Source organism: Populus trichocarpa, chromosome 14 (assembly GCF_000002775.5).
Source record: "Populus trichocarpa isolate Nisqually-1 chromosome 14, P.trichocarpa_v4.1, whole genome shotgun sequence".
Taxonomy (NCBI): domain Eukaryota; kingdom Viridiplantae; phylum Streptophyta; class Magnoliopsida; order Malpighiales; family Salicaceae; genus Populus; species Populus trichocarpa.
This window is the reverse complement of record NC_037298.2, coordinates 8,322,273-8,393,083: the sequence shown is the minus strand read 5'-3', so window position 1 is coordinate 8,393,083 and position 70,811 is coordinate 8,322,273. Positions and strand designations below refer to the sequence as shown.

The 70,811-nt window shown below is 32.2% G+C and overlaps 8 protein-coding genes and 1 pseudogene across 10 annotated transcripts; 2 read left to right on the top strand and 7 right to left on the bottom strand.

Moving 5' to 3' along the window:
- Positions 1–7,450: 7,450 nt before the first annotated feature.
- LOC7491278 (uncharacterized) lies at positions 7,451–8,299 on the bottom strand. The gene has a single exon (XM_002320287.4). The coding sequence runs from the start codon at positions 8,078–8,080 to the stop codon at positions 7,634–7,636; it is 447 nt and encodes a 148-aa protein (XP_002320323.1). The 5' UTR covers positions 8,081–8,299; the 3' UTR covers positions 7,451–7,633.
- Positions 8,300–25,251: 16,952 nt separating this feature from the next.
- LOC127904298 (leucine-rich repeat extensin-like protein 3) lies at positions 25,252–26,224 on the bottom strand. Its single transcript, XM_052447150.1, has 2 exons — positions 25,908–26,224; positions 25,252–25,856 (listed from the first exon to the last, which is right to left on the bottom strand). The coding sequence occupies exons 1-2, from the start codon at positions 26,113–26,115 to the stop codon at positions 25,552–25,554; spliced, it is 513 nt and encodes a 170-aa protein (XP_052303110.1). The 5' UTR covers positions 26,116–26,224; the 3' UTR covers positions 25,252–25,551.
- Positions 26,225–27,417: 1,193 nt separating this feature from the next.
- Positions 27,418–28,682, bottom strand: LOC7491276 (uncharacterized). The gene is made up of 2 exons (XM_002320285.4): positions 28,236–28,682; positions 27,418–28,136 (listed from the first exon to the last, which is right to left on the bottom strand). Exons 1-2 carry the CDS (start codon positions 28,413–28,415, stop codon positions 27,588–27,590), a joined length of 729 nt encoding a protein of 242 aa, XP_002320321.2. The 5' UTR covers positions 28,416–28,682; the 3' UTR covers positions 27,418–27,587.
- Positions 28,683–29,860: 1,178 nt separating this feature from the next.
- Positions 29,861–30,991, bottom strand: LOC7491275 (GATA transcription factor 16). Its single transcript, XM_002320284.4, has 3 exons — positions 30,612–30,991; positions 30,387–30,509; positions 29,861–30,286 (listed from the first exon to the last, which is right to left on the bottom strand). Exons 1-3 carry the CDS (start codon positions 30,627–30,629, stop codon positions 30,026–30,028), a joined length of 402 nt encoding a protein of 133 aa, XP_002320320.2. The 5' UTR covers positions 30,630–30,991; the 3' UTR covers positions 29,861–30,025.
- Positions 30,992–33,871: 2,880 nt separating this feature from the next.
- Positions 33,872–36,336, bottom strand: LOC7491274 (uncharacterized). Its single transcript, XM_002320283.4, has 3 exons — positions 35,630–36,336; positions 35,128–35,505; positions 33,872–34,411 (listed from the first exon to the last, which is right to left on the bottom strand). Exons 1-3 carry the CDS (start codon positions 36,123–36,125, stop codon positions 34,050–34,052), a joined length of 1,236 nt encoding a protein of 411 aa, XP_002320319.2. The 5' UTR covers positions 36,126–36,336; the 3' UTR covers positions 33,872–34,049.
- Positions 36,337–36,841: 505 nt separating this feature from the next.
- On the bottom strand, positions 36,842–42,310 carry LOC7495231 (importin subunit alpha). The gene is made up of 10 exons (XM_002320282.4): positions 41,863–42,310; positions 41,489–41,677; positions 41,211–41,342; positions 40,907–41,092; positions 40,642–40,805; positions 40,461–40,539; positions 38,934–39,062; positions 38,410–38,537; positions 37,935–38,314; positions 36,842–37,339 (listed from the first exon to the last, which is right to left on the bottom strand). The coding sequence occupies exons 1-9, from the start codon at positions 42,091–42,093 to the stop codon at positions 37,936–37,938; spliced, it is 1,617 nt and encodes a 538-aa protein (XP_002320318.1). The 5' UTR covers positions 42,094–42,310; the 3' UTR covers positions 36,842–37,339; position 37,935.
- Positions 42,311–46,059: 3,749 nt separating this feature from the next.
- LOC7495230 (uncharacterized) lies at positions 46,060–49,580 on the top strand. Its single transcript, XM_002320952.4, has 9 exons — positions 46,060–46,337; positions 46,423–46,553; positions 46,638–46,723; positions 46,809–46,903; positions 47,477–47,573; positions 48,191–48,305; positions 48,488–48,642; positions 48,864–48,989; positions 49,139–49,580. The coding sequence occupies exons 1-9, from the start codon at positions 46,156–46,158 to the stop codon at positions 49,370–49,372; spliced, it is 1,221 nt and encodes a 406-aa protein (XP_002320988.3). The 5' UTR covers positions 46,060–46,155; the 3' UTR covers positions 49,373–49,580.
- A 78-nt stretch (positions 49,581–49,658) lies between these two features.
- On the bottom strand, positions 49,659–50,387 carry LOC18105277 (endoglucanase 25-like; annotated as a pseudogene).
- A 3,721-nt stretch (positions 50,388–54,108) lies between these two features.
- Positions 54,109–60,927, top strand: LOC7495229 (uncharacterized). Of its 3 annotated transcripts, none has more exons than XM_002320951.4 (13): positions 54,109–54,476; positions 54,558–54,695; positions 54,847–54,928; positions 55,084–55,160; positions 56,006–56,112; positions 57,264–57,384; positions 58,222–58,338; positions 58,447–58,538; positions 58,810–58,876; positions 58,974–59,052; positions 59,144–59,235; positions 60,093–60,236; positions 60,684–60,927. In XM_002320951.4, the coding sequence occupies exons 1-13, from the start codon at positions 54,279–54,281 to the stop codon at positions 60,822–60,824; spliced, it is 1,455 nt and encodes a 484-aa protein (XP_002320987.3). In that variant the 5' UTR covers positions 54,109–54,278; the 3' UTR covers positions 60,825–60,927. The 3 variants fall into 3 exon arrangements, with proteins under 3 accessions (XP_002320987.3, XP_052303108.1, XP_024440147.2); XM_024584379.2 differs by having other exon boundaries at positions 54,328–54,476; positions 54,571–54,695; XM_052447148.1 differs by lacking the exon at positions 58,222–58,338 and having other exon boundaries at positions 58,387–58,538.
- Positions 60,928–70,811: the final 9,884 nt, after the last annotated feature.

The window sequence follows — 70,811 nt, the reverse complement described above, 5'->3', positions numbered from 1 at the left end:
AAAAAAATAAAGAAAGAAGCAAAAAAAAATTCCCAAAAATCATTAAAAAAAACAGCTAAAAAAATTAAACAACTTAAAATAAAATAATAATAAAAAAAAGCCTAAGGAATCAGTGTTTTACTGTGGACTGCACTGTGCAGTCCACAGTAAAACACTGATTCCTTTTAGTTATAGTTTAATATTACCGTATAAAGAAACCACCGACACAACAAATTATTAGCAATAAAAAACAATTAATAATACAATTTATCTTTAATAATGTATTCTAGGATAATAATTTTTTTTCTTTTAGAATAACCAGATTTTTATTTAGAAACTCTAAAAAACTAGTTAGAGGTTTTTGTAATTATAAAATTGAATGGTGATTTTTTCCCTTGTAATTTTATATTTTTCACTCGATTTAACTTGTCATAATAAGGGTATCATCATAATTTAATTATGCAAATAATATCAAAAAGACAAAAAAATCCCCTACATCAAAGACTTATACTTTTTTTTTTGTTTTTTAAAGTAATAAAGTCATTTCACTATGTGCATTAATTTATCCTCAATTAATTTTTTAATGCTTTATGTATCTTTTTAGAAAGACTATTTTATCCTCAATTACAAGCTTTTCGATTTTTTTGTTTGATAGAGCAAAAGTTTCATTCCATTGTTTCAATGAACATTTAAATATACCTTAATTGGTTCACGATGATTTACAGTGTAATTGTAATTATAATATAATTGTAATAATATAATTAAAATGAAGTCGGATTGTTAAAGTTAACATGATCAATGACGTACTAGCAATGACGTCAGATCAACAAAAGGCAAAAGGATGTCACAGCCAGGAACAACACAGTGAGCGCAAAAAAACTCAATCATTGAGTTCATAATAATCAATGGAATCTCATTATCACGAAGAGAGAATTGCTTTTTATATTTTTTTTTGTGTTTATTTACTATTAAAAAAATATTTTTCAATCGAGAAAACATTTGACTTGATTATCAGAAAAATATTTTCTTTTTATTTTGGGTGGAAAACACTTTCTAGAAGTTGTGAAAAAATTTAGAAATGTCATATTATTTACTGATTATATCAAATTTGATCCTCAAATTTTTAGTTGTTATATATTTTGTTTCAATTTTTTTTTTCAATTTTATCCATTAGAATTGATTTTTATATAAACTTTGGTCTTTATTTTTACGATTGTTATTTGCTTTTCTCTTATCATTTTTTTAATTGAAATTTTTTATTTATCAAATTTAGTCCTCGTTATTTTGATTGGTACTTATTTTATTTGAAATAATTTATGAAATTATAATTATAATTATTTTAATTTCATTATCTTTTAATTTTTTGTATCTATTAGATTTGATCTCTATTATTTTGATTGTTATTTATTTTATTTGAGATAATTTATGAAATTAGAATTTATTTCAATTTCATTTTTATTCAACTTTTTAATTTGTAAGATTTATTCCTTATTATTTTAAAAAAACTTTTAAAAAATAAAACATTAATAAGTTATTTTTCATGTCATTTCCATGACATAACCAAACATTGGAAAATATTTTTCAATTTATTTTTTATAACACTATCAAATATCAAAAAATAATTTATTTTCAAGAATTTAATTTCTTAAAAAACTACTTAAAAAAATTATTTTTCATCAAACAAACAAGTTACTAGTATATGAAGGTTTTCGATGTTTTTTTTTCTGTGACAGAAGTATCAAAACAAAGAGATTTCCCCGAAATAATTTTAATTTAAGTAATTGACTGACGAAGTTATGATCATACGCAGTGGAAATATCTGTATGCTTGCAAGCATTCGCAAAAGATTAAAAAACCGGAATCAAATTAAGTTTTAAAAAAATGAAAGAAAAAAATCCGGATAATCCAGTAAAAAACACACAAAAATTCGAGTGTCTTATACTTTCTAAGGTATGGGGTAATTTGATTAAAATAAATAAATTTATATTTTATTTGCAATTCGCATGCATGGTATTCTTTTAGGAATTAAAATAGAAACTTATTTTCTATAAAGAAAAAGCATGTGTTTATTATCGTTAAAAAGGTTCCACGCTACGAGGAACGGCAAAGATCAAGGTATAATACAATTAATTAGTTTTTAATATTGCAGCTGAGCTCTTTCCTGATAAAATCTTAATTGGACAAACCATCTATATAATCTATAGTTTTGAAACCCGGCCCGGCCTGACGGCTCGATCCAGGACCCGGCCGACCCGGGACTGGAACCGGGCCGGGTTGAAGAAAAAACAGGGAAAGGAAAAACCCGGTGTTACCCGGCTAACCCGGCGGGGGTTGACCCGGCAAGACCCGATTACAAATCCGTTGACTTTTTTTTTTACTAAAACGACGTCGTTTTGATTTAAAAAAAAAAATTGACCCGATGACCCGGTCAAAACCAGGAACCCGGGTCTTAAAACTATGATATAATCCTAATAAATTCACAAAAAAATAAATAAATTATAGTTTTTTTTAAAAAATATGAATGCAAAATAAAAACGAAACCATAAACCCATAGTTAGTGAAAGCAAGTTTAGTGGTAGGGTGTAGTTTAACTGATCAAGTTTTGGATTTGCTTTGTAAAGATTATCATTTTAAATACTACAAATCTTAAGATTATTGAAAATTTATATGTAAACTTTAGAATCTTAAAAAATTAATTAAAATATATATAAAACATGTATAAACCCTACAACAATTACCAAATAAAAAAAAAGTTTAGTGGAGGGGGGGAGAATGGCGATGGGACATCGCACAAATGGAAGCACACAAGATTTTAACTCTTGCGTTTCATAAAAGCCGAGGTAAGGAAAGGAGAACAATCACCTACTTTAGGTTCACTGTATAACCCATTATCATATCACGATCCACTCCACCACCTAATTTGATTGGACGGTGCCATGTAACATTTTGTCCTCAAAAGAACTGTTTCATATAATTATTCAATCTTTACCAATAATAAACCACGAACAAGAGTTTATATATTATTACATGTAAGAATTTTGAATGAATGTAAAAGAGAAGAGATTTACAAAGCACATTCATTGTCAAAATCAAAATCATTCCAGAATTGTTTTTTTTTTTTTGGTAATTCCAAAAGTTAATTTTAATACAACTTTTAAAACAAAATGATATTACTTTTTAGTTTAAAAAAATACAATTCTATTTCAAATTGAGTTTTAACATGCATAACTTTTCATTCATGTCCTAACATTCTCTTACATGAATAAAAATTATTTGATTAGAATAAAATATAAAATACAAACGAAAATAGAAAATAATAACGAAAAGTTGTTATATTGGGCAAGATAGCTTTTGGTCCTAAATTTTTTTCAGCGAAAACTATTGAATTCACTCGGCTAACCAGTGAATATGATGTTTTGAATTGTTAAGCTTTTCATGTAAACCCAGGCAATAGAAATCACACAATTCATCTTCCTACAATTTTGATTCTCACATTTGTGTTCATTTTAACCCCAAACACGTCCTGATTTCAGAGAGTGCTTTAGACAATTTAACATTTTCAATTCTTATAAAAGTGGTCTTGTTTCACATCCACATATATGATTCTTATTGAGAACATCCAACAATACTCCTTTATAAAGTTATAAGAATCATTAAAAACTTAACTTATTCTGGTTTTCACTACATGTAGCACTTTTTATCGTAGAAATGAGTAAGAGTGCAACTACTGAATTGACACATGATTTAATTATTCATTTAAATTTAGATCTTAAGATCTCCAGTCAACTAAGTTGGGTTGCCATCATGTAAATTATTTAAATATAGGATAATATAGGCTTTAATTATCTTTAACTCTACATAATCAATAAAAATAATCCTCTTTGAAAGCAACTATCCTACGGTATTGTATCTATGACAATTGTACCAAGATTTATTGTTATATATAATATTTTATACCCTATATACAAATTGTCGGCATAAAATCTTGGCTAACTTGGAATATCCTCAAAAAAGTTTTAGAAGCTACTTTGCTTTTTTTTTATCTTTGTCTAAAGCTATAAACTCAGATTCCTTCATGGATTTGGATATGCATGTTTATTTAGAGAATTTTCAATAGGCCATAACTCCTCCAATAGTAAAGATAAACCCATTTTGTGGATTTTGAATCTTTAGTATCAATTATCCGATTAACATCGCTATACCTTTTAAGTATAGCTTGGATATTTCATATAATATAATCTATATTTTGATTTTTTTGTGTGGAGAAACCGTAAGTTTTTTTAGATACTCTCATACTTTCATGTATTTATTTATAGGATGGTGATTGACCATTCCAAAACACACAACGTGTCTTGTTCAATTTCTTATAAGGTATTTTATTCATAATATAAAATAAAATGTTGTGCTATTGTTTCCTTTTATGCATTCTTCCCTTTCCAATGACAATAATTCTTATGGTGATTTCTTTGATCTTTACAAATAAAGCAAGTTTCTTTGAACTTCCTTTTGCCACCGTTATTACCATTCTTATTTAAATTATTTTAGGTTTTCTCCTACGTGGAGAATGTTTAGGAATCGGGTTTGCCAAATAGTCAACTGAGACCACAAAGATTACCGGGTTAATTGGTACATTGAAATTATTAACACTAGTTTTATCCAAATGTTATCTCAATAACAAGATTAACTTTGCAATTATATATCACAATTATATATCTCAAATAATATTAATTAAAATGAACCATAAGAAATTAACACACTAATTTTTCAAAAGACAATTTAATAAATGTGTTTAATAATTAAATAAACACCTTTTTTTTTTTTGTATCTATCCATAAGTATACTGCCTGCAAATTTCAAAAAACATATAGCAGTCCAAAGGTTACGGGCTAGGCAATTTAATAAACACCCTGGTTATGCAAAACAAAAGCACTAATTGTACAATGCAAACTGTTATTTGATTAATGCACAAAATTAAATTTTCAAAGGCATCAAACACCTTGCAGCACCCAGCAATGGCTGCTGGGTTTTCTCCAATTGTCTGGGTTCAAATCCCAGCATATATATATATATATATATATATATATATATATATATATATATATATATATGCAAAGAATTCCTCTTGGAGTACAACAAGATTAACAATCCAAGACCAGATTTTCCCCCCCCAACAGAAAACATTTTTTCTTATAACAGAAACAATATAATTTCAAATAAACTTCTTAAACAAAAGAATTCAGTTAAATAGAAATGCATTAAAAAGATATTCTTTCACCAGTAATTATTATCCACTTTTTTTTTCTATCAATACAACAGCAAAAGGAAAATATCACGCAACACAAAATTTCTTTCCCCGCAGAATCAATACAACAAGTATGCAGGGAATACACAACAGGGAATTTAACAGAAGATATATACTTTACTTTTCCTACTAGAATCATTATTTTCTTTTATCTATGTCAACACATAATCATTTTTTTGGGACAAATTATATATGCCATGTATAATCATGCACATACACACAAAGATATTAGGAAATAAGTTGTTCTAAGATTGTTGAAACACTTTAAATAGTTTATAAGATTGTAGTTCATCTCTTATGATCTGATTTCTTCCAAACATAAAATGTGTCTATAAATCAACAACCGAAAGATAAATTAATTTACAATACTTGTTGATAGAAAATAAACTTGGAGAAGTAAATTGAAGCAGCACCAACCCACTAGTCTTAAAACAATTTATTGATTGCTCTTTACTAGCTAGCAGTGTGATTGCAATATTATTATTCAAGCTTACTTAATATATTATTATTCAAGCTTATTTAATATTTTATTTTTGGTAGCACAACCAAGAATAAATATCGAACCAAAACTTATACGTTATTTTTTGTGAGAATTTCGATCGAATAAATATTTTAAAAAAAGTTTTAGAAAGATTAAAAATTTTTTTCATTGTAAAAACCATGTCAGAATTGTCTCTTTTTATATGCTATTCAAAGAGTTAATTTTAACCTAACTTTTAAAACAAAAGATACAACTTTCTAAATTTTAAAGCACACAATTCTATTTCAAGCAAAGTTTTAATAGATACAAGTATACAACTTTTCATCTATACCCTAACAAACCGCCGGGCCTAAACTTGAACCCGGCAAACCATTGGTAACTTTGTACATGTGATGGCTAAAGAGGATGGCTGGTGAATCCCAATTCTAATTCACATCGACCTAATTTTTTAATGGCTAAAGAGCATTTGCTGATTTGCATAATATATGATATTATACAGAAAAGGGTCCTCTGCAGTCGTGCAAGAAAATTTTCCGAGACCGATGGGTGAGCTGCAGCCATCACTTATGCATTACGATGACTACCCAATGAACTCGAGACAGCTGAGGAAAAAATGAAAAACATAGAGACAACAAAGCAATCCCATTGCAATTTGTCTTTCTTAACCTTTTCGGTGTGGTATTTGGTCAGATCAATAAAAAAGCATCTTGGTATTTAGTTCGTTAGTTAATTACCAGTTCCTATCAAATAGTTTGGTCCAAATTGGACGGGTTTGTATATAGAGTTAAAATGCGAGTGTATTAAAATACCATAATTTCGTGGGCAATGGAACCAGCGTGGAAATTAAGAATCTGTGTCGGCATGTATATACCCAAAATTGAAATAATATTTTAATGGACAATGTTTTTTTGGGAGAAGAGAGTGCAAGTGGGAACTAATTTAGATGCAAATGTTGAAATAATATTTGCTTCCGTCCTAACCAGTGTGATCACCCCAGCTAGCTAGCCTGCATGTTCTTGAAATGAAGCATCCTTTAAGATTACCGGATCATGGGGCTTCGAGTTCTTGGTATGTATTCTTAATAATTTCTTGAAACCCATTAATTAAACATTAATCTTCAATGCTATAGAATTATTCCTGGATATTCTCATTTAACAGCTATAAATTCTTAATATTTCTTATTCTGCTCAAATATTTTTAAGCCATCATGACTATGAATCTTGTATCCTTTGGCTTTAGAGATTGCCCTCCTCTCTGTAAGCTAAGCCACCGGCAGGAGTCGCCTTACCGGTGCACTGCACATGTCTGGTTCCCATCTTCAAGATTTCTGACAGCCATTTTGCGACACGTCAAATGGTCAATTTTATTTTGGTTTTTCCTTAAACAATTTTCATGTTTCATTATTATTTTGGTCGCGTATGTAAACAAGATGTAGACCAGCTATCAATATTAAATGGCTTTGCTGCTCGGTGGTCACTCTCCTGTCGAGGACCACTAAGCAGCAAAGCCATTTAATATTGATAGCTGGTCTATATCAAGAAAGTGGGTTTGATGCGCCTGACTTGCACAATATGTTTATTTCATCTTTTTATTCACTAATTATACAACCATCATGAAAAATGGCTGATCCCTCTAACCATTAGTAAAAAAGTAAGAAATATAAAATCTCCTCTTTCGTGAGTGAGGGGTGACTAAAAAACTAGGTTTATTGCCACCTGAAGAATTAATCTACTTGTTGCAATTACAAGGACATTATATTATAAACCCGAAAATAATCTTTTCCCTCTTTCCTCTGGGAGTTTATGGGTTGATTTATTTGACCATTAAAAAGAAAAAAAAAAAAAAACAAAACAAAAAACCTCCACTGCCAGCTATTCCGAAATAGCAGTAAGTTTAGACATGGAGCCAAACCTGGCTGCGTCGTGTGGCACCAACTGGCCCTGTGTCATCACCAACGACTTGTAGATCTGAACGATCATCTTCTCATCATACTCCTTGATTGGGCGGCGTGCACCAAACGCGTCACCGTACCCTGAAGTACCTATTGCCCTGGAATTAGCAAGCCCAAGCATCATCTTCACGTAGGCATCCCGCAGCCAAACAAAGAACTTCCTCGGAGAAGACATTTTGAGGATTTTAAGCTTCGGCTTGATCTTGATCCGCAAACTAAACCCCCTCCCCCTTGAAGTCGAGCTACCCGAGCCTAGCTCCACCGGCCGCTTCCTACGAATCCGACCCGACCCGTTTATCCTCTCGTACCCTCTCCTACTCCAGTACCCTTTCATCTTCGTGTACATGCTAGCAGAGATACCTTCCATGTGTGCGTGTGTTTCTGATTTATTCTGGTTCCGTTTTGTTTTTATGCAGTTGATCCTGGAGAATTAAGGGGCAAAGAGAGGGGTGGGGCAGGTGGTTGAAGGTTGATAAATCTGGACTCATAAGCTTTGAGCCACAACTCCCACCATGCTTATATTGGTGTGGAAGCCATTAAAATAAATAAATATGAAATACAGTAATATAAGATAAGGGTGGCGAGTCATAAATGAAAGATGCTAATACGTACCTGAATTTCATGAGGCTGTCGCTCTCTGTATTATCGATCCATTGAATGACTCTGTGCATCTCACGTGCCTGAAGCAGAAGATCCCGGCCCTTGGATTATAGCTCCATTCAGTCAATGTAAACAGTTCTTGTCCACGCTCCTTCGAGGTACCTGTCTTATCCCACACAGCAAGTGAAAACTATATCACTGCCTTTCTTTACCAAAGAAAAGCACTAGTTCACAATATAAATAGACAGTTTGTTTTGGTGTTTTAAAACTATATTTAAAAAAATTAATTTTTTTATTTTAAATTAATATATTTTTAGTATTTTTAGATTATTTTAATGCATTAATATAAAAAATAATTTTTAAAAAATAAAAAAATATCATTTTAATACATTTCCGAGTGAAAAACTTTTTGAAAAACAACCGCAATCATACTTTCAAACATCCTTTTAATAATATGTAATAATATGTCACACCTTCTTCTTCTTCTTCTTCTTCTTTTAAGTTTTTAATGTGTTAGAAATACAGAATTGTTTGTCAAATTATTTAACATATTTATAATACCTATTTTTACCCCAAATTACAAAAATGAAATCTAATTATTTACTGAATAGTACAGAACAAGGTTATCTTTTTTTAGCCTTATTCAACTCTTGAAATATTTTTATCTAGCACGAGATGCATATAAAAAATCCAATTCTAAGAAAAAGTCTGGATAAGTTAAATAAGTATAATTTTTTATCTGATTAATTATTGAATTAATTTGAAATTTTGTGAACATGTTCTACAAGTGTCTGCAGGTCCTCTTTGGATTAGCTTGCGCTAGCACCAACCTAAACTGTAAACATGTCTGGACTTAGTTCACGCTTACTCTTCTCATAGACATGTTCCTTGTTTTGATGAATTTATTTTTAATAAATAATTTATTAAATGACTGTTAGAGTTGAAAGCATATTCTCTATTGAAAAAAATTCGTCGTTATTATAAGATAGGGTCTGCAATTTGCAAACTTGCTTATCACGTTAGAAATTATTAATTAGTACCATGTTCAAAATTATAATTTTACTATTGGTATGCTTATAATTCATGAAGACAAACTATGAGAAAATTGTTAATTTTGAAGAGATTTTATACATTATATATGAATAATTAAATAAGATTTTATATGATCTTTTTTGAGTAGCGTTACTCAGAACATTATTGAAGCATGAATCTTGCTGCGTGAAGCATAAATCTTGCTGCGTGATATCGTATCTGTACATGGTGGAACTCCAGTTGCCAAAATCTTTATGATAAAAGATTGAAGCCAGGTGCATTATATATATAAAAATGGAGTTTAATTCACTAATGGCGAGCATGATTCCCACCTTACAAACAAGATGCCTAGAAATAAACTTATAATCCTTTGGGCCAGCGAAGCCGAACAAAAATCAATAGAACGAACATCCAAAAACAGTAGAAACTAGTTACATGTCCCGCGAGATGCCGCGGGTCAATTATTTTTTGCATTTTATAAAAAGTTAAGATATAAAAGTATTAGGTTTTTTTGCAAAGTTATACCCAAGAGTTTTAGATTTAGTTGCAACGCCTAATCCAAGAGTAGTATTTATAATATTAATAATAACATTAAACTTGCAAGGCCTAAATTTAAGTGGGTTTGACTGCAATATCAGACTCAATAGCATTGAACGTGGGTCTAGCTGCAAGGTCGTGTCATAAATGTGTGATAATTAAATAGATTAGTTAAAAAGAAAAAAACAAAGAAAAAAAACCAACAGGAAAATAAAAACTAATGAAGAAAAAGAAAAAGAATATGAATTAACTGGGTTAACCCTTCAAACCAGGTTAACCCGTCATACCTTGAATTCGCATCGTTAAAGTTTGATAATTAAAAAGGAAAAAAAACAAACTAATGGGTTAACCCATAATTAACTGGGCTAACTCGTCAAACCAGGTTAACCTGTCAAACCCGGAATCCTTGTCATGAAAGTTTGATAACTAAATAGAAAAAAAATTAACATTAACAATTAAATTAAAAAAAATTAATTAAAAAGAAAAAAACAAAAATAAACTTTTTCACTGTGGACTGCACTGTGCAGTCCACAGTCAAATGCATAAAAACAACAAAAAAACAAAAAGAAAAACTAAAGGCATCAGCCGAGAACTACTTAGAAAAAAATTTAATATTAATAAACTAAATTAATTAAATAAAATTAATTAAAAAGAAAAAATAAAAGAAAAAAAACCTCTAAGAAAAAAAAAACTAAATAGAAAGAAATTTAACATTAACAAACTAAACTAAACGAAAAAAAAATAATTAAAAATAAAAAAAAAAAGCAAAAAAAAAATTCCAGGTTAACTCGTCAAACCAGGTTAACCCGTTAAACCCGGGATCCGTGTCATGAATGTCTGGTAACTAAATAAAAAAAAGTGAAAATTAACAAACTAAACTAAACGAAAAAAATTAAAAAAAAAATAAAAAAAAATCTGGGTTAACTCGTCAAACCATATTAACCCGTTAAACCTAGGATCTGTGTCATGAAAGTCTGATAACTAAATAAAAAAAATTTAACATTAACAAACTAAATTAATCAAAAAAAATTATGAAAATAAAAAACAAAAAAAAATTTGACGGGTCAACCCAGAATTAACTGGGTTCACTCGTGAAACCAGGTTAACCAGTGAAACTCGAGATATGTGTCATGAAAGTCTGATAACTAAATAGAAAGAAATTTAACATTAACAAACTAAACTAAATGAAAAAAATTAATTAAAAAGAAAAAAAGCAAAAAAAATATATTTCTGGGTTAACTTGTCAAATCAGGTTAACCCGTTAAATCCGGAAAACGTGTCATGAAAGTCTGATAACTAAATAAAAAAATTTAACATTAATAAACCAAATTAAATAAAAAACTTTTGTTAGAAGAAAAAAATAAAGAAAGAAGCAAAAAAAAATCCCGAAATGCATAAAAAACAGCTAAAAAAATAAGACAACTTAAAAAAAAAAAACAAAAAACGGATCAATGTTTTATTGTGGACTGCACTGTGCAGTCCATAGTGCGGTGCACAATAAAACACTGATTCGTTTTAGTATATATTACAATTAATTAAAAAGAAAAGAAAAAAAAATTCGGGTTAACTCGTCAAATTAGGTTAACCCATCAAACCCGGGATCCGTGTTATTAAAATTTGGTAACTAAATAAAAAAATTAACATTAACAAACTAAATTAAATAAAAAAAATTCATTAAAAGAAAAATACACAAAGAAAAAAGCAAAAAAAAAACCCATAAAGGCAATAGAAAACCAAAAAAAAAAATAAAAACAAAAAAAAATAAAAAAAAAAAACAGAAAAAAATGGGAAAAAATAAAAACAAAATACAAACAAAAAAAACAAAAAAAAAGAAAAAGAAGAAGACAAATAAAAAGGGAAAAAATAAAAACAAAAAAATACAAAAAAAAACAAAAAAAAAAGAAAAAGAAGAAGACAAAAAAAAATGAGAAAAAAATAAAAATAGAAAAAAAAATGGAAAAAAATAATAAAAAAAAACGAAAAAAAAAGGAGAGGACTGCTCAGCGTTTCACTGTGGACTTGCACAGTGAAACACTGAGCAGTTTTAGTTTTTTCTTAATAGAAAACCAAAAAAAATAAAAACAAAAAAAACAAAAAAAAAACAGAAAAAAATAAAAACAAAAAAAAAAAAAAAAAAAAAAAGAAAAAGAAGAAGACAAAAAAAAATGAGAAAAAAAATAGAAATAGAAAAAAATAATAAAAAAAAAACAAAAAAAAAAAGAAGAAGGAGAGGACTGCTCAGCGTTTCACTGTGGACTTGCCCAGTGAAACACTGAGCAGTTTTAGTTTTTTCTTAATAGACTTCAATACAATCTGGGTAGTACTGGTTTTCTCCTTCATTCATCGGAATACTCTTAATTTTTTTTTTTTAGTTTAACGTGAGTGTCCGGGCCAGCTTGCGCGCATCTCGACTAATTCCACGGGCCCTGAAGTTAACGACCATGTAAGCCTCTAGTGACCATCATATGAGCAACCACAGGGCTCGAATCTGAGACCACAGAGGGAGCAAACCTCTTGGTTCTAAGCTCTTATCACTGGGTCACCACCTAGATGGTTGAAATATTCTTAATTTAATCAACCTGAAAGGGGAGAAACTATCCTCGTTAGACCATGCGAGGTGTCTTGAAGCTAGAAAGGCGAGGCTTCAAGAGGGTATGATCCATCAAAAATTCGAATTAATCCACTAAATTTCACACTCAAGTACAAACATTCTATTAATTCCACCCTCCCACTCAACCAGAAAATCAAGCATCCGTCCACATCTGCCATAAAAATGGCCGCAGACTCTAGCTACCAACCCACCATACGTACGTGATATTAACCAAGAAAAAACTAAAAGGAATGGTGCTTTTAATAGGCACCACCTCACAGAACACTCAGAAACGTATGGATTCAAGAAGTTCTTGTGATCTTGCCATGGATATACAACGTGTTGCGGAAACGAATAGTATTATATGCTAAATTTTCTTGACATGTAATTTGCAAATATATCATCCAACTATATATTTTTACTCTTTTTTCATGAATTTAATAGTTATTAATTTGAAATACTATATATATATATATATATATATATATATATATTATAAAAAATCTAAAATATATAATTATCTAGAAGGTGTTCCAGTGGTAAGAATTTTGGACCAAGAAGTTTGCTCCCCTGTTGTCTCAGGTTCGAGCTCTATGGTTGCTAATATGGTGGTTACTGGAGGCTTGTATGGTCATTAACTTTAGGGTCCGTGAGATTAGTCGAGGTGCGCGCAAAATAGTCCGGACACCCATGTTAATAAAAAAAATCTAAAATATATGCTTTAGAAATTTAGTATAATTTTATTTTATAAGCATAGTTAAAACAATATTCTTTATATTGTACCATACAAGAGAATTTCGTGTCCATTCAAGGAAAAAAAAAAGAAAAATGCATGTAAATAACTATTTTAATTAAGAAAATATCTTGTCATTTTTATTTAAAATAAAAATTGGTTTGATTGTATGATAAAAATATATCTCAAATTTGTGAATTATATTTTTATTCAATTAGTCCTTTGTTCAAGCAAAGTCCATAAATAACACAAATACATAAATGACTAAAAATCTTATGAGGTCTTCATTGACTTCTAACTTGATAATAATAGCATTCTGTTTTTTTTTTTTTGAATTCTTTTATTTCAATGAATTTATTTCAATTACACATGCACAAAATATTAAAAATATAGATATGGAAAAACATTTATGATAACTTTTTATTAATGAGTTTTTTTTTTAATATTATTAGTAGAGTTTGTCTGAAGATATAATTCCATTCATATAAACTAAAATAATTTACTGATAACATGAACTAAAATGCTAAAATTAATGGATAAATAATTGGCCCAATTAATGCATGCCATGTTGCAATTAATTTTTGTCGTAAATTAATGATTCTTCACTTTACATTCTATTCATCAAATAGCACATAATTAAGGGTTTATTAATTTGTCCTTAATTAATGTTTTGGGTAATTAGACGAGTGTGGTTAAAGGGTGCCGGAAGCTAGACGGAAAATGGGATATAGAACCAAAATGCTTCTAAAATTCTAGGCAAAATCCATTCACAGCCCATTAATTCTTGAGAGATATTAGTAGGCTTATTAATTTTGTTATTTGATTTGCACATTCTAACAATCTAATAGCAGGAGCTACCACATATATAGACTTGACAGTAACCTGCCGAAACACTAAAAATACAGTAAAACAATTGAGCGATGATGGAATGTGTTATAGTGGTAGACTGGCAGCGCTATTAAGATCGAGGATTTTTACTAGCAGCTCAGAATGTACCTTTTGAAAAGAAAAGAAAAGAAAAAAAGAAAAGTTGAAGAATTTATTTAAATTTAGCTATATTTACGACTAAGTATAAAAGAATTTTTCTATGTAACATCGAAATTATAATCACTTTTTTTTAATAAAAAAATCATTGAAAATCTCTCATTCAATAGAAATAAAAATATCACATACGTACTTGAGGTATTAGCCTAGCGATAATAGAGGCTTGTTCCCTTTCTCTGCATTCGGGTTCGAACCTTACTTTGCACGCCTGTCACCCCCGCGATGCCTTACATGCTCACTGAGTTTGCAGGATGTTCAGTGGGCCGTGAGATTAGTCGTGGTGCATGTAAGCTGGCCCGAACAACCATGTAAATAATAAAAAAAAAAATTCACATACATTCTCCCAAATATCTCATAATTTTATGAAATTTCTCTCCTTCACTCGTCTCTCTCTCTTGCATGTTGTGCATCAAAGGCATGTAATGCAGATTCCCATCTTGCCCTCATTAAAAGGCATCAAACAAATGGTGCATCGAAAGTTGCCCCTAATTGGGCAACTTTCAGTGCCAACCGGCATGCACGCTCAATATTCTTCCACTTGAGAATTTTGATGGAAATTTTGATTTTAATCTGTCTTCACACTTGATTATTTATTTTTTATATATTTTTTATCTTCATGCTACTTGTGTTTTTACTGAGCCATATAAGATTATACACTATATATACTTGTTAGTGTTGCTAGTTTAGTCTAAATATTTATTAGGTTTTTCTTGATGTAAATCTTTTGAAAACCCACACTTCCATCTTTCATCATTTCACGAACAAAATAATATTGGATATTTATGTGTTTTATTTTTAAATAAAACGTTGGATTTCTTACAATATACAAGACACTATGACTATCACAATACAATAAAATCTTTTCTTGTTTGTGCCCAAGCTCCTCCATGAGTTTTCTTCATCGTTTTGCTTCTTTACAACCTTGGGTAGTTGTCATGTACTTAGCTTATGTTATGAATAAAGCTACAAAAAATTTTAATTTAGAAACTCAACTCACAATTTCTCCTACAATCATGAACACATAGCTTTAAATGAATTTTCCTCTCTTAAGGTCACCAACAAAATATAAATCAACGTAATCTCTGATAGTGAATTTTAATCCTTTATAACATAATATAACATCTTAGATACCCTTGATGTATCTCAAAATCCTCTTAATATTTTAATCCTATATATATATACACACACACTACATTTATAATTTTATCATTTAATACACACACATCAAATGTGTGTATATATAGATTACTATGTTTTATTTTATATTGAATAATAAATAGCTTTTAAATAATAAATACTTATATGGATATCTTTATGAATTAGGTACGAGTATGTGAGAATTTTCGTTACTCATTTATGAATATAGTTGAAAATAGACTCTTAAATACCTATTGTCATCCTTAGAGTGAATAAATCAAACCAAGCTTCTTCCTAAAATTTCAGATGAAAAATTTAAAGTTCACAAGTTAATGTCTAGTGTAATGAGAAACAATAATACAACCCTGAAAGGTATAGCTTAACTGGTTAGACTCTAGGTTTACTCTTTAGAGATCACCAGTTAAAGTTCCATAAACCTGAGGGTCATTGGAGGCTTACATGGTTGTTAGCTTTAGGGCTAATGAGATTAGTTGAGGTGCGCGTAAGTTAGCCTGGACACCCACGTTAATAAAAAAAAATAACAATAATATTAAAACGTTTTTTAAGATGACTGAACTTGATATATATAGCATCAATTGGAAAAAAAACTAGGCAACCTTGGGAAGGGAAATGAATGTTCTTTATCATTTTCAATGGATTCTGAATTTAATCTTATTTCATCTTATATCTATTTATTTTAAAAATGAAACCAAAAAATAACCAATAAAGCGTCCGTCTGTTTTTAAAATGAATTAAAAAAAAAAAAACCAATAACTGACTTTTTTGTCAGCAGTAATTGCTTATTTGCAACGCCGATACGTGAGTCTGGGACTAATTAATTAATTAACATTGGAAAATTTGGTTGGTTCTGAAACGGTTAGAGGGATTGCAGCTGAAATGAGAGCAAATGCATTTGGAAAGAAAACCTTGGTAGATGGAAGGATTCATGCTCTCACTTATTATGAGGGACCACAGGGAATATTGGAAATCAGTGGCTGTTTTCTGAATGCTGTCAAGTGTCGATCGAGCGTTGTTCTTTCAGTCACATTCACGCATGAATTAGGGAGAGGGAGAGAAGAAACCTGGGTTTCCACACCATAACAGTGACAAAGATGGGTTTCCACACCATAACAGTGACAAAGATGCAATCAATGCTACCTAAAATGGAGTAAGTTAGTGTTGTTCTCACCGAATTATCTTTATTCTTTTCCAGAAAGACCTTGAGATCACTTCATCTTGTTGAACGTTCTCAAGAAATTGCATTATTCCGAGGGGGGAGAATACATTGAATAAGGATAATGGCATTTACCAAGCCCAAATAGAGCAATGTATGTGTGTGTTTTTTGAATAATATCGTAAGATGACGCATAATGCTAGAATTGAAGGAAATAGCGAATACAACAGGTTTATGAGCTGCATGATCAGACTACTGCCTATAGGACTTGATTTCTTGAAACTAAATAATCAGAGAGCCCTTGGCTTCAAAAATAATCCTTGCGAATTTCTCCTGTATCATTCTATGATTTGTTTTGTCATTTCTTTTTTTTTTTTTAAAAAAAAAAAACAAAGAAAGGAAAAGGTGTAAAACACTAAAAATCTTAAATCCACTAGCGCTGTTAGTTTTCTGATTATAAATGATGAACACACTCCAACTAAGCAAACACAAGTGTTATTTTCTTGTGGAGCTAGCACAAGTCATTATCAATCAACAAAATTATCAGTTTTTAATGAATAATAATGACAAACACAACCAGAAAAGAAGCAGATCTCAACACCATATATGATAATAATAATAATAAATAAAAAAAGTAGCTCGGTTGGTTCACTGAGCTAATTCCTACTCCTCGTATAGGATGATTAAGCATCAAAGTTACTAATATAGCAAATTTCTTACATGATATTCATGAGTAGATTAAGCATACCATCGATGACAACAATCTAAGTATAAAACCCTAGTAAAGGAAAGATCTTACATGTGATAGGTTTCTAGTAGGCGAGTATAACAAGTTGAAGGAAAGGAATATAAGTTCTTGTGAGGTGTTGCAGAAGATAAATGACAATACTTACATGATTCGTCTTCCTCTTTATATAAAGACTTCTGATGTCTTTAATATTCAACACTTGACTTCTTATTTGGAGAAGAAACATAACTCGAAGACGAGTTCTCTCCAACCCAGGAAGAATGATGCAGTCAGATATGCAATAACGGGTGGTTTTGAGTAGTCAGGTGTGAGTCTGTCACAATTAGATGAAAATTTACCTGAGATTAATTATGTGAATTGCCTAGCCGATGCATTTATAGACCAATAGAGTAGGTCAAGATCCAAGAGGAAGTATGGCTGCGTCAGACCACAATAACAACTCAAAATGACCATTACTTTTAATCCGACTGTTGATCACTCTCAAATATTTACAGGAGTTTTCGAAAGTTGTTTTCCCTATAATAGCCACTGCATCACTATATGGATCGTCAGATTTTAGTATATCGAAAATCTTGCCGAGGCTCCTTGATTTTAACAGTTTTTGTAATTTTCCTTCTTATTTTTGGATCTTATATTTCTTTCCTTTGTAATTTTAGATTTTTTTGTTTTCTATTTTTCTAGTTGAAGTAGGGTTTCTGGCTTATTTAAAGCTTTATAATCCTCCTAAACATGCAAATTTTATTATTATTATTATTTTTAAAAAAAAACTTGCGAATTTAAAACTTATATATACAGCTCCTTTCACCCATTAAAATATTATGTGTTTTTATTTATTTAATTGTTGTATTTAGTTTTCGGCTCAACCAGAATTCCTATGATTTGATCACTTATATGTGTACTTCTCTACGTTCTGACGATTCTAACAAAAAACCTCTCTGAGCAAAATGATTTCACCGATGGCTGTAGGAGAGATGCCGCTACATCCTTGGACATTGATTATTATTTGTGTGTGTGTGTGTGTGTGTCTATGGCTTTCCACGATCTGCAGGAGACTAGGTTTTTGCTAGGAATACAAAAACATGTGCCTTCAACAATTTTACGTATAAATGGAATGAATGATTTTCATAGATAAGGCCGTTTGTTTGCTAGAAAGTATGTTTTTTTTGGAAAGTAAATTTCAGAAAAGTGAATTTCAGAAAAGTATTTTCTAATATTTAGTAGTGTAATGAAAAATAAATTGGAAACACTTTCCAGTGTTTGGTTATGTCATGGAAAATGAGCTGGAAAATAACTTATTAATGTTTTATTTTTCTCAAGTTTATTAAAATAATGAGGAACAAATCTTACAAATTAAAATGTTGAATGAGAATGAAATTGAAAAAATATATAATTTTATAAACTATCTCAAATAAAATAAATAATAATCAAAATAATAGAGATCAAATCTAAAAAATTAAAAAAAATAAAAGATGAAAAAATTAAAATAATAATAATTAACATTTCATAAATTATTTCAAATAAAATAAGTAACAATCAAAAGAATAAGGACCAAATTTAATAGATAAAAAATTTCAATAAAAAAATGATGAGGAAAAAACAAATAGCAATTATAAAAATAACGATCAAAGTTAATATAAAAATTAAATTTTAAGAGATAAAATTGAAAAATAAATATTCAAAACAAATTATATATAGCAGTTAAAAGTTTGAGTATTAAATTTGATATAATCAGCAAATAATGACATTTCTAAATTTTTCACAACTTCCGGAAAATGTTTTCAGTCCAAATTTTCCAGGAAAACACTTTCCTGAAAACCAAGCTAAATTTTTCTTTGGCTGAAAAATGTTTTCCGTTGACCAACTTTTCTAATGCCAAATAAACACATGAAAGTTTGGAAAATGATTTCCCGGAAACCACTTTCCGGAAAACAAACACAGTCAAAAAGGAAAACACTTTCCTGGAAACCAAACCAAATTTTTCTTTAACTGGAAAGTGTTTTCTATTGACCGGAAAGTGTTTCCGTTGACTGGAAAGTGTTTTTCATTGACAAACTTTTCTAATAGCAAACAAACACAGGAAAGTTTGGAAAGTGGTTTTCCAGAAACTACTTTGCGAGAAACAAACATGGGCTAAGACTAATTTCAAAATCTTATCCATCTTTAACACAAAGATTTAAACCAAAACCAAACTGCTTTTCACTGTGAAAGATCTACCTTAAATCACATCTAAATAAGACTCGAAGTTTGGATTAGTCTCAGGAGCCCTCGTCCTCGCCTCTCCTCCATTTTAGAGGGGAAATAAAAATAGAACGGTGGCATGTGCGAGGGCATATATTCAAGCCGGCTCTCCCCGGGGCCACCGCCCTCGGTTGCCAACCAAACAAAGCACATGGACCTCCAGAGGTGCAAAACTCGACTGTAATCCACCTCCCACGTCGTTACCACCTTTAGGAACCTTGCCAATCAATCATTTCCGTCTCTTTGTTTTTTTAAGACGAGGATCTTCTTAAAAGAACCTCTAAAGCTTGACCTGACCCTATCTTTTCCTTCGCCTTCAAAGTGCTGATAAATTAATGATGGCACATTTGCCGATAAGAATCCAATCTACTTTCACAGAGATTTCGAGACCATGCAGTTTTTTTTTTTTAATTTTTCGTAAACATTAAACAATGGATTTGTTTGATTGGATTAACAGAATAGAGACTGCTTAGGGATAAGAGTAGATTATAAATTAATCTTAATTTCTAGTTTTGCAAAACGAACTAAATAGTTTTTCTGTTTCCAAAAACTAATTAATTAGATTCTACATTTTATAATCTAATTAATTTTGTCCATTCCATGTTCTTTTTTTTTTAATTTTATTTTAGAGGATGGAAAAAGTAGATCATATGAAAAAGATTGATGAGAAAAGAAAGTATTTTTTGAAATAAAAAATTAAAAATGATCAGTATTGGTTAAGGGATTAATTAATTAATTTCTAAAACTAGAAAAACAACTTAATTCATTTTGAAAAACTAAAGAGACTAATTTATAATTTACTCTTGGGATAAAACAAAAGGAAAATTATGGGTTTAGCCTACAATAAATAGTAAATTCAGAGATTATATATGAAATCTAATATTATAATATATTCTCTCAAACCTAATAGATTTCAATTTCTTAAAATGGATTGCTAATTTTTTTTATTTATATTTTATGTTTTCTTACTTTTTTTTTTTCTTTTCAGCTATGGATATTTCCTAACGTATTAGAAGATGTATACTGCTGGTATCATTAGCACGTCTAGTTTCAGGATCTTATTTTTTAAAATAGTTCCCTGAAAAATCCTTGATTTATGATAATATTAAATAAAGATGAAATCATAAAATTATAATAAAATTAATTTAAATATAGAGAATAACAAACAACTAATTCAAAAGGTAAAAATAACATCATCCATGTACGAAAGTATTTGAGAATGTAATAACAATTATTTTTTAAAATAATTTTTATTTAGAAATATATAAAAATAATATTTTTTTAATTTTTATGTTAAAATAATTTAAAAATATAAAAAATTAAATTTTAAACAAAAATAATTTTTTTAAAAATTACAAAACACCGTTTCACAGCAAATACAAACAATCTTTCCATCTTTTGTATCTCAAGGAGAATACTTCTTTTCACATGAAAATCCCAACTCTACATAATTTTTTTTCTTTGAGCAACAAAAAAATACATCTTTCGAGAATTACACATGTAGCATGGTGGTAGACATTTCTCTGACCCCGCAGCCTTCATTTATCCTGCTTCTTCTAGCCCGTAACAAAAGAAAAGCTTCCGCGTCTCATCAGGCATTTCTAAGTAGATTTTTTATATAAAAAAAAAGGACGATAAATTGGATGACTTTCAAAAAAAATATCTGTAAGTACAGAAATTAACTGAAATTTTTATTTTTTAATAAGGAAAAGAAAAGAAAAACCTCTGCATTTATCGGTTAATGAGTTTCTGATCAATTTAGAAGCAACAGAGGAAAGAAAGAAAGAAGAAGAAAAATGAAAAAAACAATGGGGTTCATTTTCAAGAGAACAGAGTTAGGAGAAGACGATGGTGGAGGGTTATAATAATAGAATGGAAAGTAAGGAAGTATAGGGTTCGGTGGCGGAGGCGCTGGATAGTTACCATATCTTGGCGGCGGATAAAATCCAGCAACATCAGCAGGTGGTGGCGGAGGGGAGTACGCGTACGTGGGCACTGAATTAGGTGGCGGTGGCGAGTAGTAAATTGTGCCTGAATTGGGCATTGATGGTGGCGGTGGCGAGTAGTAAATTGTGCCTGAATTTGGCATTGATGGTGGCGGTGGGGAGCCTGAGACAACCGCTGGCGGAGGCGGACAAGTGGAGACAGGGGGTGGTGGTGGAGGAGTAGATGGAAGGGGTTGACATGGGTTTTCACAGGCAGAGCACATTGTACATTGTATTTGGTCCTTGGAAACTCCTGTAATGTTCGATGTGGTTGATGAAAAGTAATCGGTGTGCAAAATGAAGAGAATTAAGAATGATACTGATAGGGAGCTGGGGTTAATCATTTTAATTTCTAATGATGGTGATAGGATCCTTAGAAACTGGTGTTGTTGTTCATAAGATTTTTGAGGGAGGGAAAAGGGATTGGGAGGACTGAGGATGGGGAGAATGGTGCTGAAAAAAATGGTGGTGGTGGTTGGTATTTAGCAATGAAGAAGGCACACCGGCCATGTGTAAATGTATTGGTGACTGTACTATGACCTGGTTTTTTTTATCTTCTACGCCACCATTATCAAAAGACGAACAAGAACAAATTAAAAAATGGCAGCCCTTATTCCTTCCATATTTTGAGTCAATCCACCCACAAGGGTAGCCAGTAAGTATCACGAGTGCAAAAGGGGACCGAGGCCGGTTCATCCCCTCCCATGTGTCCTCCTTTCCGAACAAATAACAACGGCACCAGAAAAATATCATCGTGACAACGCAATGGTAGAGGCACTCCTACACAAATTGCACGATGCCACCAAAATATTTGATCGATATTTAAAAAGTTTTCATTGTTATTATAAATTGTTGATTGAATACAAAACTTGTTACTGTAAATAATGTTAAATGGATTACACTAGATATGCGGGTTTTCATGGTTAGAAGATTTAAATAATAAATTCATATAAATAGTAGTATTCAACAATAAAGCAAAATTTCATACATAAACATTTACAATACATTAAGATTCAAGCAAGAAATCATTAAAATTACAATTAAAGTACAATCAAATAATTAATATAAAATATATATACCCGGTACATTACATCAAACGTGTTAAAAAACATGAAGGAGGAAATCCTTAACTAGAAGGTCAAAAAGGGGACAAAAAGATAAATTCATAATTGCACTTAATTGAGCCCAATACACCCATAGCATTGATCGATAACTTCTACATTATATGTTTTTTCATAATCATCTTTAAATTCACAGCATTATCACTAACACTACTATTATTACTTGAAAAATTAGTAACGCTTTTGTTGAACTTGAACTTAAACTTGTTTCTTCTAAAATACATGGTACCTAGAATGAAATAATAAACACAATTCAAAACGTTTATTAATATAACCATTATTTTATCACCACTACCACACCATTGTCGACCACATCACCACCACTATCATTTTTTATCAATATAATCATCATTTTATCATTATCTCTTCATAATTTTTCTACGTCTCCACTGTCAAAATAATAATCATCACCTTACGGTCACCGTCACTAGTTATTATCACCACCCTCCCCACCATCACTAGTTGACATATCATAGTCACTATCAATATTATCATTACCATAACAAACATCATCACTATAACCGATATTATTATTATTATTATTATTATTATTATTATTATAACTGTCACTATAAATGTTATCATCATAACTACTATCATCATAATCACTATCTTTACCATAAACATCATAAATTCTCATATCATAATATCATCAATAAAATAATAATATCAATTAATACCATAATTGTTCTAAATTATATATTAAATTAATTTTTCTTAAATTTTCAACAAAAATCATAATTGACTAAAAGAGACCCAACTAGTTATCCATTGTTTTTTCAATTCAAACTTATTCAACCTAAATTAACACCTTTAGTTATTATTATTCCATACAAAATCATTTTTTTCTTAAATTTCCAACTTTACCATAAAATTATCACAAAATTATTGGTAACTATTAAATTATCCGTCATTTCTTCAATTCTAACACACCTAAGTTACAAAATCACACTCAATTTCATCAAGTGATAAATTAAATTCATCTCTTCCAAAACCCAAACAAACTCTAGAATACAGATCATATATTAATAGAAAAAAAATTGTCATTATAAAACAAGTAAAACACTTAAAAATAGAAGAAAATTATAAATACTACACATAAATTTTAGTAAATTAACTTAAAACATAAATGAGTTGGTTTGCTTACTTAGTGGAGTGAAGCTTGACAAGACATGTAATCAAGAGAGAAAAGCTTATGCTATTGGAGAGAGGTTGCATCAGAGATGGCAAAATGGGTGGCCAGATTTGTAAGGAGGGCTTGCCAGGATTTGATGAAGTATTTGGCAGTGTGGTTGTGGTTGCGGTTCCTTTTCAAATAACTTTTTGTGCCGAAATGCATGTCAATGATGTTTTTTTATTTTTTAAAAATTATTTTTGACATCAGCACATCAAAACGATCTAAAACATACAAAACATATTAAATTTTAGCAAAAAAAAAATTGAATTTTACCCAAACGTATTCGAAATGGGAGAGAGAGGATCATTGTAAAATGAAAAATAAAATAGGGACAAGTTCTGTATTAGGTAAAATTTGTATATTGACTTTAATATAACATGCAAAAGTGTGGATTTTTTTTTTAGTATCTTAGGTCAAGGAGATTTCATCATGAATTTTGCAGTATAATAATTATTTTTCAGCTTATTCCCTTCAAGTAACATGTTTTTTGTTGTTCAATGATCCAGTCATAACCAACCTCACTTAATTCATAATTTAACTTGATGGTAAATATTTGTTCAATAATTAGAAACTTACTATAAGTTGTGAACCCATCTCATAACAATTCATTAGACTTTTAGTTCTTCACCTAAAAGAAGGTTACGTGAACCTTGTATGCTGTTGGAAGTTAAAATTGAGTCAGCCATCTTTTCTAACATGGTTTTGTAAGAAACATAGGGTTCTTCGTGTACAAACCAATATAAGTATTTCTCAACGAATTATTTTTTAAATATATGCATCGTCACAACATCGTTATGATGAATATTTTTATTTTTCCACTTCGCACATAGACATCTAATCACACTCCCGCTAATATTCTTTGGATTAGAAAGTATAAAAATAATAAAACCCCAAACATTTTAAGATGATCTTGCCTATACAACCCTTCTTTAGAATCTTGAAATATCCAATAACGAGCATTCATTGCTCATAAAACCTATATAAAATTTTGATGACAACTTTTTATTAAAAATGAATTTGTAATCCAATAACTAATTATCAATTCTACACAAATTTCATTTTCCATCAATATGTGAACTAAACAAAAAAATTAACAAAAAATAATTAGCACCAAACTAGTTATCCATCATTTATTCAATTCAAACTTATTCAACCTAAATTAATACATTTTAATTATTATTAATTCCATAAAAAATCAATTTTCCCTAAATTTCTAAGTTAACAATAAAATTAACAAAATATAATTGATACCCTTTAAATTACCTATTATTTCTTTAATTATAAGACACATAAATTATAAAATCAAATTTAATTTCAACAAATAAATTCAATTTTCTCCAAATCTATAATTGATACCCTTTAAATTACCTATTATTGAAGGAAGAGTTTAAACTAATCAAAGACAAGACAAGCGTCTAGATGTTACAGTCAAACACACGCATGAACTGGATTGATGTGGGGAATAAAAAATGAAAATTACATGCTAAATTCGCATTTGGGATTACAGATTTATGTATTTTACTATCTTAAATATGTATAACATGCATGAATATTTATTGAACAATTACAGGGGACAGGAAACAGAAAAATCCTTCATATATAGAATTGACTGCCAGGCGCTAAGCCATATTTCTTCTTTTAGATTAGCAGTTCCGGGGCCTGCTGCTTTGTTAAATGGAATTTCCTCTCCTCTGAGTTCCAAGCTGCCTAAGAGGTTAATTTTTAGAAGAAGCATAGAAAAGTAAGCGAAAGAAAAATACAGAGAACAATGGACTGCAGCTTCAAATGAACGGATTTGAAAGAGAAAGAAGGTGGTGGGTTGTTATTGTCAAATGGAAAGTAAGGCACTGGATTGTTCCCGTAACCAGCTGGTGGTCCATTAAAGGAATAGCCAGCACCCGGCCAATACGACTGCTTAGGGGGCAGCACAGGCGGAAATGGTGTCGGTGGTGTTGGACACGCAGGGCACTCATTAATAGGAGCTGGTGGCGGTGGACACTCGGGGATAGCTGGTGGCGGTGGAGAAGGTGGGGGAGCAGGCGGTGGACATTCAGGGATAGCAGGTGGCGGTGGAGAAGGTGGGGGAGGAGGCGGTGGACATTCAGGGATAGCAGGCGGAGGCGGCGATGGTAAAGGCTGACAAGGATTGTCACAGGAATAGCACATTGTGCATGGTATTTGTTCTTTAGAAACTTCAGAAATTGTTGATGATAATGAGAAGTTGATTGTTATGACAGTGGAAAGGGTTAATAGCAGCATTCTCATGCGGTTTGCCATTACTATCATAATTGGTGAATAAAGAGTAGTGAAAGATGGAGGCCGGAGATAAGAGAAGGGTAGCAAATCATGAACTTTTAATGGTTTTTAAAGACGGGAGGAAAGAACCAAAATTTAGAGCAAGTGTTCTGGCGACCACACCATTTTTGTTATATTTATCGTCAACAATGAAATTAGAATTGGAAAAAGAGGAACGTGGTTATTATTTCTTATAATTAATTAAATTTTTATCGGTATATCTTTAAAAAATAATTCTTTAAATTAAAAAAAATTACAAGTATAAATTTTCTAAAACACAAATACATTTCAAAAAATACATGCTGGATTTGACACTAGCAACAACCAACCACAATTGAGCGTGGTAATATATCAAGTATCGAGTATACCGGAGTTGGTAATATATTAAGCCTTGTGCGCGTCCAAATTTTTTTTTTATTAAAACTAATTAATTAATCAATTATTCAATTTAGAAGCTATATTCAAAAACTGATTGGATTTTTAGACATCGTCTTCTTATATCAACGTTTTTCATCGATCACATCACCTTTAGTTGGCGGCCTATCAAATATCAATTGCAGAAATTTACAGAACAGTAAATTAGTTTGTCAGGGATGAACGATTGCCAAAACAACAGCGATGAATATAACTAGAAACCGGCGGCTTTTTTTTTTTTAATTTAACGTGGATGTCCGGACCAGTTTACGCGTACCTCGACTAATCTCATAGGCCCTGAAGTTAACAATCATATAAGCCTCTAGTGGCCATCATATGAGCAACCACAGGGCTCGAACCTGAAACCACAGAAGAAGCAAACTTTTTAATCCCAAGTTTTTACCATTGGACCACCACCTAGAAGAAACCTGCGGTTTTACCACTAATTAGTTAACAGACTGTCTTACCACTAAGTAGGAATTCTGAGTTTAAACTTTTTTTTGTTCTTTTAATTTAACTTTTACCAGATGGAAAATTGTAAGAAGAAATGGGACTGAGGGTCGCATTCGTAGTTTGTGTGGGAAACAGAAAGGCAAAAAATCATTATCAGATAAATTGTTACATTAAACATTTATTCCATGCAACTTACATCAGCCATATTATAACATTCCATACCATGAGGAAATAATTTTTCAGGGCAAAAAATATTTGTAAAAAAATAAAAAAAATTTTTGTTTAAAATTAATTTTTTATATTTTTAAATTATTTTAATGTTGTGATATGAAAATAATTTTTTTAAAAATATATATTATTTAAATATATTTTCAAAAAAAAAAACCGTTTTAAAAAACAAAAGTTATGACACACTACTAGAAAGTGTGACGGCTGAACTTACTATTACAGTGTATATTCTTATTTGTATTACATTACAAAATATAATTTCAATTCTGAAATTATAACACTTAAATTTGAAATCAAGCACAATTCAAAACCATGCTTCTATTGTTTGTACTCAAACACAACCAAGTATTAATCTCCGTCTTTAGAGGTCAAAACCACTCTCCTCGAAGCTCTCTTAAAACCCGACCATGTGGTGTATCAGGATCACCACGCATAGCATTCTCCATCCAAATCCTTCGAGCTCTCTCGAGTGCCTGCTCAGCCGTGTCAAGTTGCTCTGGCAACCACCCAATCACGTCTCCAGGTTCTTTATAAATTTCTTCACAAGCAGTGCCATCGGTTGCCCTTGTTATCGGCTTTCTAGTATCCGCCACCTGAGTTTCTGACAACGGCGACGCCTTGCGACGCCTGAAATATTCCTTGTCATCTTCTACTTGTTCTTTGGTGCTTCTCTCATCCTTTGGCCATGGGGCGCCATCAAGTCCAGCGCAGCTAACTGCTTCTAGTGTCAATGTTGAGTTCTTTCGCCTTTGTTGGACAATGGGTTCTGCAGGATTGTGAACTCCAGCATTTTCCAGCTTTTTAGTAGGCACATGTGGCGGTTTGGGTGGTGCCAATGGTTCGGTATCTTTACTGAGTCTGTATTCAGCTTCTGTTTGTCGCTTGCCAGTTTCAGGCTCGTACTTTGCTGCCATTTCCTGCAAATTATATATAAATTGGTCTCTGTGGATATCACTTTTCACTGATCAATATATCAAATGACTTCTAAAAAAGATAAAAGAGAACGAAAATTTTACTTCAGGTTTTCCAGTGGGAACAGCATGTTGAATTTCATGTTCACGGTCAGCGTAAACCTCAGGATCAGCAGGGCGACCAGTTGGTTCTGTTGCAAATCCTCGAACTCGAGCTAGATTGTAGGCTAAAGAGAGGGACCTATATGATCTTGTTGCGGTTGCAGCTAGTCTTGACTGGATCATCTTCAAATTCGCTCCCTGATGCTTGAATTATACAGTTAATTAGCACTTTTGTTTCGAAGTTCAGAACCAAGAACGAAGGCAAGCTCCAACCAAGAAAAAGAAGCGAGGGGGACTTTCTAGAGAAGAGAATATGTTTATGTGGAGACACGTGTCTTAAACTATTGACGTGGCAATAGCATGTCGTGCCTTGCTGTATTTTACATGTCACTTCTTTATAGTCATCTTTTCTTTGTGTATCCATTGTGAGAGAGGCACCTCGAAGCATTCAGAAGTTTCTTCCTGCTTCTGCATTTGAAGGAAGTAAGGCATCCACTCGAATTCTCTAGTAGAAGTGGGGTCGATCCAATCCTCTAGGGTTGGTTTTTAGCGTGAAATGATTAGCAAGTAGAGGCCCATGAAGCCTGCCTGTTCTTCCCCTCACGTAAGCATGTTGGGTCCTCAGCATGTGTTTGATGGATCTATTCAGCGGGCTCAGGAGAATAAAAATTATAAAGAAATATAAATGAGATTTTTTGAAATATTTAAAAAATAGATATTTTACATATATGTTTGACAAGTGAAGCCTTGTATAATTTTTATTTTATACTTGACCTCTTTCTTAAATAAAAGCTTCTTGGGATCTTTGTTAAATAAGTTCTTTAATCATTGCTTAAATAGCCATTAGCTTAAACGGGGCACATCCAAGCAGTGTTTTTAGGCCAGGCTCGGTAGCCAATCCAGTCTAAAACACGGGTCATCGGATTTTGACTAGGTCACTCAGGTCAATCTTAATTTTTTTTATAAATCAAAACGATATTGTTTTAAAAAAATAATTAATCAACGGGTTGCAACCGGGTTTTTGACCGCCAGGTCAATCAACTCAACCAGGTTTTTAACAACCTTTATTTTTTTACAAACCCGATCCAGTTCCAGCTACTGATCAGCCAGTTTTAAAACTATGCATCCAAGTGCTAAAGAGAAGTCAATGAATTGAACTTGAGAGTGCTTGATCGCATTATTCAATGTTGCAGATCTCATGTAGCTTTTAAGTTCTAATAATATCCATTATCTAAAGTGGCTTCACATAACAATTATGGGTAGTTGCTTTTAAATATGAATGAATTATTTGGCAAGTGTCGCCTGCTGCTAGAAGTGAATCATGTAAAATCATGACTCAAATGGTGGTTCATGTCCTCTCATCTATTTAGAAGATATCGGCCGAAGAAACCAAATCACATCTTTTCAGTCTCGATGCTAATGGAAGGAGCTCTTGGGCTACCGTAAATTTATATTCTTTAGAGAGTTACAATCATTTGGGGCATTGGCAGGCATCTTGTAGTCTGCTAGCAATGAAAGATTGTCTGCCTCCGCAGGAACTGAGTTTTACTGCCATCAAAGGTTAATCCTTGTTCAAACTGCTGGATTTCGTTCGGTATCCCGAATGTTTAACGATGAACAAAAGAATCTAATGTGAAAAGAAATCATTGTTTGTATTCATGTAATTGCTTGATCATTTTGCAATTTTACACGTTGCAATTTCCCCATAAAAAAACATTGAATATTGATTGGGGTTAAAACTTGAAGACAACTAGAAAGCTACGCAGAAGAAAAATGCTTTCCTTTATCTTATCCTAAGCACGGACCAAGCCACAAGATAAGGCCATCAAGAGTATGGCAGCCTGTTCTTCCTCTCCCAGTTTTCTCTTCCAATCTTCCTGCAATATCCCATCTCTTCTAAAACCCATCAAATCTAGCTTCAATGAAACTCCTAGCTTACTACTATTGCTACTTTTAGCAATCTTATTTTTACTCCTCTCCGCTCCTCCTTTGTCCGACCCATGAAGTGCTCTCCTCTTCTTCCTCTGTCTGATCCCACATGCATTGCACAGTGTCTGCAAATAATAAAAGTATACATTATTAATAAAGCTAATCAGAATCACAATACAGAAACTTAAGGAAGATGATCATTGCAAAGTGAATAATTACACACACCCTGGGACCAGCCGGACCGCCTCGCCAACATGGGGTTCTTGTAGTTTGGCAATCCATGCATCTTCTTTTGATCTCGTTACCCTTGCTTGATTGAGTACTATCCATGTCCTCTGACTCTGATCCCTGTTTAAAAAATCGAGGACATTAAGTAACAAGAAAACCGAGCAATAACCATCACTAAATTAAAAAAACTAAAAGCTATGGAAAAAGGATAAGATCACTCACTTTTGTGTTGAAATCCATGATCAGTGCAAACAGGTTATGCTAGAGACTGAAGACAAGCACTTCAAAATAAGTGCTATATGAGATAAGTTAAGATTCAACAGACATGAGACTTGGAGAAAGAAGAGAGAGGTAAGTGTGTCTCAACTCAAAGAGACCTAAAGCGAAGAGAGCAACAGCATACAAAAAAACATTCTCATTAGGTATTGAAGGAGAGATATAAATGCAGCGAGGGAGGTGTTAATAGGAAAGAAGCAGAAGAAACATGGGAATGGGAAACAGGGCACTTGAAGAGGCTTGCAAATATAATAACAGCTGCCTCGTTCAAGAATCAAGACGGCTAGTTTTCTACCGTGGGGGCTGCGGCGCAGAAACCCTAATTCAAATTTTCTTTAATAGACTAAAATACCCATATGTGGTTGATTCCAGGACCATAACGTTTTTTTTTTAGGATAATTTTAGAATTCATTAATTAAAAAACTTATATTCTAAATAACATTTCATGAAAATTTTAATAAAATATTTTAAATTAATTTTTTAAAATTTTTAAATTTTTATTATAATCAGTACTGATATTAAAAATAATTTTTTAAAAATAAATATATATTATCTTAATATGTTTTCAAATAAAAAATATTTTAAAAAATAATTATTATAACAATTACAAACATCATTTTATGATCACAATCAGTAACAGAAAGTTTAGTCACCCTCCATAATCCAAAGATTTTCTTCTACCCTTTTGATAATAGTTGTTTTCAAAATAGTTTTTTTTTTTAGCAATGTTGTGCATTTCATATGAAATAACGTGGAAATTATTATTTTTTTAGCGTTGATTTATCATTTAATAACTTTAATGTCTACAATTACCCATTTATCATTCATGACATGTATTTTTAATATATATATATATATATATATATATGTGATTTTTTTCTCTTGAGAAATAAATCTCATACATTAAATGATAGATTCCATTAATAGATTTATAAATTCAATATTTGAAAACTTTTAAGAAATGATTTGGTGATTATTTCTCAGTTAATATTTTCCCTAAATACCAAAAAGAAAAATTTTCCAATAAAGATACAATTCGGAGGTGAATGTGAAGTTGAAGGAAGAATATTACAGCAAAGAAATAAGCTCTATTTTGCTTTGTTTTCCATTAAAATAAGAAATTCCACTCGATTTTGTGCAACAGGAAGGATACCCTTCTGCACTGATCACACAGTTTTTTTTTTGTATTGGGACCCCAAATGCCAAAATCAAGAGACGCTTGAACTTTGATGAATAAAGCACAGACCACGCTATCAAATCACTGCACAGAAGAAATTAAGGATTGAAAGCAAGAAATGCCCATGGCTCCAAGCGAAAGGTGTAGATGGACATTTTGGTAAATGGGTGGTGACAGAGACAGTGAGATGAAGCAGAATCAAGACAAGATGCCACCTTTGTTTCTTAGCAGTTGTAGATGAGCAGTGGGAGGGAAAAGAAAAGGTTATGGCAAAGCTTGAGGTTGTAATGAAGAGATAACGATGGAAGAAGAGACAAAAACCCAGGCCACCGATTCTGGACCAGACGCAGCCAGCCAGCCATGCCTTCATCGTTCTTGTCCTTAGCTTGATAAAAGCGAAAGGAAGGAACATCCTGTGATTGTTTGCTATTGATGGTTTTTTAGACTGCGCTTGCCGCTTGGGTTTATTCGTGTCTTGTACCACAAAAATATATATAATAAGAATAAATATGTACTTAGTCAGCGATGAGATAAATAAATAAAAATAATTGTTTTTTTTATCTTAAGATGTTTGATCAATATAATATCTTGCTTTGAAATAGAAGCAGTTGTCACTTTAAAAATAAACATTTTTATCCTTTTTAACAAAAAAGAATTTTTTAATTAAAATAAAAATTTCTCCATCATTTTTTTTATTATACATACCAATTATGCTAGTGTTTTACATAATTCTATTTCATTTTTTTTATATTATTGATTATATTAAAATGATATGCCTATAAATATTGTCATCCTATTTATTTCTTTTGTGTTGAAACTTAAGAATTACTTTTATAAAAAAAATATGTTCATATGCTGTATAAGTTTAAGAAGTCGTAAATTATTTAATATAAATTAAATGTATTTGTTTAAATAATCAGTACAGTTCTTGCTGGTCATTTCATATATCAAAATTAATAATAAAAAAATTTAACCAAATACTAATTAATTATTTATAAGTATAATACAATAACCAGTTATTCAATAAATACTGTTTTTATATCACAGCTCACCTTAATATAAAAATGAAATCTTGTTTGTTTTTGTGTTTCAAAAATATTTAAAAAAAAATTAATTTTTTATTTTTTTACTTAAAATTAATATTTTTTAGTATTTTTAGATCGTTTGATGTATTAATATTAAAAATAATTTTTTAAAAAATATAAATTATTTCAATACATTTCTAAATAAAAAATACTTTAAAAAACAACTGTTATCACAATACCAACGTAACATATAACATAACAATTCCAAACACGCCGCGGCATGTTGATGCTAGCTATTGCTGATTTTTCTTTATGAGATTCCTGATTTTTAATATTTTTAAATCGTTTTTATATTTTAATATCAAAAATAATTTTTTTAAAAATATATATTTATTATTTCAATATATTTTTAAACTAAATTTTTTTTTAAAAAAAAAATCATTATCACATTATTAAACACAATATCAAACATAATATATATATAAAATGTCAATACCAAACGTCGCTGTATGTTGATGCTACTGCTGATTTTTCTCTATGAGATGCCTAAATAATTATTGGCTTTACCGATAATAATTGAATGATTGAGTCACGACATTGAACTCCCACTCGTACTGCGGAAAAAGAACTGTCCTTCGAAGTATCACGAGTCCACAAGCCATGCAAAAGACCAAAACGGTGTTTGTGTCGCGGCAGAAAGCTGCATGCTCCTCGATAACACGGAACCATGTCTGCAACCATTTCATTGAGTTCCGCCTTCGGAAATAACATGAATGGTAGCATAGATCACTAGGATGTGCAAAATACTAGTTCTTCTTGCATAAGGGACCAAACACTTGCTACTGTCCTTTGTTGTATTGTGGATGGCAAACAGGAACACTTCTCTTTTGAAATTCAAATTCTTAAGAAATTTATGAGCAGTGGTATTGTCCTCTACCGTGTTCAAATTGTATGGACTCTCTTTTGGAATGTAGGAGTGAAATACTAATTAATGGCTGCAAAACTAAATTAAAAGATCAGCTCACTGCTTCAGCCTCTGTCATTAGTAATTTACATCAAATATTTTAGTCAGGCCATCTAAAGTCTCATGGAGAGAGTCTTGGGTGCAAAATAAAATAAAATAAAATCTGTACTAGTTAGAGTGATACACAACAGATTGAGCAAATTAGACGCTTCTTGTTTTCAGTGCTTCAACCTATCCCTCTGTCCAAGTTTTGAGCAAAGATCAGCGAGGAAGGAGAAGAGAGCACCCATGAAGCACATTAACCATGACAATACGAACAATGCCCAGTCCTGGAGGTTTTTCTTTGGAGAATGCCCCCTGTCTGAGATGAGCAATGCCCTGTATACAGCTTCAGCTAAGGCATACGCTGTAACCGGATCAGATTCTTCTGCGAGAAATCCATATTCTGTGAGGCAAACAATGTCATACACTCCATTAGTCTCTGATATTCCTAGACGCTCGCATAATCTGAGCCTCATGTCCATCCTCTCTTCGGTTGTCAACAAGTCACCATGTGTCAGGATCAAGATAGGATTCTCGTCTGCGAGCAAAATGGAGCCAATTAACTTGCGTTATTTTGCATGTTAAGCATTCCCATATGAAGTTGTTTGTTCTTGCTTAATTGTACTGTCACAAAAGGCTCAGAATTTATATTTAATTTTACGCACAACCAAATGAGCCTACTTCTGTGTCTGTGGCAATGCTTTATTTTGAGCAGCATGGTTATGTTTAAGTATGATTGAAAATTCACTCAAACAGTAACAGGATAAGAAATAAATGCAGCAGAGAGTATTAAAGCTATGGTGCAAGCAGGTAGGGGCAAGGCAAACTGCAGAATGAATTCAAACTCTTCTGAGTCAAGACCAGTAAAAAAAGAAGAAAAAACTGATTAAAACATGTTTGACAATCCACACCATGTACTCAAATAGATAGGTAATTAAATGTTCTGAAATTGAAAGAAAAAACTAAGTTCTCTTTCTGCTATGATGTAAATTTCAAGACCATCATCAGCTGCAGCAGTCGAAGCTTAGTGCAGATCAATAATTACAATAGCTCTAGGAAGTACAGTAGCGTAAAGTGCACGTACAAAAAAGCTTTGATATGATGTTTGATGCTTCACGAGTCTATGTGTATTGGTCCATTTATTATAATGACAGGAATTAAAAAAAAACAGTTAGTGTTGTCCGAGCTGTCATGGCTGAATGTCAAAATGATAGCACCTTAAACGAAGAATTGATGGTAAAGACTAAAGCTTACTGCATTTTCTCAAAGCAGGGGAGTGGAAGAGTTCTCTTGTGGCTTCTAATGGCTTCGAATCACTAGCTTTTGAGGCTTTATGGACCTCTGCTATGTTAACCACCACCATTGGAATATTTACTGTCCTTTGTACAAACTTTGAAGATGACCTCAAACCAACAGTTTCTGTGTCGGCTTCCAGCAATACATCATCACCTGATCTCAGGCACAGCTGGTTATGGTGAATCCCATCACTCATCCAACTTGACAATTCCTCAAGAGCATCACCAATTTTACCATAATTAAACCCCCTAGAATCGTACACACAAAACCCACCTTGCATTGATCTCATTACATTGTGCTCTTCCATGTACATGGTGGTGTATTTGGTAGCACCGCCTACAAATACAAAATCAAATTAATAGTTGTGCTGCCAGAAATGTTTCATACTCCACAGTTTTGCAACTCTTTGGAGTATAAATGCAAACTCATGGCTGTGCTATGCTCTGCACAATAAACTTACCAGATGAAGTTCGAGCAAAAGGTATGAGTCCAGACCGACCAAAAACACTGTACATAAGGTTCACAAGTGAGCTCTTGCCAGAGCCAGAGAAACCCACCAAGAGAATAGTGATTACTGGTGGAATGTCCATCTCTTCCTTCTTGAGACCTCCTGTGGGCACCCAGAAATCACCTGAACGATACATTTGTAGCTTGTATCTGAGCTCATTGAGTCCTTCATGAGCAATCAAAGCCAGTCTCTCCAACTCTTTAAGAACTCTGAGTCTTGGTGTAAGGCTTGCGATGTGAGGGAGGTCAAGCTTAAGCCTAACACATTCATCGAACTTTGCTGCCGATCTCCACCAACAGTAGCCCAGTCTTGACAATTGGCACTCATCTTCATCATTGGAAGAGAGCTGACTCTTCATGTCTTTGGGACTCAACTTCAGCAAAAAAGGTGGCAGTAATTTTATTTTATTTTGGACTTTTGAAATTGAACAGTTTGATCTTTCTACCATGAAGGCTCTATTGCAAAAGAGAGATACGAATCAAAGGGACAAGGGAATTTTCTACCACAAGGCTTTGTTTGTCCAAATGAGTACTATTTTGCTCACGGGTTTTCCACTAGTTGGCTGTTGCGAAGGGCTATTTCCAGACTTTCTGGCACTTGTGGTGGAGCAGCTTGAGAAATGGCATCCCATATTACCGAAATACCCACGTTCCTGCCGTTCAATACCATCAGACTTGCTGGATAGGAAGGTATTTTAGTCCCAACGACCCTGTAATGGTAGGGAATGGGCAGCGTACCGCTACAGCGCTACGTCTAGATAAAAATTTGGACGTTATATACATAGCAGACGGTCACAGGATGGACGTTCCTTCTCTTGTCCAATCAATCATGTCGCTTTCAGCTTAACACGTGGCTTGTAATCCATATTCAACCAAAGCTCTTCCTGCACATTTATTGGTTTCGCACATGCCTTTGCCATTTTAGATTCTTGCAAGGATTCTGTCAATAATTAAGCAGCCATGCGGATTAGGCTAATTTCGAAAAATGTACTTCCTGGTTCTCTCAAATGCGCTTGTGTGCATATGTTAAACACATGCCTACTGGTATGTGTCAAAATGACCAAAAGCACAAGCAAAATGAGCACAGTGCGCAAGGGATATCATCTTTCTTCAGAGAAAAGAAAACCATGCAGAAGGATAAATCAAGTTTTGCCGCGAATCAGAATGCAATAATGGTAAATTTTATATCATAAATTCTTGTTTTTGTTTCACGGACAACAAAAATTGCCCCCTCAAAACTGAAAATAGAAACATTTTCTAATAGAAAGGCAATCCTTAGATTCCAAACTGTTCTGAGAAGACCTTAAGAAGAAGAACATATAGCAACGTGTATCCTTCCAATCATCGCTCTAACTTGTAAACCCGACAGACGGATGCAAGCTGTGATGAGCAGCTTCATCCAAGGCATGACAAAATAATGCCCAGCAAAATAAAAATGAGAAAAAGTAAAAAAAAGACTCAAAACTTTCTGTAGATTCCACCAGCAATGGCAATTCTTGACTCTTCACAAACATAAAGCATCTCTGTAACAGAGCATCTTTTGAACCGCATAGCCAGAGAACGATCCTATGGCATGTGACTTCCCTATCCAAAAATAACAATCATTGATTTAAACCTGGACACTCAGCTTCATTCCACCATGAACTTTAGGTGCTGCAAATGTCTGGCACAGAAAAGGTGACAGTACAAATTAACCTTTGCCATAAATTAGTGTGTATAAAAAAGTGATTAAGGAAATAATCCTAAGACTACAATAAAATTGGAAGAACGCGGTAAAGTTACAATAAATTGTAGAGCTTTATAAAATGATAATTTACTCTCTATGATGATGTTTTACGAAATATAGAGAAGCAATCAACTGCAAATATCAAGACTATCTATAGATTTTTCAAAATTTCAATCGGATATCAAAACAGGTATGTAGTTTCACATGTGACTTCTATTAGTGCAGTTAACACAGGGTAAAAAGTTGAAGGCATCCCCCCGCATGTGTAGAAACTAAACAAATGAGAGCACAAGACATGTAAATTCAGAACTAATATCCACAAACTTACACATTCCCAGCCAGCTAATTGGGAAATGCCGGACCTCGATCTTTGCAAGAATATCGATAGAAAAACAAGCACAAACAAGCAATCCCTATTAAACAGGAATTGCTCAGCCTTGGTGTGAAAGTTAACTGTCCAGGAGGTGCCTTTGTCACTTGTAAAGAGAAATTGTACCTAGAACTTACGAACTAGGTGAGAGAAGTTGCATACCTTAAGTGAATTTAAATCCATTAGAGGAAACAGGAACTTCGGTCCCACCAAACTGAAATCCAGATTGGGAAGCATCACCTGGAGGAAATGCCTCAAAGTCATCACCATCTTCCACCCAAAATGTCTCAAGAATCTTCACTGCTTTCTCATATATTTCATTGTTGTCATGACTCTGAAGGTTCTCAATCTTTTCTAAACCCTCAACATCTTCAATCATTTGGGTATACAGATTTGCATTTCCTGTGTTGCCCAAATTCTTTTTAGCTTCCCCAACCTTTAGAATGTTCTCTAGCCCTTCTAAGCAAACCGTGACAATTCTTGGGTCAGGACAAATCAAAAGATCACATAATGGCTTGATGCACCCCTGGTCCACCAGAAACCTACAATGCGCAAATAGAATTGAATCTTTTAACTTACACATAAATCAAATTAACCAATTAATGGGGAAGAATGTCATGAAAGAGAAAAAAGATACTTGATTTGTTCATGGCTTCCACCAGAAGTTGCATTTGAAATTGCCCAAGCAGCCTCTTTCTTGATCTCAAATTCAGCATTTTGAAGCAATTGGACAAGAGGGCCAATAATACCTGCTTCAAGTACAGCCTGCGCAATTTGCAAATGCAAGTCTCATGCAATGAACATTACAACAAATAGGCGATAAAAACATCTAATAGAGAGTTGAAAGTCTTTTTTTTGGTAGCTATCATCCTCAAGATATCCTCACTTCAAAACAATCATTGGATGTAAACAAACTGAGGGTACATAAAACCATCATCAACTCAGAATTTTAAAGCAATTGAGACAGGACAAATAACTCCATTTTACCAGATGGGCTAGAAAACAACATAATAAATAGCTCCAAAAAACTTTCTGTAAATTCCTGTATCCCTCAAAATATCTAAGCTTTAAATAATCAGAAGATTACAGACATTGTGACAAAATTTAAGGACATACTAATTTTCATCCAAACCATGATATTTAATGAGTAGTCTTGCTCACCTGTATCTGATTTGCATTTCCAGCTGTGACGTTTGAGATTGTCCAGCATGCTTCCTTCTTGATGCTTTTCTTGTAATTATTTGTCAGCAAGTTCAAAAGACATGGGAGAGCTTGATGGTTTATCATACACTGAAATTAGGAATGACACAAAGCATTACATCATTGGCTCAGAAGCCAACATATTTTCAAGTCATGCAAACATGCAACATATCAGACCACTAAGACACGCTGTAGATATCATCAGATGATTAATCGAGGTATGCTGAAAATTATAAATGATATCATCTAAGTAATTCTCAAAAAAAAAAAAATATTGAGCCCTTTTTCTCCTCTCTGGGATATTTTTGGATAAGTTTATTTGAGTTGTCTCATTTCATAGTGCCATTTGGCAAGCAGGCAGTTGGGGAATGTTACACGCCTTTGAGCTTTTCAAATCTCTAGAATTTCATTTCTGAATGGGTTCCAATTTTTTTTTCCTAGTTAACATGCAAGATCATTAGCTCTGCCAAGACATAAATGCAGACTTCATCTCAACCAAAAACCACTACTCGTTCAAGCATGTTTCTTTCAGAAAACAGAAACGAATAGTTACTTCCTAAAAAATTAAGGCATGTCTGCACACATCTCAAAACAAAAGCGAGACATGAATTCCATAACACCATAAAATAACCTCCTAACAAGAATTAGACTACATACTCAATCGAGAGATTAGAAAATAGATTGATTTCATAATCTTCCCTAGTCATGAGTTTATACTAATTCTTCCACTTCACAGCTAAAATTAAAGTTTGTCTGAAGCATGTCCACATTGTTGGGGAAGGAAACAATCTGATGTTTTGTAAATTTGGAAATTTTATCAAATCTCTCAAGTTGGTCTCCATCCAATTGAGACCTTCACGTACAGGAAGTTTCACTCAGACTCAAGTCAATGAAAAATAAAAAAACCTACTCTGTACTGTTTGGAATCTCATCTATTAAATGGCTAGTCAAAAGCTGGAGGAGGGTGGTTGTGGGTGTAGACACCATAGAACCTTTAGACCCATCCTTATCAATAGCCATCAAATATGAATGCATGACAAGTATTGACTTGAAAACTATAAAATGTGACAAGTACTGATTTCAAAACCAGAAAACCATAAGCAACAGCTGAAACAAACCCATTACATGCTATCAGAATTAGTGCAAAACAGCATGCCAGGTTGTAATGATAAGTTGTGAAATTGTATAGAAAATGCCAACTATTCTAGAATATTAAAGCATTAAAGAAAAAAAAGCATGTCCATCTATATTTTCAACCTGTGCATCTAAAATGAGCAATGCAGGCACGTACAAGTATTTCCATCTTCCAAGATCAGTACAAAACTGTCGGAGGAGTATGTGATTGGTTTTAAAATAAACAAAACCATGCCAGTTATGAACTCATGACTAAAACCAGGGGAAGAGAAATTAAGCAGTAAGAAAAATAAATAGGGGGGGGGGGGGGGTTTGGGGTAATTAGAAAAATAAAGGTATAAGTATAACCAATACCTGAGTCTGCATGTCATCTCCAGTAACAATATTTCCAACTGCACGTAGCGCAGGGATGAGCACTGTTGGAGATTGATGACTGAAAACAGAAAATGTACAGAGCGTTTCAACTTTCAGAAGCAAATGCCAGGAAAAAGAATCATCTGACACATATGAAGAGCAAACAGAGTTTATAACTCACCGTAAAAGTTCAACGAGACGGGGGCAGACCCCAGCCTCAATAACAGCTTGGATTTTCTCATTGGATCCATCTGAGAGATATGACAGTGCCCAGCATGCATCTGTGAGGACTTCGTTGTCATTTGAATGTATAAGACGCTCAAGAGCTGGGAGAGCAGGTTTTGTCTGCTCATTGAATTTCAACAGCACATACACTAGCAGCAATTAACAAATTGGGGAATAAAGTACTGGAACTGCATTTAAACAGTCTATCTTGAAAGTCAAACCTGGTCAAACAAAGGTTGGGGCTTGCCCCTGCAGAAGTTCGATAATGTCCAAGTTGCATTTCTTAACATAGAAAGCTTTGCATGTTCATTGAATTGTGCAAGCAAAGGCATCAAAGCCCCATGACCAAGGACTAGATCACGGCATTTTGGTGAGTCACCAGCAACATTTCCTAATGCCCAAACAGCCTATAATCCCAGCAAAATGTAAGTTTGCCATTATCGAACCAATCAAGAAATAATTACGATGGCCCCTTGACATTACTTGAAAGAAAAATAGATTACATAAAATAATAATAACATCTACCTGTTCCCTGACATCTTCAGCTGGAGAACTTAAAAGTTTGACAAAAATCGGGATTGCCCCATGGTCAATTACAACCCTGGTGTTTTCTGATGTCCCAGAAGCAATATTCGTGAGCGCCCAAGCCGCCTCGAACTAAAATATAACATTAAAAAAAATACAACACGACAATTAAAAAGAAAAGAAAAAAACTAAACCGGCAGGTATAATAGATACAGCAGCAGCTATAATGAAGCCCTGTCCAAAACATAAAGCAACAAAGATCTAGCACGAATCCAAACCTGAAGCTGTGGAAAATCATCCCTTGCAAGAAACTCGATGAAGCGGGGGACAACCCCTGATTGTATAACTTCATTGATGGGAGGACTGCGTTCTATTGAGAGCAGCTTTCGGAAATGAGTAGTTCCCTCAAACTGTATATTCTTGTCATCTGACCAAACACCAGCAATCATTGCTGGAAGAGTGTCTAGCTGCCATCAGATTAATTTAACAAAACCATCAGCTCCGTTAAAAAAAATATTTTTTTATTTAATAATTATTGGTAACAAATGATGATTCAGGATTGATCCAACAAATTATTAAATCAGGGAGCAATTCAACCTAACTATCCACAAAAATTAATGAAAAAAAGGTAAAGTAAAGAAACAAAGAATACCGGCTTATCAGAAGCGGAAATGTTAAGAGAAGAGGTAACTTGTTGCTGTTGCTGCTGCTGTTGCTGGGCCTGAAGTCCCTCACGTCGCTTCTTAAGCAAGCTTTCTTCCCTCTTATTCTTTCGGATCTCCACCAGGTTGTCTTCCCTTCTTCTCCTCCCTTCATCTGCATCCACCGCCACCTTGTACTTGTTCCTCCTCACCTCTACTCTCGCGTTCGGCCTCAACGACATGTCGTTTTGATTAGCACTGCACTGCACTGCACTGTAATGTGGATGTTACAGTGAGGGTAGCGAAGGGAAGGGAAGAAGAGGAGTGGTAAAAGTGAGGAATGTGGAGGGGGGGTTTTGGGATTTCTATTTGAATGGACTTGGAGCCAGAAGGGTGGTGCTATTATAGAGGTTTTTCAACTACCGACGCTTGGGAAACAGGGCTTGGATTTTGTTCTTATTAACGAGACCACCATTGGTTTTTTTCGAATTTGAAGGAGAGGGAGCTCTAACGGACCTCCGCCGCCGTCAATCTTTATTCCTTTTCTGCCGCTGTAGATAATATTATATTTTATTAATTTTGTATACGATAAAAATAGTATGTGAAAAGAAAATGAAATTAAAATAAAATAAAATAAAATGGGTGGACAAATTAAATCAGCAGGAGTAATCTATGATATTTCAATAGAGATGGAGAGAGATGCATTTAAAGGGAAATTGGATTTTAATTAAGTATTGTGTTCGTTACTAAATTCCAATATAGTTAAAGATTAAAAAAATCCAATATAGCTTAAGTCGTGTATTTTTATTCAAAAAAACAGCAAATAACAAAATAAATTAGAAAATATTTTTCACGAAACTTCTAAAATTTAACATTTTTATATTTATACGATCAACTATTATTTATTAAAAGATTATAAGAATATATATATATATATATATATATATATATATATAAATGCAAATTACATTTTCATTCCACTTCGCACCTAATGGTTTTAAAACTACACCTCGCATGATTAGCTGATAGCAAGTAATAATTTTTGGACCCTGGGCTGGGTTTGCGTATCGGTAACATTTCACGCTTGTTATTTGAAATCCTCGCCGTAAAAGATTTTTATACCGTTGCGCAAGTACTATTACTTTCGTAAGGAATTTAAAAGAAAAGGAAAATAATGTATCTTTTGAAATTGTAATAATAATTATTTTTTAAAATATTTTTTATTTATAAATATATTAAAATAATATTTTTTATTTTTAATATGAACATGTCAAAGTAATCTAAATATATAGAAAAAATAAAATAAAAACAAAAAAAATAAAAATATTCGAAAACATATTTTTTTTTATTGTAAAAACAAATACACTCTTGGTGGTTAGGTGATCATCCTAACAAGTTTCAATTTCTGTCGAGGAATCTTGTTCTTATTGGTAATGATATAATTATGATTACTTTAAATTAAAAAATCTTGCATTAACCTTTTGCCTCACATGTCAAAGTTGGGGTTGAACAAGGGTTTGTATAAATTAAAAGTTTTTTTTGTTTTTGTGTTTCAAGAAGTGTTTTTTTTTAATTAAATTTTTTATTTTTTTTAGATTATTTTTTTTAATATTTTTAGATCGTTTTAATGTGTTAGTGTCAAAAATAATTTTTTAAAAATAAAAAATATTATTTCGATACATTTCCGGATGAAAAACACCTTGAAAAACAATCGTTATTATACTCCCAAACACTCCCTAAGGATATCTTAGTCAATTTTAATTGGGATTATCTTGACATCATCAATTAAATATCTCAGAAATTTAAAAATTATAAATTTATAAAATGTAAAAGGAAGGTGAACCGAGGATTTTAGAATTCAATCATGTTACTTACAATGGACGTGATAATTAATAATTGTTATCACACTTTCAAACACCTCTTAAAAATATCTTTGTCAATTTTAATTGAAATTATCTTGACACCGTCAATTAAATATCTCATAAATTTAAAAAATATAAATTTATAAAATGTAAAAGGAAGGTAAACCAAGGATTTTAGAATTCAATCATGTTACTTACAATGGACGCGACAATTAACAATTATTATCACACTTTCAAACACCTCTTAAAAATATCTTTGTCAATTTTAATTGAAACTATCTTGACACCATCAATTAAATATCTCATAAATTTAAAAAATGTAAAAGGAAGGTAAACCAAATATTTTAGAATTCAATCATGTTACTTACAATGGATGCGACAATTAACAATCATTACCATACTTTTAAATATCCCTTAAAGATATCTTTATTAATTTTAATTGAGATTATTTTGACACTGTTAATTAAATATTTTATAAATTTATAAAATATAAAAGGAAGGAAACCGAGAATTTTAGAATTCAATTGATGCGACAATTATTTTTTTTTTCTGATTTTGTTACTGGTTTTGAATATTAGAGGAGATTGTGAAATCTAATTGTTTTGCTACACGTAATCGATAAAAAAATACAAAACATGTGAACATTATGGTAAGATTTGAATCATGATATATACGTGATTTATTTTTTATTTTATTTTTTTGTTGATTGTTATAGATTACGTGATAAGTTATCTTCGATAATAAATATGACATCTCAATGGCAACCTATTTATCAAAGAATCGGTTGTGTATCTGCCACACAATAATATCATAATTACCATTTAAAAAGATGTGGAATCTATAGTATTTTGGACTAATTTTTTAAAAGAAAAGTTAATAGTTGAAATGACAATCTATATTCACTTGTTAAAATACTTGGAGTTACGTTTGCACTGAGTTTCATTAAATTTTATTTTTTATTTTAAATTAATATTTTTTTTATTTTTTTATTTTTTTATTTTGATATGTTGATATCAAAAATATTTTAATACATTCTAAATAAAAAATATTTTAAAAAGTAACCTCAATTACACTTCCAACCAAATACCTAGATCTAAATTAAAAAGACATCATGTAGTGGTAACCTTATATTTTTACCCACATAAAAATTTGTATGTTTTGTTTTGCATTTCAGATTTTATTTTTGTTCTTGTGATTCATGGATGAGATTTATTAATTTCATGTTTTATTATTTTGCGATATAATTTTAGATGATTTTCATTAATGATATTTTTTAAATAATAGGTTGGGTAAATATCAAAAAATCATCTCAAATTAATAATTTAAGTTATTAGGTGAGGTCCCAATATATAATTTATATTATTTTCCAACACATTCTATAGAGTAAAAGCCCTTTGTGCTTGAAACTTGTACATACTCATATTACTCGTGCTTAATTTTTATTAAATAAATTGGAATGATGAGATTCAAACTCGTGACCGCTTGATCATTAAGGCTTTGATATTATGTTAAAAAATCATCTCAATAACTTAAGCTGTTAAACAAGATCTCAATATATGATTTATATTATTTTCTAAAAATAAACAAAGAACTCCAATTAAATACAATGCAAAATAAAATGATAGTTGTAGATTTTACAGCTTAGGTTCACATTAGCCTTATCACGTGATATGAAGTTGTTTGATATTATAATAATAATTATTTTTAAAAATATTTTTTATTTAGAAATGTATAAAAATAATATTTTTTATTTTTAAAATATATTTTCAATTTAGTGTATCAAAACTATTTAAAATACATTAAAAAATTTAAATTTTTTTTTTTTCAAAAAACACGGCAACGCGTTGCCAAAGATGCTCTATCCCCATCTGGAAACTCTCAAGAGATGGAGTAAAATGTATCGCACTCCCTTAGTTTATACAAATCAATTTAATTGTCCCATAAAATATAAAAAATTATGAAATAGTCCCTTGACCAACAATTCACATCCTACCTTAGTAATTGTTTATTCCAAAATGCCTTCCTTTTCTTATTAAATTCAATAATCTTCCCTAATTTTCCTATCTTTTTTCTTCACTATTAAAAAAAATGAACTAGAACATAACATGAATGAAAGAAATTGATGAAACGAAGTAAGTTACAAATAAATTTAACAATATAAGGATTAACCATAAATTCTTTTGAAACCGCAAGGACCAACTAAAACAATGACCAAGTTACGATAACTCCAGGAGCTACCGTGGAAGTGGTGAACGCGCATCCTGATTGGATCGAACTATTTTAAATGGGCCCACGTTCGACCTGAATTAAGCCCATGCCAGTTGCCAAGCCCCAAAATCTTACGTTACATTTAACCGGGAGAACACCGAAGATAAATCGGAGAACTCGAATAGCAGAAGACAAGACAAGGGAAGATAAGAGAGTGGGTACAAAATTAAGGCAATGGAGCAGAAGCTATCCTCAGTGGCGAAGACTTTTACTCCTTCACCAATTCAAGAACTCTCCCATTTAGCTCAGAGAAGCAACGCTATCAACCTTGCAGAAGGATTCCCTGACTTCCCTGCTCCTTCCCACCTAAAAAATGCTGCAATTTCCGCCATCAATTCTGACTTCAACCAGTACAGGTGATTGCTTTTTCAATTTTCTGGAAGATTTTTTTTATTTCTTGGTAATATCAACCGAGAGAGCCTAGCTGTTTTGTGAATTAAGGCATGTGCAAGGAATTTGTGACCACTTGGCGAATATTATGAAGGAAATGCATGGTTTAGATTTTGATCCTCGGACTGATATGGCTATTTGCTGTGGCCAAACCGAGGCATTTGCAGCCGCAGTGTTTGCTAGTATGTTGTGCACTCTAATTCTTTGTAAATGGTAGTAACTTATCCAGATGTTTCGCTTACTAAATTATTGTTCTGTTTGGACAGTAATAGACCCGGGCGATGAGGTTGTGCTATTTGACCCTTCATATGAAACATACGAGGGATGCATTAGGATGGCTGGGGGAATACCTGTAAGTTTTTTTTTTAAGAAAAAATTTGGTTCTGAACTGTATTATCATGGTTAAAGAGTTTTGAATAATTGAAAATTATTCGCAGGTGTATGTTGCACTTGAACCCCCTCATTGGACATTGGATCCTGACAGATTCATCAATTCTTTTACTGCAAGAACAAAAGCTGTAATATTAAACAGGTTAGAAATTCCAATCAAGGGGACAATATTGCCTTTTTATTTTTAAAAAGAATCTATTTGTTTCAAAATGGAGGTTCAAATGGCAACTTTTCATTGATTTTGAGTAAAAACGTTGGTCATATTCTCGTAAACTATTCCTCGAAAGAATTCCTTACTGTCTGTAAAAAATTGTCTGTCTTGCATATTTGAATGTGTTGTTTGTTACCATGATGAGAATAAGAGCGAAATCAAGAGAGATATAAATTGAAAAGTGACAGACAATGCTAGGACAACAATTGGCCTAACTGGATGAAATCCAGGCAAATGCTCTGCCCAAAAACCTCACATTAATTGCTTGCAAAGTCACAGATGGAAAAAAGTTCTTTTGGATTATTTGATAGATCACCCAAGAAATTGCTTGATCATAGCACTTGAGTCATAACTATTGTTATAACCTGACAATTGGTATTTAGCTATAAAGAAACTCAATCAAAATTTTAGCATGTTAAACGTGTGATTATTTAATTTGTTCACCATTTATTCCCAGTTACAATACTTTCGGATTTAGAGACTTACTAACATGAAGTGGCACAGCCCTCATAATCCAACTGGCAAAGTTTTCACTAAAGATGAGCTTGAGACTATTGCTGGAGCTTGCTGCAGAAGGGATTGCATGGCTATAACAGATGAAGTATGACAATCCTTTTGCTTATTCCTGGGAAAATTAACTGGATTGGCTATAGGCTAGTCATTCATTAGTTGGTGCTACTAATTCCTGCTCCTTCACCATCTCTGTGAAAACCCAATTTGCACAGTTCTTTTCACCAATTGATTTGATCCCTTGCATCATCTTTAAGTAATAAAACATGTAAAGGTTTTGTATCTCTGGCAATGATTTTTTTTCCCATATCTCTTCCCTTTCCGTAATTATGAGACTGATGCAAAAAGGAGGAGATAACATTGTCTTTTAGGTTACTATTTTGCCTTGTTTATAATAGTGATTTGAACTTGTTTGAACAGGTGTGGTTTTGGGCCTTTTGGCTAATATATGAAGCTACGGCATGATTTGTCATCTTGACCCTTGTAGACATTTGAACAGGCTTTGATTTGTTGAGGATGTTAAGGTTCTTGAAGCTAAAAATGTTCAAGACATATGTTAACTATCCATATGACGTTCAACATGTTTAGAAAGTTCAGAAGTTTCTCTCTTAAATTATCATTGTATTGTGCTGCTAGTGTTAGTCAAAACGACTAGAAGCAAGAATGCATTGTTTCTCCTATGTCAGAAGGGTTGTTTGTCTCCTGCAGGTATATGAGCATATTACATATGACAACATAAAGCATATATCCCTTGCCTCTCTTCCAGGAATGCAAGAGCGGACTATCATTACATCTTCCTTATCAAAAACTTTCAGTGTCACAGGTCAAAGCTGCCATCCTACTCAATTAAGTTATCCTCAGAATTAGTTCATGCTGGAAAATCCAATTCTTTAATATGTGTGGGATTAAATACATCTCATTTTATTTATCTTCCTCTGTGCTCTCTACATCAAGTTTCAATTATGTCATAGATTTGCACTCTTACTTCTGTATGCTGTTTATTAGGATGGAGAGTGGGTTGGGCAATTGCTCCAGCTTTCTTTGCCTCTGCAATAAGAAACATTCATATTAAAATCACAGATTCTGCTCCAGCGCCTTTCCAAGAAGCGGCCTTGACTGCTTTGAGAAGCCCCCCAGAATACTTTGAAAAATTGAGAAGGGTGGGTCCTTAAAAGCTTTAAATGTACTTGGTTTTGGTGAAATTAGTGCCACAATATCTGTTTGAATAAATCAGAAGAGTGGTCCCTTAAAAGCTTCTGTTACACCTGGTTTCATGAAAGTGGTTCCTGCAACCACTAAGTTTTCAGTACAAGAATGTTAGCATATGAATTTTTCTATTTATTGTAATTTATGCTGACAAAACATATCTTTTGACGCACAGGAATACGAATCAAAAAGAGACTACATTGTTCACTTGATTGCGGGAATTGGTTTTCAGATTAAGTTTAAGCCTCGGGGTGCATTCTTTTTATTTGCAGAACTTCCTGAAAATTACTTGCTTTCTGATGTAAGTGCACTCTTCACTCTCTCTTTCTTTTTAGTAATTTCTTTGTGAGTGTTCATTACTTGTAGGCCTCACATGAGCAAATATTTGTAAGTGGTGTTCTCCCATCTGTTATCCTATGAAGTGTTAATTATCCATTTGGATTGTTTCAGGTAGAATATGTCAAGGAATTAATAAAACAAGCAGGGGTGGTGGCAGTACCAGGTTGTGGATTTTTTCACACAACTTTGTCCACAGAGAAATTATCTCAGGTAGGTTGCAGTTACCAGGAGAGATACATCAGGTTTGCTTTTTGTAAAAGCAGTGCTACATTGGCTGCTGCAGCACAAAAACTTGCTGAGCTTTCAGATGCTATGGGGTGTGTCACTGGTGGGAAGAATGCATGATGTTCCATGGATCTAAAGTCACCGGGAGGCAATGTAACTTTTGTGGACCTAGTGTGAATGACGATCTGGCTAATTTTATATTTTAACTAATCAAAGCCCTACGAAAGTGTTGGTATGGGGAAGTATTCTTTCAAATGGTGAAGACTCACTATCTGTCATCCTATCAGACAATTGAAAAAAATTCATCTAATCATAGTTACTTTTTTTACCGTGCTTGAGAGATGTGTTCAGAAGCAATCTGATCATTGTGTCCAAGGTGCTGGTGTTGGGGGTCCATGTCATATGTTTACGATGGAGGGGTTGCATAGAATGTGGTGTTCCTGTCAAGCTTGGAAGTGCTTCCACCAGACAAAGCCACTAGTGCAGCTGCCAAAACTGCATTTCCTGCAATGGCTGGCTCCGTATAATTATTGGAGCGGATATCCTGGAAACCATTCCAGTTATCAGGGGACAGCAACCATGGCTTCAACAATAGTTTTTGGATTTGGTTTAGGAATCAGGACTGTCCCTTCATTTCCGTCCTTTGCATCCATACTTGACCATGTTTTTTGGAATTGAAGAGCCTCTATGAGAAATGATCACAAAGCCTTCAAGATAGCTCATGCTATAAGGGGTTTTGCTTAGGATGTAATCAATCTGACTCCTTGCAAGATTTCACAAAGCTTCATTTGAGTAAAATTTAGATCTGCAATGCCATCCTGGCGCCATTTTACCTTCGAGAGACATTGTATTTCGTAGCCATGAAAGCCGCTTTCACCATATATTTAAGAGGCCGTGGTCTTCCACGGTTTAATTTAATCAACCTTCCCTTTGTTCTATTGAAGGTTTGGAAAACTGGTGAGTATGAGCACGTTATGTTTTCTACGTGCCTTTGAAATGTGCTCAGCATCTCTTCATGTGGATAACCGAAGTCCAAGAAAATTCTCATTCGACTCGGAAGCAACTGGGCACCAGCAAGCTTGTTGTCCCAGCTAAATACCCCCCGTTTCGGACCTCCAAGTAAGCTTGTTGTCATTATTTAACCAGGTTAGATAGGAATTGTAAATTTCCTCGCGTCGAATCCAACCATATACATCATGTTTTCCGCAGATCGGCCCGCGGCCCTGTGAAATGATGCTGCCTAAGCGAATTGAGGAATTGAAGGTTTTGAGAAGGTAGTCAGTCCATGAAACATTATTGTGTCTTGGAAGCCTTCCAGCTGCAATTTATTAGTAAATCGAAACAAAAATCAAGTTGAGGAACAAAGATGAGGACTACAATATGGACCTTTTTTTTGCCATATTCCCAGGAAAACAAATTAGGCTGCCCGTGTTAATTTATGGGAATGTGAGATAATCCAATAGAGGATCCACTGGTAAGACTAATTGATCCGATGATTAATTGCCAACTTCTTTCATTTAATACAAAAATATAATTAGTCCAAATAAGAAATTAATGTTGAAATTCAATTTTCATTCATTCAATTCAATTTGGGGATATATATTTGGAACAGACTGATTGAGAGTTAAATTTCTACTCCAAGATATCTGAATATTTCAGGAAAAAACTAGTTGTTGTGTTGGTTTGATGGTGCCATGTATTGTGCATCGGGAGAGAGAAAATTGTGAATTTCAATAATGTTTTCCTCCTCCTCCTCCTCCTTTTTTTCTGTCTTTGGATAATTTTTTGTTTGACTTTTTTTTATCCCCTCCTAGTACTATGTGAATTGGGATTTAGAGCTAAATGATTTCTGTCGATTTATTTTTTATATAATTATTGTTGTGTTCAAAAACCATCTTAATACTAGATTAGGGTTCGAGTTTATAAAATAAAATTCAATTTTATTGCTTGCAAAAAAAGTTAATTTTAGTATCAATGGATTTTATTTGACAAAAAGAGTTTTATTTAAGTTTTTTTTACCCCTCATTTTGACGGAAAAAATAAATCGAGACCCATGATTGTTTTTTTATTTGAAGTGAATTTTAAGTTTTTTGACTGATTAAATATTGTTTTTTAGATTAGATATGGGTCTTATTAAAAATTTTGTGGGGTTTCCTAAGTGTTTTCATGTGAAAAAAGAAGAAGCTGAAAGCAAGTATTTTAGATACAAGGAGTTGTTACCTGATTTTTCGACGATCTTTCAGCTACCTAAGATGATTGGGATATAACTAGTGGATGATGCATCATTTACCACTTCAAACGGCAAGTCATCTGTTTTCTTTTTTTTAATTAAAAAAAAAGGTTCCGTCCACCCATTTAAGAGAAAAAAAAAAGCAAAGTGCATAGGCCTAGGTTTTTTGTAATGGGCCATGCACGTTGACCTAACCAATCCCAAGCATTTGATATTTTTTTGGTCTTTATGTATTGGTTTTTATATTTTCCATCAATTTTAATATAAAATCATTAAAATAAATTAATCATAAATATATTTGAGGTGTTAATTTATTAAATACATTTAATTCTTACTTTGTTTTGAATAAGATTATAACATTTTTTAAAAATATTAGCCAACACTATTTTTGTACACCTCATCATGAACATTTTTTAAAAATTTATTTAGGTGGCTTTAGTGCACATGTATTTTTTATTATATAATTAAATAAAAAATAGTTTGAAAAAAAAAATAAAGTTATCAAACCCAACTAGATTCATGAACTGGGTTGCAATAATGGTGGATTAACCTGCATCGATAAAAAATAGTCTTCTTAATATTTTTTTAAACATCTAATACGATGGTGTCTTGAAGACTTATCTTGATCAAAATATTATCGTTTCGATATTTTTAAAAATAAAACAATGACAACTTGAAAACTTTTTAAAATGAATTGGGTTCTGACCAGGTTGATTGAGTCGTGTTTGGAATCATCAAATTAATCGAATTAACTTTCACATGGTTTAATTTAAAACTTTAGATAAATAAAGAGCTGTGTAGGGGTCTCCAGCTTGACCCGCTAGACTGAATTGAGTTTAATGATACTACCAAAGAATTTTCCATGGCAACTCGTAAACTATATATTATTGAAATATTATTCTTGTGTTTTTTAATATATCCATATCAAAAATATTATAATATTATTTTTCTATTTACAACTTGCATTTATAATTATGAGAAGATGTTGTCTAAAAAAATATAGATGTTATGGCAAAAATTGTCATAAAAAAATTGAGTATGTTTATAAGATTGAGAGGTTTTAATTAGAGAGTTAATGATGCGAAACAAAGTCCCTGTTTGTTTCACGAAAAGTGGTTTTCTAGAAATCACTTTCCAAACTTTCCTGTGTTTGTTTGTCATTAGACAAATTAGTCAACGGAAAACACTTTACAGTTAAAGAAAAATTTGGTTTGATTTTCAGGAAAGTGTTTTCTTTTTATTTTGGGTGGAAAACACTTTCTGAAAGTTGTAAAAAATTTAGAAATGTCATATTATTTGCTTACTATATCAAATTTGATTCTCAAACTTTTAATTACTATATATTTTGTTTTGAATTTTTTTTTCAATTTCATCCCTTAGAATTTGATTTTTATATTAACTTTGGTTCTTAATTTTATGATTTTATTTGCTTTTTTCTTATCATTTTTTTAATTAAAATTTTTTATCTATCAAATTTGGTTCCTATTCTTTTGATTATTACTTATTTTATTTGAAATAATTTATGAAATTGTAATTATTATTATTTTAATTTCATCATCTTTCAATTTTTTTATCTGTTAGATTTGATCTTTATTATTTTGATTGTTATTTATTTTATTTGAGATACTTTACAAAATTAGATTTTTTTCAATTTCATTCTCATTCAACTTTTTAATTTGTAAGATTTGTTTCTTATTATTTTAATAAACTTAAAAAAATAAAATATTAATAAATTATTTTACACGACACAACCAAACAATAAAAAGCCGAAGAAAGCGGAATATATATATATATATATATATATATATAGAGAGAGAGAGAGAGAGAGAGAGAGAGAGAGAGAGAGAGAGAGAGAGAGAGACTTGAAGGAGGAAAGAATGTGACATTTATCAAATTATTCAAAAGTAAGTGCGAAATGTTTTTTTAATTATAAATATTAAAATTTTAAAACAACCAAGATTTATAACCTGCTAAATAAAAATTTCTAAAAAAATAATATAAAATAAGCCTAATAATAAATCCAAGTAAAATTTAATAATATAGGATTTAGCTATTTTTTATCATCTTTCATTATACTCAAACATAAATTATATCTCAACCACACATATATATGTATAAAATTTTTATTTTGAATTATTTATTTTTTTAATGCATGTTCGGATGACTTTTTATTTTTATTGAATAAATGACATGGAACAAAAAATTAATTTTGATAAAAATATATATGAGAAATTATACTAGCAAATTATCTTATTTAAATAAAATTTAAAATATTGTTCTTCTTATATTAAAAAAATAATTTTTATATAAAAAACATAGGATATCCCGTAATATAAAATTAAATATTTTAATTTACATTTATTTTTTAACTTTTTAACTTAGTTTTTAATTACAATTGTTTTAATGTTTATTGACATTTATAATCCTGTATTTATTTTATTAAACATATATATATATATATATATTAAATTTTAAATTAACAACTAATTTTTTTTTTACTATTAAAAAATACATTGAAAATACTTGCCCATTTTTTTACGGAAAAAAAAATCGATAGACCACGAAGCATTTCCTAGCTGGCTTATATAATTTTGAGGTTTTTGCTGTCACTTAAGTTGCCCCCTGGTTATTCAGGGCAAGCATTTCCTGCTGTCTGACACGTGTCAGGTCATTTTATAACACACTCCAGTCGAATTGTTAAATTCCAGCGGTCAACAGCAGCAGCTCTTCAAGTGATTCGACTGGAACCGATCGAACACGCAAAAACAAAAAACAACAGCAGAAAGGGAAGAATTAATGTCTAGTATGATCGCAGTTACGACAACAGAATTAGATGAACGACAACGAGAACCCCTTCTACACAATCCCCGTTCGCTTTCCAATGAAGAAGAAGAAGAGATCACCAACACGCCTTCAACCTCATCATCCAACGCATCGCCACTACCAACTCAACGCCTCCTTTCTCTCGACGTTTTCCGTGGCCTTACCGTCGCTGTAATTAAGCTCAATTTCTCATTTCCATTTTAACAATTGTTGTTTCATTTGTATATATTTGATGATTAAGTTGTTCGACAGCTCATGATTTTAGTTGATGATGCTGGTGGAGCTTTTCCTTGTATTAATCACTCTCCGTGGTTTGGTGTGACGCTTGCCGATTTTGTGATGCCTTTTTTCCTCTTTGTTGTTGGTGTCTCTATCAGTTTAGTTTTTAAGGTAACAAAAAGTCTCTTCAACTGTTGCCTTGCTTCTTTTCTGCTCTTTCATTCCTTTGTTGTAGTTCTGTATACTTCATAACAATTTTTTTTTTTTTAGAAATAAGTTATTTTATATCTTTGAGTCGCGAGTAATTTGTGTCACCAAGCAGAAAGTATCTAGCAAACCAATGGCCACAAAGAAAGTCATACAGAGGACTATCAAACTATTTCTTTTGGGATTATTGTTGCAAGGTATGTTACCATGCCCGTTCCTTAAATTCCTGAAATTAGCATTTTCAGTTTGCTATTTGATAGGCATTTGAATATTTCACGTGCATTGTGGATAACCAGTTTGTAGTTTCGATAATAGGAACTGATAGTGTATATCTTCTTGGAAATTTGCATAGGTGGGTATTTCCATGGACGCCACAATTTAACATACGGGGTTGATGTGGGCAAGATACGTTGGATGGGCGTGCTACAGGTAGTTTTCCTGAATAAGCATTGATATCAGGCAATACTTTTTTTTTTATCAAACTTCTATTGCATGGCATCTACCAATACATTCTTCCGTTGGACCCTACCGACATGTTGGCATTATGTCACAGTTTACCTAGAATAGCTATGCCAGCACATGCTTGTATACCAACATGCATGCAAGCACCATTCATATATGGCATGTTAGATGTTCAGATCCACAAAATTTGCAGTGGAATTGGCTACTGGAATTAGAAATTAAGATGGATTGATTATAGAAGATTATAGGAAACCTTACTGATTTTTGAGTTCGTGAATTAGTGGCTCAACATGCATGAATAGGAGAACTTTGATTTTATAAAACTTCATCCATCATAGACCGTTATAGCTGGTTCTGCATTGTCAAAGAACCAATTCAACCCAATAGCTTAAGCTATTAAGTGAGGGTCCCAAGATATGATTTATATTATTCTTTAACACACCCCCTCAAGTGAAAACACTTTGAGCTTGAAACTTGCATGTGCCCATATTATTTTGTGCTTAATTTTTTATTAAATAAATGAGGATGGTGAGATTCGAATTTGTAACTGCTTGGTCATCAAGACTCTGATACCATGTCCAAAAATCAATTCAACCCAATAACTTAAGCTATTGGGTTGAGATGATTCTTTGACATGCATTATGTAACTTCTAAGAATTTCATCATATGATTGTGAAGCCTGTAAGACTCACTTGTTTCACCTCAATGAAATTTCTTTTTGTAATGGTTGACAAATTCATAACTGGTATACTGTTGTAGACTTCATATTCCAATACAGTCACTAAACTTTGACGTCCTTTTGTTAATTGTAGAGGATATCCATTGGATATCTCTTTGCTGCAATGTCAGAGATCTGGCTTGTGGACAGTATCACGGTCGACTCACCTATGGCTTTTGTGAAGAAATACTACATCCAATGGTTGGTTCCCCTTTCTAGGATCTATACCATTTTCTTTACTCGTGCTGTTCTTGTGCAAGAAGACTTTTGACACAACAAGGGAAAGCTTGATTGGGAAAAAATAATAAATATTTTAGTATTTTATGTGGTAGAACACATTTAGTAATTGTGCACTGGGATTGAAAAGATGGAGGTCTGTGACAGGCGCAGGAATCTTGCAATGGTTTGAGTGATAGAGAAAGGAAAAGATAAGGGAGAAAGGTAAAATGCAGTTAATCTTCTTTAGGTTTTCATAAGCAATCACGTCTAGGTAAGAGAACAAGAAAGAACATAATAGTGCTACAATTCCTTATATTACCATCCCTTGATCTAAAATAAAGCTTATAGATTACCCATCTCTTCCTAGACAGAAAAATTTGAATGCAGATAGACATCTTACTGCCACAAGCTGGTTATGGTAGAGAGAATTGTAGAGATCAGTGAATAAGGCATTACCCCCTTTTAAAATAGCTTAGATCTTAGCAGAGATGAGAAGCAATGGGACTTGATGCCTCTGGTTCATGTCACTTGGCCTCTTTTTCTTGGTTTGTTCATTTAAACAACAATAAGTTCAAGCACTCATTAGCACCAGTAGACCTTGGATAAGTTTGCGTGCTCGAGACTGCCTATTTCCGGTGAATCTGAAATTACTGAGTGTCTTAACTTTTATTTATTGTTCTAAATACTCTGAACCAGCAGTTGAGGAAATATGAAGTCCTAATAGGGCTCAAGTCAAATTTAGACCAAAAGTTCAAGATTCCTTTTACAAGTCTTTCTGTCTGCATCAGACTGCCAATTTTCTCCCTTTTTACATCAATACCATGCTGGCATGATCTTTCTGGATCAGAGGAGCATTTTCTTCTGTGATTTTTTATACTATAATCATGCTGTTGTTTTCAAGAATAACATGATTTTATAAGAATTTTAATTCCATTTTTGCATCATTATACCTAAATTCAAGGTTTAGCTTATTGTCCAACCATAATCTGAATGCTAGATAAGATAGTTTTATTCATATCAGTGGCAAAGTAAATTTAGTTAAAAAGATCGTTACTTTAATGATTTTTATGATAAAGGTCTTGTACATCGCTTCTAATTTTCTGCGAGTGTTCAATTTTTGTTTTGTTTTGCAGGATGGTTGCTTTCTTATTTTGCACATTTTACATGTGCTTGCTGTATGGCCTTTATGTTCCAGACTGGGAATTCGAAGTTCCAAGCACAAATCTGTTTGAATATGAATTTGGTACTAAAATTGTGAGTTGAGTTGTTCATTTTTTACCAGTTCATCTACCATCTAACATGCCACTATCCAGTAAGAGTTTGGTTATATCAGCAAAGAAGATGACGTGATATATTTCTTTTTTCAATCTGTCGCATAATGATTAGTTTTTATTGTTTCTGGGATTAGGCTTTGCTCGGTAAACTTTGTTACTGGGCCATTTTTCACTGGAAGTTTAATTTCTGTTGATTTATCAACCACTTTCTTCTCAAACAATGTCCCTTTTCTCCATCGCTGTTTGCATTTTTTTTTTGACATATCATTTAAGATTCTCTTGCCAAGGGAATCCAGACAACAATCAAATAGTTGCGAACCCATTTGCTTGAAATATATAATGGATGTCTTGTTTGATTTCTGGTCATCAGTGTGACGGTCTTTCATCTCTTCTTTACTTTCAGCTTTTTACTCCAAATGAAACCAAGTCCCATGAATCTATTGAACACTGTCACAACTTTTTAATATATTGAACTGCAATCAATGAAGAAAGTTATCAGGAAGAACTGTCAAACTAGACATGACAGCTAAGCTGTTGTGTTCAGTTGACTGCCCTTTCTTTATGGTTAAGTTTAATAACCAGGTGACTATTGAACTGAACTCTATTTTCAAAGATGCAAGTTAAAACCTGATTTTCTTTCATCAGAATGTATTTATGGTTTTATCAATGTGAAGTAACATGCTATGGCAATAATTATTTCCCTTTCATGCTATTACCATTTTTTTCTAACGGAATTCTTGCTAATGTCAAGCTTTAATTCTATTACTCTCCCTCTCGTTTATGGAACTGATTCAAACCTCTATATCATGTTTCATAGGTGAATTGTGGAGTGAGGGGCAGTCTTGAACCTCCTTGTAATGCAGTTGGTCTGATTGACCGATTTTTTCTTGGTGAACATCATCTATATCAACATCCTGTGTATAGAAGAACAAAGGTGATGTTGCTCCCTAACAAGTAACAATTGCTTTCTTTCCTTCATCAGGGCTTCAACTCTCCACATAATCATTTAGCCGAAAGGATCTTGACATTAATTGTTTCACAGCATTGTAGTGTTAATTCTCCTGACTATGGACCTCTGCCACCAAATTCACCTGGGTGGTGCCTTGCTCCATTTGACCCAGAGGGCATCTTGAGGTCAGATAACTGCAGCGCTTTCTCTTGCTCATATTTATGAATTACCACAGATTATTGCTCCATTATAATAACACTCATTAAAGCCAAGTACCCCCTTCAAATGCTTCACTGTACAAAAGAATGGTGATAAATCTGTTAACATGTCAGCATATCATTGACTTTTTTTCTGCCAATTTTTTAATAATGTCGATTTATTTTGTTTAACAACCTTTTTAACCATAGGAAACCACAATGAATAGTGTTGATTTCTTTTGTTTACAACCCTTTTCAGTTCTTTGATGGCTGCTATTACATGTTTTCTTGGATTGCAGTTTGGTCATATCCTTGTTCATTTCAAGGTATGACACATTGTAGTGCTTTTATGGATGTTTACCTTTTATTCTTTACTATGTGTCTTTTACACCAATCTGTGTTTATCTTGCTTCTTTGCTGCAGGGCCACATGCAAAGGCTGTGTTTGTGGTCTGTGTGTTCTTTCATCATACTAATTACTGGATATGTTTTTGAGCTTCTGGGTAGATTTCCTATTTTTAACTGTTTTAAACACTAATGATTTCTTCCAGGATCCTCTCTGTTTCCACTAAATAATGTTAGTGAATATTTCAGGCGTTCCTCTTTGTAAACCATTATATACATTGAGCTATATGTGCATTACAGCTGGAGCATCAGGCTTGGCTTTAACGATCATCTTTTATATAGTAAGTTTATCATTTGAGTACTACCTAATAAACATAAAGATAAATAATGAATAAAAGACTTTTATCATTGCATTGGGTAGTTTTCTGGTTGTTCAGCAAAACTCATGATATTAAATTGATATACAATTTACTTGCTTTCATTTGTTAAAAGAGGAGATCTTATTGACTCAAATCACGTAGCCTGAGCTATTCATATAATTTAATTGGGTTAAAGTCAAGGAAATTATGATAATAGAAACAGGCAGTTTCTTCTTGACATGTCATGTCTATGGACTGAAAGCTTTGACTCAGTTTTAGTGTAGTTTTATCTGTGTTCTTAATACTCTTTTTGGATACATTGACATGGCTTTTTATCAACTCACCACCAACAGGGAACATAAGTAGGTCAAGAGAGCTTGATTTTTCTTGTTATAATTTCTAAGCATCTTCCTATCCTCAAATTCATGGAACTTGGTAAATTTGATTCTCATGTAGAGCTTTGGAATTATCTTGGCTTTTAAGATCGGGGAAGAAATAGCTTTATGAGGATGTAGCGAATTTCCATGCCAGCTATAGGGGATTGGCTAAATCTTGGATCATTTTTGGGTGGTTGACAATATCAGAGTTTTAATCTTTTCTTATGACACGGCGTGCTTTTCATGCCATGGAGATGTTGGAACTATACAACTCTCAGTCCTATTGTTTTGTTGATGTTGGAACTATACAACTCTCAGTCCTATTGTTTTGTTTTCCCCTTCCTTTTCTTTTCCTATTTGACCCTGCTCGGGGGATGTGTATCGTATGCAATTGAGAGGTTATTGAAAATTAAAAGGAGATTGGCGTGAAAGAATTGTTTCAATTCAAACAATTTTATGCAGGTTGATGTCAAGCATTTTAGAAAGCCCACGATGATACTTCAGTGGATGGGAATGAATGCACTCATCATTTATGCGCTGGCTGCCTGTGACCTTTTCCCAGCAGCCATTCAAGGTTTCTATTGGGGTTCACCAGAAAACAACTTGGTAAGACTCTGTTTTCTATTTGGCTGCCAGCCCTGTTCTGTGTTATTCCTTCTCCACCGAATCCCTCCCCAAAATAAATATTTGTTCGTGTAATGGCTCGCTTTATGATTATTGGTGCAAGTTTCTGTGCTAACTCGGCTGGTGAACCCGCACGCAGATGCGCACTCACACACGCACACACAGATAGAGGATGGACCAGCTTACATGTTTAAAACTGTTATTATCACAATTTTTCAACCATTAATTTTCTTCAATCTAATGGCTAATACACGTTCACTATCTGGATATATGTATATATATGACTTTGTATGTCCTTGAAGGAAATTAGAACATGCCGAAGTTACTTTTATAAAGGTGTATGGCTTGCTGAACCAATACTCTATGGCCTGAATGATTTGATGCTTAATACAGTTTATAGACTGACTTTCAAGTAAATATGACTTGCAGGTTGATGATACAGAATCGCTGTTCCAAGTCATGCTCCATTCAAAGAAGTGGGGCACCCTTGTTTTTGTAATTGTGGAGATTTTATTCTGGGGCCTTGTGGCTGGTTTCCTACATTTGAAAGGCATTTATGTGAGACTGTGAAAGTATTGTAGATGCTGCTTTTCCCTGTGCAAGACTGTAAATTCTACCTTGTGAATATAATACAATTTAATGCTTGTAACCAGCAGCATTGTTATTCCTTCAACATCGTCTTTTTGTTCAGTGACACGCCTAGTGATTAGAACCCCGTGACGGTGGGATTTGATCCGAGCATCTGGCAGACATCTCCGAGCCTTCCTTTGTGTTATATATGTGATTAGCCATCCATTACTGGTGTTCGGTAACTAAGTGAGCTTTGGTGCTCGAGGTGTAGTCTAAATCCAACTTTTTTTTTTGTACAGTTCTGTTTGGTATTTTAGTTCGACTGTGTTTTAGATCTTGAATTTGTCATGCTAATCTGGTGGGCTTGGCTTGGGTTTTTCTTACTTTTTTAAAATTATATTGTTTTTTTTAATTTTATCTTTCAACATTTAATTTTTTTAAACTATCTATTTTTCCTTTTATGTTCTTGTTTAATTTTTACTTCATTATGAAATAAGATCATGGAGATGTTTTAAAAAATATTTGGATGATATATTTTTATGGTATTGGAAAATATTTATTTTTTGAGTTGATCACTTTCAATTTTATTTGTAGTTTTATTTATCATTGTGTTTATTTTATTCATGTTATTAAATTAATTAAGCATATTAAACTTAATCTGGTCAATAATTCAAGTCTCGGATTTATCTTTGCTTTTTTAAAACTCTTGCGTCACTTTAGCATTAATTATTTATGTTGGAAAAAACTTAGCCCGGCCTGCCGCGGAGGCCGCCTGTTTAGTTTTCAACTATAAAAGGATAAATGGCAATTAATTAGCGGATTAATTTTATTGACTACTAATCAACTAAGACCATATGCATGATAATGCATAATATATAGAGATCCATTCACTAGAAAAAGAAGATGTAGATAATCAAAGGAAAATTTATGTTTAGCTGGTTTTGCTGCGCTTCAATTGGAAGTAAAAAAGTGTTATTCGGAGTTGCTCACTGTGTGCATAAACAACGTCAATTTGGTTTCTGAAGGTAAATGATACAGCAGAATTATTGGTGGCGGTACTGCTAGGAAAACCTACGCAATTCACATCACATGGTGTCTCTACAGATGATGGTGCATGCCTTTGAATTGAACCCTCCTAGATAAGCCATGCTCACGGAAACTATGTCCTGTCTTGTTACGGTCTCACCTGCGCATGCACTGTTTCCAATCCACATCCACTTTTAGACGGACGCAAAAGAAAAGGACGAGGCCCTTGGATTGAACTTCCTGTGCTTATATATGGACACAAATCACATGAATTACGGAATTTGGTTCTTAGATATATGCCAAGACACATGTCCCCTTATGCAACCTTCAGGCAGGCAGTAGGCATTGCCCCCACCTAACAAGTAAAAGTAACATTGCACACACGTCGTCTGCAATTTTTTGGTCCATCACTGATCTGATTTGACTAGAGAAGAAAAATCCATAATCTGGGTTTCTGGTTTGTCCAACAAGAGAAAAGATTGTAATCTGATAATCATTCATGGATTCGGATTAATTGAATCAGGGATGAAATCTTAGGATATCATCTCAAGCCGCAAAGGTTTTTTTTAGGTGGGATATGACAGAAATGCACTAATTAACTGGCCGGAGACGAAACTATAGTATGTGTAAAGTTGACCTAGCACAAGCGATCAATTCACAGCCATTCGCAGAGGCCTCAAGTGCTGCAGGTCTTTATATATGCAGTAGGGCCTCTCAAGGATTGTGCAATCTAGCATGATGTAATCTGGTACCCCTTTATGTTATAAAATAGCTTGAATACAGAGAACTTTATTCTACTTTACTCTGAAATGACAAGATGTTTTGTTGTAACTTATCTAAATAAATAATTATTTTTTTTTATAAGGGTAGCCCTTAAATTTTACAGGAATATGAAAAAATAATTTTTTTTTATAAATATCAATTTAATATTAACAAAAATTAATTAGAAAACAATGGTCACTTATTTTTAATATTCTAACTAATAGTTCAAAAGTTGACTTTGTAAACTACATTTATAAACAAACGACACATTCAATGAATACAAATGCTTTCTGCTCTCCAACTTTTTTCTATTAAAACACTGTTGTGGGTCAGTTATTGCCTTCTGGAATAGGAAGGGACGGGCTAATCTTTTCAGCAGTCAATGGCTTTATGGGTGGCGCTAGTGTGAGGAAAATGAGAGATCAACAGAAAACAGAGGGAGAGATGGGTGAGGGTTTGCTCTATGGGTGTGACTAGGTTTATGACAAAGGAGATGGTTGTGTGGTGGCAGTTTAGTGGTGGCTGGTGCTATGTGGTGGTGTTGGTGTGAGGGAAAGGGGGAGATCGACATTGGATAGAGGGGTGAGGAATTTTGTTTATGCGTGTTTCTTGTTTATGGTAGAAAAGATGGTTATGTAGTTGCAGTTCAGTTATGGTTGGTATTGGTGTGGGCATTAGGGAGGCTGCTGGATTCAAAAGGTGGTCCGTGGTCGTGTTGGTGGAAGAAAAAGTTGTGATTTAGGGGGGGGAGAGTGAGAGAGAGAGAGTGTAATAGGAGAAAATTTTAGGTCATACTGTTATGATCCACCTCACCTCGTGGTTTCTTGTCTCCATGTTCTTTTTCGTTTTTCTCTTTTTTTAATGAAGTTGAATGTTGAAGTTAGTTTAGGTGTATATCAATTAATTTTATGAGTTTTAATTTTATGAGTATTGAAGTTAATGATTATATAAATTTTTAATTAAATTTTATAAAACTCAAACTATAATTTTTAAAAAAAATTAAACTTAAAACCTGATTTGTTGTATCTATTTTCAAAAGCTGGAGAGAGAGACGCACACGATAGATTTGTGATTTGTGTAGAAATTATCAGAATCTTTTTTTTATTTAATTTTGATTATAAAATCATTATTCTTGTAATATTTCTACACATAGGTGTGTCTATATATATATATATATATATATATATATATATATATATATATGATAAACTTGTAATATTTCAAATTCTTTTATTGAATAAGTTCACCACTGGATATGTAAAGTGAAATTAACTATATAAATACTAGTGTGTAGAGTTTAATTTTTTAAAATATAAAGGGAATGTGATGCCACATGGGATCATGTTTATCAAGGTTTTTAAAATATTTTAAATAAAATCAAATGAATTGAAAAAAAAAAATTCAGATTAAAAAATCATCAACCTTAATTTTCGAGTCATCACTATAGTTATGGTTAGAATTGTGGTCAACAACGTGTTATGCACATTGTTTGCCTTCAACTTTTTCAAAAACAAAATTGTGGTCAACATCGTGTTATGCACCCCATTACTAATTAAGGAATCAAAGGACCCCCCCACCGCAAATAGGTAGAGCACTTGCTAGACTGGTCCCGCAACATCCAATCTTTTTCTTTTTTCTTTTTTAATTTTTCTTTGTTTTAATTAATACCTTTTTTATGATTTTTTTAAAATATTTTTTAATTTATATTTAAATTAATACTCATTCTCTCTAGTTTTTACTTTATAACTAGTGCTTACTTTCATTTTTTTAAATAAATAATCAAATAATAATTGAATTCTAAGTAATAATTCAATACTATAATAACTTCAAATACACGTGCTAACATCATATAGACATTCATATTTTTCCTTAAAAAAAAGGCAATTCAAGTGACTTATTATTAAAAAAAAATCGACTAATAAAGAAAAAAAATTAGATAGTTAACTAGATTGCTTCGTAGTGTTTCTAATAATTAAATTATTAATAGAAAATAAAAATACCATTTTAGCTTTAGAACAGTTGAACACTACCAGACTCCAAAGCATGTAAAATTATAAGTGTGTTTGGAATTGCGGTACAAACTGTGTTTCTAAAATTTTAAATTTTTTTTGTTTAAAATAATTTTTTTATAATTTTAGATTGTTTAAATGTGCTGATTTCAAAAATAATTTTAAAAAAATAAAAAAATAATTTTAATACATTTTTATACGAAAAACACTTTTAACCATTACCATTATCGCTACCACAATTCTAAAAAAACCCTTAAATATCCAATAAACCCAATGAAATTATATAATATTATTATCCCTCTATGCTTTCCAACATGATGAAGACGAAAATAATTGTGCTCTATATGAAATATATAGTGGTTGATGCCTATATAGGGTTTTCTCTTCGACTGCTAATTTCTGCCGAAGTGAAAAGGAGAGTGGATGATATTGGATGCTACGCCGTTAATATTAATCAGGTAAAACACTAATTACTGTATATCTCCTACAAAATATGATGCACTCATTGCTCACAAGTGTTTTTTTTTTTCATTTAGCTTATTATAGAACTAAATTGTAAGCCAATTTAAGATAATTCATCATGATAGGGTAAGATTGAAAGACAGGTTAAAAAAAAAAACAAAGAAAATAGGTGGCTTTTTGGGACTTTAGGGTTAAATACTCATTTTTCCTTAAAAAACACAAAACCAAAAGCATGCTATTAGGGGTAATTTAGTAACTTGAAATAATTCATTTATCATTGTCAAATTTAAAAGGGACAATTACTTCTTTTTGCTTTTATAATACATAGTAAAATGATTATTCTATCTTAAGATTCAAATTTTTTTAAAGCTTACGTGCAAGACTTTTTTGTCTTTTTTATATTTAAAGAGCAGTAAAGTGACTTATATGCTTTTAAAAGTGGAATTTTTTACGGCTTATGTTCAAGGGTATTTTGTATTTGCACTCATGATTTTTTTTTATATATTATCAAGTTGGTTTAGGAACAAATTTATAATTTAATATATACAAATATTATTAAAAAATAGTGCCTAAGCACATGGATGATCATTGTATCATTCGGGTGATGCATGCGGGGTTGTCTGTGCACCAAACACTGCATTTTGCAACGGTATTTGGATCATTTTGGTGTCATCTTCATGGCGAGGCGGTGCGTGTGGCCAATGGTCATCTAGTTTGTCATCAACAACCTTTCCCCCCTTCTATTATCTCTTATCCTTAATTTTCATGTCTGTCCCTTCAGAATCTCAAAGAAGTCTTTCAATTTGTTATTCCTTTGAATTTGGTTTTTATTCTTTTTTTTACTATTTGTTTTATTCAGAATAATTTATAAAATTGAAATTCTTTTCAATTTCAACCTCGTTCAATTTTTTCATCTTTTAAGTTTGGTCCATATTTTTTTAATTACTATTTGTTTTATTTGGGATAATTTTTCAAATTTGTTTTTTCACAATTTCATCTTTAGGTTTTTTTCCGATCAAATTTGATTTTCATTCTTTTCATTCCTATATTTTTCACTTTGGCAAGTTTTTTAAATTGTTTTTTTTATTTCATACATCAACATTAAATTGGTTTGCAATTAAGTTTTTGAATTGAACCCGGGTCTAAAATTTCATAAGTTGTGAGTTTTAAAGATTAATCTAGGTTTATGAGGTTTGCTCGGGTTGTCTTGTTTTTTTAAAGCTAATGTTTTTTCAATTTCAGACTTCAACATTTATTCAACTAGAGATTGATCTTTGTTATTTTTTTATTTTTTTTTAGAATGTTTCACTAATTTTGAAAATGACCCAAGTTATCTAGGTTTTTTATTTTATTTTTTATGTAATTTAATCTGGCATATTTTTTAATTTTAATTTTTTTCGATTTCATCCTGCAACATTAGATTGATTTTAAATTATTATATTTTTAGTTTTCCATTCAATATTGGGTTGTTTTATAGGTGAGTTTTATAGTTTTATTCAATTTGCTTTTGTTGATGAATTATTTTTTTACCTTTTATTAACATGAATAATTATTTGATTAAATAAAAGAATTATTATAAGAAACAGAGTTATTAAACATAACTTAGTATATGATTCGTGTTGCAAGATTAAATATCTTAATCTTAGTTTTTTTAATTAAATATCAATTTAATTAATTAGATTGGTGTATAAGTTTTTTTTTAATTTATAATTGAGATTTTTTTATTCAAAAACACGCTTGAAAAACTTTGTATATTCATTTTTTACTAAAAGAATTATCGACCCACAGTGAAGCAACTGTTAATTATTATATAATATACTAAAGGAGATCAGCTCTGCACTGTAGCGTATGAAAGCTTTTAATTGTGGATTTTAATAGCTGAATGGTTGTTTTACCCTTTGTTTTGGTTGGTTGAAGGCTGATGTGGTGTATGAGATCAGGTATTGAGCTTTTGACATGTAGTAGCTTTCACATGTGTATTCTAATTGTTCAATAAATTTAATTGTTAAAAAGTTGTTTTGCCCTTTGGCTTGTGTTGTGTTGGGGTGTTGGATGCTTTAGGAAGGGTATTTAAGGTTTGCTTGCTTAATTGTGGGTTTTTTATGGTGGTTCTTTTTTTTTTGTCTCCATGTGGTGGTTTTTTCTGCCACATTTGTTTTTTGCCATTTTGGTTCTGGTTTTTTTCTACCCATACCTTTATTTTGTGAGCAACATCAATTGATAGAAAGGAGTAAGTGCAGAGTATATAGGAAAGAATATTGTATAATTATGGGTTATAAAGCATTACTGTTTGGTTTCAACCATTCTATTTTCTTGGCTGTTATGGATTACAACTGACATCTTTTTTCATGGGCTCTCACAATCCTTTTGTGTTTGATTCTTGAGGTTGGCTTGCACATCAGGTTTCATGGATTTATTCTTGTTGATTAAGTTACCATCTTTTTTTTTTTAATATTGTTGCTCATGCTTAGTGATTTAGATGTTTGCTTCTTTTTTTTTCATGTGCTTTTGTTGGATAATCTTTTCTCGAAACCACTCAAAATAATAATAATTAAGGATTGGTGTTCGGTTTGATTGTTGATGAAAGTGAATAGTTAGTTCTGTAGATGTGAGTTCCCTTGATCAGTTTTATCGCTATGTTTGCTATATAATTTGACACTTTTTCATCATAGTTAATGGAATTATGTATTACTTTTTTGGTCTTAAAGATGATTGAGGTGAGTTAGAGTGGGTTTTTTTTTTTTTTATGATTATGTTTGGTCATTTGTTTCTATCTTGAAAATTAAATCTATCATTTTTAGTTGAGAATATTGGTCATGTTTGGTGGTTCAGAAATTAGTCTATGTTTCATATGCTTTTGATGGATGATTTTGTGCTGAAATTAGTTAAGAAAATTGAAGGATTAATGTTTTGTTTGATTGTTGAGGAAGGTAAATAATTATTACTGTGGATATTAGTTTTCTTGTCCATGTTTTTAACTTTTCTTTTATATATATATATTTTTGAGTGATGGGTTTCTTGAAAAACAAGATTGTTTTTTTTTTTTTTTTTGGCTTTGTTGGCTCTAGAATGTACTACCTAGTCAATCATTGTATTTTTGTGTCGAGAATGATAATGGCTAGAATGAATTTAATTTGAGAATGGTTGAAGGTTGCTGCATGTTTACTGTTCTGGTGTTTGTTTTTTTTCTATTATTCTGATTTTATTTTCTGTGTTTATTGACATATTTTATACTGTGCATCTTTGCTGGGAAGCACAGTGTTCTTTGTTGCTTTTTAGAAGTTTTTCTTTCTACTGGATAACTTGGTTTAATCTTAAAACATACTGTTTTTTTCACTATTGTTCCATGTAGTGCGCACAATCTAGCTACTATATTGCTATACCAAGGAGTACACATACAGTTCAAAAGAAAGAAAAAGGGAGCAAGCACATTGGTTTCGACTCTTGAAGCATTTTCAGCCACCATACAAGGTCTCCTAGGCCCTAGCTACGAGATGCCAAGATGCTCTTACTGGTTTAGGTTTGTCTTATTGAAGATTTGAAGCATCATTATCTTCCTGATCGAGAGATAGTCTATCGAATGAGGCAACTCTTGGATTAGACATTCGCGTGCAAAGGGGCACCAGCACGAAGTGTCTTGTAATGAGATAAGAGGCTGCTCCAGGACATCACTGTTGCTAATCTGATCAGTGATAGCCCTGTAACAATTGACATAATACATACATACAATTCTTGATACTCTCTTTGTTGTTATTATGGTATTAGATTCTCTCCCCCGAACCCTAATTATTATTCTGATCATGTTATTTTTCCACGAGTTTTCTGCATCTTTTCATCCGAGAGCATCTCCAAGAAATGATAGCGTTTGGTATTTAAGATGTGATGAGCATTTTCTAGAGGTGCTTAAGAAAACAGTAATATTTGTATTATTTCACTCTACTTTATATCACCAAAATCAAATAATTTAGATATTATAAATGATAGGCTAGCATCAAACCCAAGCACATTTACACCGTGGTGTGTTTGTGCTGACACGTGCTAGTGTAACGCACCCAAAATTTCATGAAAATTATATATTTTTATTTTTCTTGATCCAATATTTTTTTATAAAAATATATTGATAAAATTTTGATTCATCACCGTGACGGTTTCAACGAAAATTATACACACATGGTACCAAGGTTTTTTTAACAGTAAAAAGAGTTACATTAATAAAGGTAAAAATCAAGTTACAAGGCAGGTTTTGTCTAGAATAGATATGCTATAAGGAATTCAATTCAAACAAACGATTGTCTCATATTATGATTCCATGATGTCACAAATAAACTAAATTCATGTAGCATGAGACAAGAGGGTTTTTTTTTCAAAAAAGAACATGGTTAGTAAAAAATATATAAAAAATAAAACAATTAAAAATTTATTTTCTAAACTAGCATAATTTTATGAAACGAGCATGCATGCATGACCTGTACAACCATAAAATTACGGTAATAAATACTATTTTTTCAAGTTTTTATGATTGGTTGCACATATCATAATTGTTAAAATCACGAGTTGACTCGTAAAATCATACGATTTTACGAGTCAACATGTATCTAACATGCAAAATCAGACTAAAAACTCGAAAATCAGTAAAATCAAACTTAACTCGTGCAAAATCGGTAAAATCTGTCCGATTTTACGAGTTTACTAAATTTGTGATATGAACCAAGTTATGTATACAATTGGCCTTAAAATATTTGCTTACCAGTTTTTCAATATTGAACATATCTTTCAAACCGTATATTGGATAGAGCTGAATTTTACAGGAAAATATTAGGCACGTGAAAATATATTGTGGTAAATGTTGAGGTCAAATGGAGTTCGAGAATATAATATTTCAAAGGGTCATAGTTAGTAGATGAATCTTGTTAAATCTGTCAAACTAGACCTTCATGTATTGTTTGGGATGTATCTGGAGCTACCAGTTGAATTTTACTACAATTAAAGTTAAGCTGGAAACTAGACATTTGAAACTTTCCAACCATATATCGTAGGCACAGTAATTCATCCAGACAAGAGAGAATGACATGTTTGAAATTAATACTCAAATCTGTCAAGAATATGCGAAAATTAGATATTCGGGCTACATGGAAGAATTTTAACATGAATATTTTTTTTATTATTCTATTATTTATTTATTTATTTATTTTTGAATAATTATTTTTAATCTGAATTTTTTCTAGCGCATTAGACATTGTTTAGGGGGTTATTTCATTATTGAATTTATGTTAGTTAATTACTAGTTTAGGCTCATTAGCTTGCAATGCAAAAAGGGTACATTGAGACTTATTATAATGGGAACAACCAAGTTGAATTAAATTACATTAAAATTTGACAAAGTGAGTCAACAACCAAGTTGTCACCAAGTTTATGTGTATTTCCTACCATTCAGTGATTCTCCTATATTGAGAAGTTTTGTTCTGAGACTTTTTATTTCTCTATATCATTAATTTATTGATTCATACTATCGAGATAATATGAATCAATAAATTAATGACATAGAAAAATAAAAAGTCTCACAACAAAACTTTTCAATATAGAGGAATCACTAAACAATGATCGAAATAAAATGAGAGATAGTATGAATCAATAAATTAATGACATAGAAAAATAAAAAATCTCAGAACAAAATTTAATATTATTTAGGGGATTATTTCTCTACTTTTTATTTCTCTCATTTTATTTC

Excerpts from the sequence above, each read along its gene's own strand:
- LOC127904298 (XM_052447150.1), bottom strand. The coding sequence starts at position 26,115 with ATGATAGTAATGGCAAACCGCATGAGAATGCTGCTATTAACCCTTTCC. Across the intron at positions 25,857-25,907 it reads TCCACCGCCTCCTCCCCCAC|CTTCTCCACCGCCACCAGCT; the intron begins CTTCTCCACCGC and ends CTGCTCCCCCAC.
- LOC7491276 (XM_002320285.4), bottom strand. The coding sequence starts at position 28,415 with ATGATCCAGTCAAGACTAGCTGCAACCGCAACAAGATCATATAGGTCC. Across the intron at positions 28,137-28,235 it reads TTCCCACTGGAAAACCTGAA|GAAATGGCAGCAAAGTACGA; the intron begins GTAAAATTTTCG and ends TATAATTTGCAG.
- LOC7495230 (XM_002320952.4), top strand. The coding sequence starts at position 46,156 with ATGGAGCAGAAGCTATCCTCAGTGGCGAAGACTTTTACTCCTTCACCA. Across the intron at positions 46,904-47,476 it reads AAAGCTGTAATATTAAACAG|CCCTCATAATCCAACTGGCA; the intron begins GTTAGAAATTCC and ends GAAGTGGCACAG. Across the intron at positions 47,574-48,190 it reads GCATGGCTATAACAGATGAA|GTATATGAGCATATTACATA; the intron begins GTATGACAATCC and ends TGTCTCCTGCAG.
- LOC7491278 (XM_002320287.4), bottom strand. The coding sequence starts at position 8,080 with ATGGAAGGTATCTCTGCTAGCATGTACACGAAGATGAAAGGGTACTGG.
- LOC7491274 (XM_002320283.4), bottom strand. The coding sequence starts at position 36,125 with ATGGTAGAAAGATCAAACTGTTCAATTTCAAAAGTCCAAAATAAAATA. Across the intron at positions 35,506-35,629 it reads TTTTGCTCGAACTTCATCTG|GCGGTGCTACCAAATACACC; the intron begins GTAAGTTTATTG and ends TTGTATTTGTAG. Across the intron at positions 34,412-35,127 it reads CCCTGCTTTGAGAAAATGCA|ACGAGAATCCTATCTTGATC; the intron begins GTAAGCTTTAGT and ends TTTTGCTCGCAG.
- LOC7495231 (XM_002320282.4), bottom strand. The coding sequence starts at position 42,093 with ATGTCGTTGAGGCCGAACGCGAGAGTAGAGGTGAGGAGGAACAAGTAC. Across the intron at positions 41,093-41,210 it reads CTGAAGATGTCAGGGAACAG|GCTGTTTGGGCATTAGGAAA; the intron begins GTAGATGTTATT and ends CTGGGATTATAG. Across the intron at positions 38,315-38,409 it reads GGAAGCCATGAACAAATCAA|GTTTCTGGTGGACCAGGGGT; the intron begins GTATCTTTTTTC and ends TGCGCATTGTAG.
- LOC7495229 (XM_002320951.4), top strand. The coding sequence starts at position 54,279 with ATGTCTAGTATGATCGCAGTTACGACAACAGAATTAGATGAACGACAA. Across the intron at positions 58,339-58,446 it reads CTGTGTATAGAAGAACAAAG|CATTGTAGTGTTAATTCTCC; the intron begins GTGATGTTGCTC and ends ATTGTTTCACAG. Across the intron at positions 58,539-58,809 it reads GACCCAGAGGGCATCTTGAG|TTCTTTGATGGCTGCTATTA; the intron begins GTCAGATAACTG and ends AACCCTTTTCAG.
- LOC7491275 (XM_002320284.4), bottom strand. Across the intron at positions 30,287-30,386 it reads GCGGTCCGGCTGGTCCCAGG|ACACTGTGCAATGCATGTGG; the intron begins GTGTGTGTAATT and ends TATTATTTGCAG.